The 60,948-nt window shown below is 40.5% G+C and overlaps 1 protein-coding gene across 1 annotated transcript; it reads left to right on the plus strand.

Annotated features, from left to right (window-relative positions):
• Positions 1–22,093: 22,093 nt before the first annotated feature.
• col1a1b (collagen, type I, alpha 1b) lies at positions 22,094–52,879 on the plus strand. Its single transcript, XM_077224709.1, has 51 exons — positions 22,094–22,398; positions 23,636–23,824; positions 24,352–24,395; positions 24,630–24,656; positions 25,158–25,253; positions 25,793–25,858; positions 26,138–26,182; positions 26,355–26,408; positions 26,503–26,556; positions 26,657–26,710; positions 26,876–26,929; positions 27,518–27,571; positions 27,722–27,766; positions 27,860–27,913; positions 28,282–28,326; positions 28,628–28,681; positions 29,444–29,542; positions 30,166–30,210; positions 30,326–30,424; positions 31,231–31,284; positions 31,365–31,472; positions 31,566–31,619; positions 32,557–32,655; positions 32,743–32,796; positions 32,990–33,088; positions 33,745–33,798; positions 33,962–34,015; positions 34,137–34,190; positions 34,324–34,377; positions 34,604–34,648; positions 40,984–41,082; positions 41,160–41,267; positions 41,994–42,101; positions 42,269–42,322; positions 42,902–42,955; positions 43,050–43,157; positions 43,244–43,297; positions 44,082–44,135; positions 44,450–44,611; positions 45,825–45,932; positions 46,622–46,729; positions 46,838–46,891; positions 47,543–47,650; positions 47,812–47,865; positions 47,959–48,066; positions 48,191–48,244; positions 49,113–49,220; positions 49,349–49,625; positions 49,713–49,903; positions 50,595–50,837; positions 51,545–52,879. The coding sequence occupies exons 1-51, from the start codon at positions 22,317–22,319 to the stop codon at positions 51,689–51,691; spliced, it is 4,350 nt and encodes a 1,449-aa protein (XP_077080824.1). The 5' UTR covers positions 22,094–22,316; the 3' UTR covers positions 51,692–52,879.
• Positions 52,880–60,948: the final 8,069 nt, after the last annotated feature.

The following is a 60,948-nucleotide window of genomic DNA, read 5'->3' on the forward strand; positions in this document are numbered from 1 at the left end:
TCCTCAGCCAAACGCGATCCTGTTCCTTGAACAGAACTTCTCGTCTGTTTTTATTGTAGTTCCGTAGCTGGCGTTTCTTCGCTCGTATGCAATTCTCTTTAGCTCTTTCCTTCAGCTGAGCTATGTGGGTTATGACATTGTACGATGGATCAGATGGTGAGAGGTTGTTTCCTGGAGGCTGAAGCAGTTTGTCCTTCGGACCTTGGAGCTTTCGGCCCATTTGTAATTCGGCAGGTGACATTCCAATGCTCTCTTGGACGGCAGAGTTGACAGCGAAACGAAACTCGGGTATGTATTGGTCCCATTTCTTGTGATTTTTAAGGTGCGGTTTACTCTCTCCGTCATGTTTGTCTGTGTATGGTATGCTGCCGTCAATTTCTGTGCAAGGTTCTACTTAGAACACAATTCCTTGAAAATTGATGAGACGAATTGGGTTCCTCGATCGGAGAAGATAAAGTCTGGCACACCCAAACGGGTAAGAATTTCTTTCCGGAGAATCAGAGCAATGGTTTTTGCATTTGCTTTACGCATTGGGAACATTTCCACCCACCGAGAGAAATAGTCTACACAGACTAGAAGATATTCGTGACGGTGTGGGCTGCTGCTGGGCAATGGTCCCATAATATCCACTCCCAACATTTCCATGGGTCGTGTGACAGTGATAGGTTGTACCTTGCCTGCAGGTTTTCTATTATCATATTTGTAGGTTTGACACTTCTTACAACATTTAACATAATTCTTGACATCTGTCCACATTTTAGGCCAGAAGACAACATCCTGTAGACGTTTGTAAGTTTTAGAAAATACCCCCATGTCGACTCAAAGTATCTGAATGGTAATGCTGGAGAATTTCAGGAATAAGGCATTTAGGTAAGTACATTCGGTACTGAACTTGTCCTTTGCCCAGTTGAGTCTTGAGATACAACTTGTCTTCCACAATCTCAAATTGTTCAGGTGTTTCATGTTTGTTCTCTGCTATTCTTTTGAAAATCTTTTGAATTTCAGGATCCTTATGTTGTTCTTCCCCTAGGTCCATTGCAGTAAGTGGAAAGTCCCTTTCCTTCTTCAGGCTGGTGAACACACTGCATGCAGGTAAGTTGGTGATTCTGGAAAGGGCATCAGGTGCTGCATTTAATTTTCCTTTTCTGTATTCTATGACAAAGTCAAACTTTTGTAACCTCAGGGCCCATCGGATGAGACGACCTGTGGTTTTCGTCGAGGATATTACCCACTGAAGTGCAGAGTGATCAGTCACTACTGTGAACATCCTGTACTCAAGGTAATGTTGCCACTTCTCTAACGCCCAGATGACTGCCAGACACTCTTTTTCTGTGACTGAGTAGTTCGCTTCTGCTGGGTTTAAACTCCTGCTTGCGTAAGCTATGACTTCTTCCATTCCTTGTTCCTTTCTTTGAGTTGACACAGCTCCTAACCCTGTGTCACTAGCGTCTGTGTATACTGTGAAAGGATGCTGCAGATTTGGATGACTAAGGATGGGGGGTGAGGTCAAACATATCTTGAGCTGTTCAAATGCCTGTTGACATTGATCTGACCAATGAAATTTCTTCCCTTTCTTTTTCAGGGCATTAATGGGTTCTGCAATTTGTGAGAAATTCGCCACAAATCGATGGTACCATCCAGCCAGTCCAAGAAACCGCTGTACCTCTTTGAGGTTTGTAGGTACTGGATAAGACCATATGGCCTCAACTTTGCTTGGGTCCGCCATTATACCTAGCGTACTCACAACATGCCCAAGGAACGAAATCTATTGGAGGCAGAATTTACTCTTTTTTAAGTTGACAGTCAATCCCGCTTCGTGTAGCCTGTGGAAGATAGTCTGTAGGTCTTGTAGATGCTGAGTTAGGTTTGATGAATACATGATTATATAATCTATGTAGACAAAACACAGTTCTCCTCGCAAATTTCCCAAAACTGTCTCCGTTAACCTTTGGAAGGTCGCTGGGGCGTTTCTAAGCCCAAAAGGCATAACATTAAATTGGAAGAGTCCTAAAGGAGTGATGAAAGCAGTTTTGTGTTTACTTGAGGGGTCCATGGCCACTTGCCAGTAACCACTGTTGAGGTCTACTGTGGAAAAAATGGCTGCCCCTGAAAGGGATTCAAGGATCTCTTCAATGTTTGGCAGATGGTAAGCATCTGTTTCGGTTATGGCATTTAACTTCCTGTAATCCACACAAAATCTCATGCTCCAATCCTTCTTGGGAACAAGATTGACCGGAGAGGCCCAACCTGAGTGTGAAGGTTCTACTATTCCTGTCTTGAGCATTTCTTCCAGTTGTTCCTTTACCAAAGCTTGCTTGACAGCAGACATGCGGTAAGGTTTCTGTTTAACGGGTACTTGTTGACTTGTGTAGATGAAATGTTGCAGAACATTAGTGCAACCAAGTTGAAGTGTGCATACTTGAGAGTTCATCTCCAGGAGTTCCTGTAACTGGCGTTTACCATCTGGAGGTAAGTGAGCTTTATTCACAGCATTTTCAAGCAGACTTAAATCAGTATTCTCAAAAAATGGCAACACAAGTGTGGGTTGAGGAGGTATGGCACTGAATAGGGACAAACTCCGCAGCCTTATGTTTTTTTGTTGTTGTGACCCACTTGAAGGAACATTGGCATTTCCAGGTTGAAATGAATATTGTTTTTTGGATTTGACTTGAAAAAGAACTGTCGGTCAATGACTTTGATTTGAATGCCACTGAAAAATATGAAGTCCAAACCCAAAACTACAGAATAGGCAAGGGCTTTGGAAGACAAGACAGCAATGGGTAAAGTAAATGAATAATCGTGTAGATAAATTTTCTTATGTATCCATCCTAAAGGTACTTCAGCTTCACCATTGGCCAGATACAGAGGTCCTAAAGTCCAAGATTGCAGTTTCTCATGTGAGGTAAGTTTTCTCCATACATTTTCATGCACCATAGTATAACTTGCTCCTGTGTCTACAATAGCTTTTCCTGCCCAAACACCAATGCAGACAGGTACTACTAACTGTGGCGGAATGATATGAGGAGGAAGTGAAGGTAAGTTTGTGGTTGTTTGCTTTTTAGGTAAGGTTGTAGCAGTTACAGCATTACTGGTTGGTTGACTGCCATGTTTGTGGGGTTGAAATGTCCTTCTATTACCCAGTAGGTGCGTTGGATTGTCAGAAGTGGATGAATAATGAGGACAGTTTCCCGGTGCGTGATATCCTTTACATCTCCAACATCGTACAGAAGATGATTTGTCAGCAGTTCTGTTGGTGGATTTTTGTGCCACATCTGGAAATGATGGGTTACTCACACAAGTTCCATATTGCTGTTGTTGCTCGTAGTCTTTCTCCAGTTAATGACCCAACTTTACGAGTTCTTCCACTGTGGTGACACGGCTACGTAACTGGCTGGCCAGGTGAGGTTTTATGTTTTTGAGAATCAATTTAACCACCTCAGTTTCTGTTAAGGTTGGTTTCCACCGTTTACACAGGCTCGATATGTGAAAGCAAAATCTTGAATTGTGTCTTTTTCTCCTTGTGTTAGAGTACGGACTCATTCCGCCAATTCATCCTCATAATCTTCTGATAGAAAAGCAGAAAGAAAAGCAGTTTCAAATTCATCCCAAGTGGTTATGGAAGATCTGGCGACCTCCCACCAGTCTCGTGCTGTGCCATGTAGGACTGTGTGAAAAGTGGCTTAAATGTCAATATCGGCAAGAGGGTGCAATGCTAGGAAGTCTTGACATCGTGCTAGATATAGTAATGGGTCTGTGTCATCAGATGATCTTCCAAAGGTAGGAAAAGTCAGTCTTAAATGGTCACTTTTTATGGCAGGAGTTAGTAGATGTGCAGGACTTATTGTTGGTAGAGCAGGTACGGTAAGTGGGGTGGTTATAGAGGAGGACTCACTTTGCCTTTCTCTATTTTCCTCAATTGTTTTTAAACTCTTCATTTCAAGTTGAAGTTCAGTGACCTTCTTGTCCAGTTCGTTTAACTTGATATGACCTCTGGTAACTTCTGCAGAAAGTTGCCCATGATCTTTTTGAAAAATTCGCTGGGTAGTCTTGATGTCCTGCTGTAACTCCAGTTGTAGTTGTTCCATCATAAAGCGGAATTCAGTACTCATGGTAGCTTCAGTTTTTTGTAGTTTCTCTGTTAGTAGTATTTGCATGGCTTTAATTAATTGATCCGTCTCAGTTTCTTCCTGTTGTTTTGTTGCAGTTAAGGTGGTGAAGAGTTGTTGATGGTTGGAATCTATTTTTGAAGTCAAAACATCCAGTTGCCCACCAGTGTGAGAAGTCAGTTGTTTTATTTCATGGGTAAGTTCACTCACAGTCTTTTCTTGATTTTTTTGACCTTCAAATAGACGATCCCAATTCCCTTGTAGTTGTGTGGTGAGATGCTGCATTTCTTTTCCAGGCGTGGGAAAGAAACCAGGTAGGGAACCAGGTAAGCCATGTTGTATTTCTGGAGAAGAGGTTTCAGATGGGGTGCACAGATGCATAGGATCTTGTTCCTGCTCCCAGGATTTGACTTGAACCCGAAGGTTATCAGTAGGTGGTGTAAAAGCAAAATGGACATTCCATTCCTGTGGAGCTTTGGGGGGAAGTGTGGGTGTGGAGTAGAACATGGAAGTGCTTGGCGGTTGACTGAAACGTTGCACATTTTGCTGTCGCCCTGTTAGTCCACTTGGAGTAGGGATGTCAAGAGGAGGATCGATATCCACCAAAGTGGATGGAGAGGGTTGTTTTGTGTCCATATGTATAGTATATATCAGTAAATGTATAAAATGTTGAATAAAGATAGGTATTTCAATGGGTGTGGTGTGTATGTAAGTCACACAAAATACACAATTATCATGTGCAAAAAAAACCTCACAATGTTCAATTATTCCCCACAGCGATTTAACATAGGCCTAGCCCTCACATTTTCTAGCATGAGGGAAAAAAGGAGAAACACAAATAACCAAATCCAAAATAAATCAGTTCCTTTGAACACCTCCCCCCCCCCCCTTTTTTCCACATAGCTTATCAAGTCATTAACACCTTTTTCACAGAATAATAGTCACATATTTTCACAAGAAATATTCGAGTTCACATTCAAAAGTCAAACAATATAACCACACAAGAATACAAATATCTGAGTCTGAGTTATCTTCAAAAATACAAAAGGAAAGTTCAAGTCCCTGTTCGGGCGCCACTTATGTAACGGTGGCACACCCTTGTAAAAAGATTCTTTAAATTTGAAATTAATTAGTTAGGGCGCCAGTTAGATTAAGGTCTACCACATTCAACGGTTTAGGCCGGATAGCTCAAAAAACCACCAGTTACACGCAAAACAAAAGGTATAAAAAAAAACCATACAAAAACATTCCACTAAAGTGGTTCGAAGTAAATCTTTAGATTCTTCATCTTTTACAAAACAAACAGAAAAAATAACATTTCACACATGAAGTTTGGTATATTAACAGTTCACAATGAATGATGGTTGTGTGGTGTAGGTTCGCAAATAGTCCAAGATTTTGAAAATAGTCCACAAATGAAATTAGCACCTCAAAGAGCACTCCCATTTACGTTCAGATGCAGATCGTCATTCTCAAAAAACATAATCATGTAACCAAACAACAACAAAACAAAAACGCATGCACTGAGCGTGGATTGAGTGAGCTCGTGTGTGTGTGTGTGTGTGTGTGTGTGTGTGTGTGTGCAGTCGTGTGGTGCATGTATAATGTTATGTTCATCGGTCACTGTCATAAAGGCACAACACCACAGTTGAGGATTTCAGGGCTTGAGTTTGGTGTGAGTACCTGAGACGATAAGGCTTTAGAGACGATCAGCGCGTTGCAGTTGGTATCTGAAAGGTTCCAAAGATACACGGCAGGAAACCCCTTTGGCTCCTTCTCTCTATGTTGACCAACTTGGAAACAGCGTGCGCTGCAGATGCTCCACACAGGTGATCCGAGTCAACCAGCTTTACCCGTAAAGTTCACTCCCACACAAAATTCTTAGTAGCAAAAGGAAGATTCAAGCGTGAACGAAGAGAACTTTGTAACATACCATCTTGAATTACAAAAGATAGAATGAAATCATTGTAAAGAGGTATATATCCGCTTCCTCCCCCCTCAGAACTGAGGACACCGCCCCCTAGTGTAGCGGCAAAGCACTAGTAACAGTGAACTCAACCTAGAACTGTTACACTCCCACCCCTTTAGTACCCCTTTTCCACCAAAAAAGAACGGGTTCGGAACTGGTGCTGGTTCAAAGTTGGTTCGGAGTTGGTTCAACTTGCGAACCTCCTCAGAACCTGTTTGTTTTTCCACTTCTAGAGCGCCCAGCGAACGACGTTGTTACGTCACTGTGTACGTCGCTTTACGTCTCAGCTAGAAACGCTTGCAAGTACATTATTACTTTGGGATTATCTCTAACTCGTGAACCAAGAAGGCTTTAAAAACAATTGAAATATGTAAGTCTTTTAATCTTTTCCTTTGATATGTAATCTTTTCTGATTAGTTATGTACACCTGTCTTGTCTTTTTTTTCTCTCCGTTTATTTGTTCTATTTTGTGACTGTTTTCTTCTTTGCTTACATAATGTTTTCAATAAAAATTTTTTAAAAAAAGCTAGAAACGCTTGCGCCAACTTGAAGCATAACAATTACAATGGCGGACTACATCGTGTTTCTGCAAATGTTTCTCCTGGCTTTGCGGTCAGAAAAGATGTTTAGGACACATCTAAACCCGCCCCCAGCCCCCGACGTAAGCATGACGTGGTAAAAGAACGGTTCTCTGGTTCTAGTCCAGCAAAGAGTTGGTGCCGCTTTGGAACCAGTTTTCCTGGCCGAGAACCGGTTCTTTGGCTGTCGAAACACAAAGAACTGGTTCGCGTGCAGGCACCGGCTCCGAACCGGCTCTCAAAACGCTTTGGTGGAAAAGGGGTATAGGAGAAGGCTGGACAGTCCCGTAAAAGGGTTTCAACTTTTCAACATGATATGTGTCAATACTACCAGGGTTGTCAACTATTTTTAACTTATAATTTACCCTGTTAACTTGTGCCACGATTTCAGTAGGACCTTGCCATTTGGCCGCTAACTTTGCCATGAAAGCATTCGCTGCACAAGACAATGGGTGAGTGAGTATCCAAACTAGTCTTCTGCTTGATTCTGTACTGATCTCCTACGTAGATCATAATACTGGGCTTGTCGTTCTTGCACTTTACTCACATTCTCCTTTACCCTTTCTAGCATCGCTTTTTGCCGCTCTAGCAAAGTATATGCCGGCTGGTCAGGATTTTGAGGCTTCCGCACCAAGCGTTCTAATGGCAATTTCAATTTCCGGCCTAAGGCAATCTCAGCTGGTCAGTACTCTCCAGCCAGGCGGAATTGACGACATCACGGATTGTGATTATCATGGACGTAAGAGGCAATCGTCGTTTTAAGGACTTTGTTGACACGCTCCGTAAGATTGGTCTGGGGATGGTAGGCGGTGGTAAGTTTCTGTACCACTCCCCACTGTTTACAGGTCTCATTTAATAGCTGGGAAGTGAACTGCGGTCCCCTATCTGACACCAGATACACGGATGTCCCCCACCTTGTGAAAATGTCTTTGATTAAGATGTTGACTATAAAAGGGATCTTTGCTGATCTCATCGGGAACATTTCTACCCACTTGCTGCACTAGTCAACTACCACCAATACGTACTCATTCAATCGAGTGCTTTTGGGGAACGGTCCCATCAAGTCGATCCCCAGCATGTATCCTGGTTCATCCACTGGTGTAGACTGCAGTCTACCTGCGAGCTTGGTAATGCGCGGTTTATACTGTTGGCATACTTGACATTCCTTACATATCCTCCAGACATCCTTACGAATCTCAGTCCAGTAAGTCACTTCCAATAGCCTCCTCAATGTCTTCATTCGTCCCAGAAGACCACTTAATTGGTTGGCGTGTGCGTATTGCAAAGACTGTTCACGAAACTTGGTTGGCATGACAACCTGTAAATTCTGGCCTCCGTTCTTGTCCATAGTACTTCTGAAAAGGTAGGTATTTAGGCTAACATAATGTACTCGGTTAGAAGATTTCGCATCACCCTCATTTACCGCACCCAACAGTGGCTGGAGAGTAGCATCTTCCTTTTGTTCACGGCCAATATCTTCCCAGCTTACCGGTAAGTCAAAGGTTACCCTGTTTGCATGAGATAGAGCTATAGTGCCTTGACTTCCTTCTTCCACTCCCCTTGACAACGTATCTGGAACCAGGTTACACTGGCCTTTTCGATACTTTACAATAAACTCAAAGCTCTGCAGTCTGATCACCCATCTTGTGAGACGAGAAGAAGGTTGGGGATGATTAAATACCCAGGTCAGGGAAGAATGGTCTGTCACTACCTCAAAACGACGCCCCTCTAGGTACTCACGCCATTTCTCCACTGCCCACACGACTGCCATGCACTCTTTCTCTGCTGCAGAATAATGCTTTTCAGCCCCTTGTAAAAGCCTTGAAGCGTATGCAACTACATGCTCCCCTTGCTCAGTCTCTTGAGTCCTACATTACTAGCATCAGTCTGCAGTCGAAAGTCTTAACTAAAGTCAGGACGTCGCAGTATTGGAGCAGTCTGAAGAGCTTCTTTAAGGGTTTCAAAGGCGTGCTGACATTCAGCCGTCCAGTCCCACCTAGCACCTTTTTTCTTCAGAGCGTGAAGAGGTGCAGCTTGTTCAGAAAAATGTGAAATAAAGCGATGATACCATCCTGTGAGTCCTAGAAAGCGCTGGACTTCTTTCACTGACTTAGGAATAGGGAAGTTTTTTATGGCTTCAACCTTCGCAGGTTCTGTCCTCACTCCTCCTTCCGATACAACATGCCCCAGGAAAGTCAAGGATTTTTGCAGAAGATTACACTTCTTCAAATTCAGTGTCAGACCTGCAGTCTCCAGCTCAGCAAGCAATCGACGAAGGTGCCCAAAATATTCCTGAACACTGGAGGAATAGATCACAATATCGTCGATATAGACAAAGCAAAACTTGCCAATGAAGTCTCGCAGAATATAATTCATCAGTCGTTGAAGAGTGGCTGCAGCATTTTTCAAACCGAAAGGTAAACGTAAAAATTCATGTTGGGCATTTTTGGTCACAAAAGCAGTTTTAGCAATGCTGGCCTCTTCCATTCCTACTTGCCAATAGCCACTTCTTAAATCCAACGTACTGAAAACGGTAGCCCCATACAGAGAAGTAAGTATATCATGTACTTGTGGCATAGGGAAGCCATCAAGGGGTGTCTTTGCGTTCAAAGCTCTTTAATCCACGCAGAAGCGTATGCTTCCATCCTTATTCGGTACAAGTACTATTGGAGCAGCCCATGGAGAAGTAGAATGTCTGATAATTCCTTTCTCCAGCATTTTAGCCACTTCATCATCAACAAACTTTTGCTTATGGACTGGTATTGGATATGCTCTCTTCCTCACAGGCACTTCATCTTTGATATTGATCTGATGAGTAACGATGGAAGTACATCCTAATGAATCTGTTCACACTGTAGGCCAATCGTACAACAGTTGTTCCAATTGTCTTTTTTGACTCCTTGAAGCTTCTGCTACACTCACCAACTCCTTTACCATGGCTTGACTAGTATCAGTCAGCGGTCAGGTTGGAAGTGCTACATGCAATCTTGTACTTGAAGGTGATGTAACAGCAAGCTTCAAGTCACCAGGGTTAGTAAAGTAATGTAGCTCCTCGTCTTCGGGGAACTTATATGATGTGGTGGAAAAATCCAACTTCACCCCAGAAAGAGTCCCACAACGAGAGGAAATGCCAAATCGCAATTTCGCATCACGAATGCTCTTAAAGAATAAACTTTACCATACACTATACACTGCAGAGAAACTTTACCAAGTGCATGTTGAATATGACCATTTGCTAGGGAAAATGTTTGACCCTTACTTGACTGTAAAACCTCCCCTACATGCTTGATTTGATTCCATAGAGACTCTTGGATCAAAGAATAAGTACTACCTGTATCAATAATTGCCTCCAAAAGTTGGTTTCAAATATTCAAAGGGAGCAATATAGTAGACATGGAGGACTTAGCATACATAGCAATGTTATGGTTGTTCGACCTCCCTCGATCGGATTTTCCTCCACGCAAAGTTGCTTGTTCAGCTTGCCTCTGCCTCCAGAAAACTCTCTTCTCGTTCAGGTCCCATTCCACCAGTGTGCCCACACAAACTAGTTCCTCTATTGTGGATACAGTCCCTCTCAAGATGCTGGCAATGCGTGGATTGCAGTTCCTCATTATAGCTTGAAGAATGTCACGTTCTGTCATAGTTGGCTTTAACCTCAAACACAAAGCTCTATACTGATAGAAAAAAGATCGAATGTTCTCACCCACTCCCTGTTTTCTTTCTCTGATCCTTCTCTCTGCCTCCACCTCATGATCGTCAGGTAAAAATGACTGAAGAAAAATTGTCTTAAATTGTGTCCAGGTCTTAATACGTGCTTTCTCGGCTATCCACCAGTCCTTAGCCGTATGGGTAAGCACAGATGACAACATAGACAAGGTCTCAGCACTACTCAAAGGTTGGATAGCGAGATACTCTTCACACTTCTCTAAATATGCAATAGGATCTTCTCCATCCAGACTACTGAATTTAGGAAACTCAAGAAGGTTTTAAACTGAATGGATCGAGAAAATGTTCCCAGCAGGGGAGTTGAATGCCTAACAAGTGTAGAAGTAGCATCTCTCCGCTTGAGGCACTCCATAACTGCACGTCCCAGATCCTGAATGCTCTCCTCTAAGACTTGCTTCACTTGCTGACATTCCTTCTTGGACTCTTGGAATTAATGTTTCCTCTCGGTGTCTCACGGATCTTTCACAGTCTTTGACTTGGACTTCTAAAGAACTGCTTCTGTTCTGATAGGTATCTAAACTATCCAGCAACTGGGTTTCCAACTTATCAAAACGGATGTTCAGTTTTTCCTCTACCTCACTCATCTTATTTTCCAAATATCGAACTCTGTTGGCCAAAACCATAGAGTTAAGACTTTCATCCTCCTCTTCAGGATGCGGGGGAAGTGGTAATTGAGCAATATCTTCAACCTCATTAGCCTCGTCATCCTGCTCCTGTTCTAAATAAAGACTACTAAAAGATTGAATCAAATCTCGTATGGGCTCTCGATGCACCGTAAACGCGTCTGCACTATAATTAGGTGCTCTTTGATCCTCACTCCTATCCTCATCAAGATCAGCCATTTGGAAATATTATGAGGAAGTAGAATTCTAAAGAGGGTAAAACACCAAATTTACACACAGCAACTTACACCAATTTTCTGTTCCATAAATTAAATACATACACACTACTTTCACACAACATAATCCAGAAGGTCCCTGTTTGGGCGCCATTTATGTAACATACCATCTTGAATTACAAAAGATAGAATGAAATCATTGTAAAGAGGTAGGGTACCATCCATTGAGTTTTGCAGTGATTATATTTAAGTGCCAAACAAGTAAATCAAACGTGTTCACCCTCCACGCAAACACATACCATATTTACATATCAGTTCAATCATTTGTATGATAGAAAAACCCCAGTTTGTCACAAGTCCAACATTCTCAAAGTCAATGACGGCACAATGATTTCAGTCAATAAACATCCACAGGAAGTTCCACAGGTTTAAGCAATTCAAAGACGACAGACTCAGTAAATAATCCATTGATAATTCCCACGCGCACTAAGCGGTCGAACTTAGCAAAAAAACAGTCCAATAGAGAAACTTGTCTCAAGATGTATTTAGCATGCGCTTAATTAGAACATTAGGCTTAAATGAGCAGCAAAGAAAATAACAATTTCTCCTCAAAAACCCAACCACAGATGAATACCTCAAGCTACAGCTCACATCCATGTTTTTGTCACCCCTCTCTAACTTCACTTCTTCTCTACTTATATCTGCATCCTCCCCCCTCAGAACTGAGGACACCCCTCCCCCTAGTGTAGCGGCAAAGCACTAGTAACAGTGAACTCAACCTAGAACTGTTACAACTTGAGCTGTAACTGATGTCTGTTCCACTTCTGCCTTCTCGTTTACCGAACTTCCTTCATTTCCTTTCCGCTTCCTTTTCATACCCGTTGCGTCATCCTCTGTCTGTCTCCTGATTGGTTAGTCTCATTCATTCATACAATAATTAAAGTGCGGGTTCGCCCCGAAATCGTCACACTGGCATTACAACTCTTTGGTCTAGCGTTGGAATTTCTGTTTAATGCATAGATGTAATCAGTCAATTTCCATGAAAAAAGTTAAGATACCAATGAAATTAACAGCACTTTGAAGAAACAAAACAGTCCTTATGTGGAAATAATATATATAAAAAATAATTGTAAAATGATTTCATAATTAAATCTGGTGCTGCTCAACAATGTGTTTACATTTAACTAACATTTGACACTCTTAAGCTTTTCCTTTTTTTGCATTGGATATAATTACATTAAATTCAAATTGTATTGTGTTAATTCTTTAAAATGACTTGTTCCATAATCTCATGAACCCTAATAACAATCATCATTATTATTTATGAGTCACCACATAAAAGCTTGATCTTGTTGAGGTCTTGGAGAAGCCCATGCTGACGTCCTAAAGCTTGAGTTGGTCTTCCCTATTTTGAGCAGGGAGGGATTTGAACAGGGACAATTCTCAGACGTCCTCAAAGGACATGACAGAACGATTGGTTTTATACCTCTAAATCACAGCAAATGCGTGACCCAGTGTATAAAAAGAAAGAGAGAGACATCAACCTATGCACCTTCAGACCTTCTATGACTTTATATTCATCCATTTGGTAGATGCTTTTATCCAAAGCAACTTTCATCAGAGTATTTCGAGTAAATTAAACCCATGATCTTGGTGTTGAAAGCAATCTGCACTATAAGTTGAGTTACAAAGAACAGAGAAAGAGAAAGAAAAAATATTGTGTAGCCTCCAGCTGTTTACTATTGACAGTAATGCAAACAGGACAACAAACACCCTACAAAACAAAACTCAGCCTGAGAGCGAGGAACATTGTATTAGAGAAGCAGATATGTCTCTGGACAGAGGTTTCTGATGTCTGCCAGAGCGGCTGGAACTCGTGTCTGGAAGAGACTGAAGAATGAGCCTGAAAAAACCCATCTGTCATGTGTTGAGCCTTATTTAGTGTATCATACAGCCTGAAGCTTTTCCAAACATTACGTGTTACATCTAAAAATCACCCAATATATAATATACTAATAATAAATCAACTTAGTTGTTGTAATTATAAACTTAATTTAATAATTACATTTCTTTTTTTAGCATTTTGAGTCTGTTGAAGTTTCAAATTTTTCATCTGTTTGAAGTGTTTTTAGTTCCTCGGTGTGTTTTCCCTTCAGTAAGTTGTGTCATGAGTTCCAGCTTCACATTATCTGTAGTCTGGGTAGAATTCAGTCATATTTTCCATTCTGTTTCTCTCTGGTTTTGTCTCTCTCTGACTGCGGATGAAGGAGGGGATGTGGGCGTGTCTATAGAAGTGGTCGTGTCTACCGAGCTCAGCGACTAATGAGAATAAGATGGAATATAAGAGAGAAACTTGTCTTATACTCTAACTTTTCAATGTTTGGGGTCTGTACGTTTTTTTGTTTGTTTTTTATTCAGCAAGGATGCATCAAAAGTGACATTAAAGACATTTATAATACTACAAATAAATGTTGTTCTTATGAACTTTCTATCAATCAAAGAATCCTTAATGTATCACTTTCCACAAAACAATTTGATGTACAACCGTTTTCAACATTGATAATAATCAGAAATGCTTTTTGAGTAGCAAATGATCATATTAGAATGTATTTTTGATCAAATAAATGCAGCTTTTTAAATAATGGACAGTCATATCTAATGTCAGAGATTCAACAAGGTTCTGGAAACATTCCTCAGAGATTTTGCTCCATATTGTTACTTGAGTTACTGCAGATTTGTCGGCTGTACATCCATGATTTGAATCTCCTGTTCCTCCACATCACAAAGATGCTCTATTGGATTGAGATCTGGTGACTGGAAGTCATTTGAGTTTAGTGAACTCATCGTCATGTTCAAGAAACCAGTTTGAGATAATCTGATATACTGTGTGTGTGTTTAAAATGAATATTATTTAATACCTTCACAATGTTGATGTTTGTGCAATCATGGTGCATTGCTGGATGTCTGAACAAAACAAGAAAACGTTTTTACAAGCTTTACTGAGGTGGTCCAAGACCGGGTGGGGTTAGAGGAGGGCCATGCAACAAGATCCATGTTCTCCTCCTCCTCCTCAGACTTTTTTTCACAATTCTTCTGGTGACGTGGTTTGAGAAAAGAGCACAGTTACCTGTAATGAGTTCAAAGATAATCTAGGTTGTCGTGGGCCGGTTCTGAATTTATTTCATACAACCTTTCATTAAACCTCAGCTTCCTGACAGTTTTGCAAAAATAGAGAAGATTCTCAAATGCAGAAAGAAAAACAATTTGACAGCGCTAGAGATGCTTTTGTCCGTAACTGCATCACTGTCACTAAACGTCCACCATTTACGCTGAGACAGTAAAATACTGGCCTGTGAGATGAAATGAAGGGGCTTCTTTCTCTTTAAAGACAGAGGGAGTGAAAGCCATATGATTACAAAATGACTACATATTACAATGATTCCAGCTTTCCAAAGTGCAAGACTGCCAAGCAAACGGAAGAAGGCTTCCACCCTGTAATCTAGTTTTTTTTTCATTTGATTCAATGCACAGCTTCTGCTGTATTGCAAGGAATGCGTTGAAGCAACTGTGCATTGAACTCAAGGTGGCAGCATGAAGACACTTGTTGAAAGAGATATTTGCACCAGGTAGAGTTTGCCCTCAGGTTTTTGTCTATGATTCATTTCTCTTTATCAGTCCACATGTCTATGGAGTGGGAGATTCAAAAAGATTGTAAAGATCTAGATTGGCCCTAGATTTCTGTCAAATCAGTCGACTATACTAAGACTGTTCAATGTTTAAACCATTGAATGCTTCATCTTAAAATGAAGACTTGCTGGAATCCGATCTGCGTAACCTTTAGCCTGTCTAGCTGGCCTGAGGACACCAATCACTTGTTGAGGAGTGAAGGGGTGGAGCGCAGGAGGAGAAAAGAGAGAGTGGTAAACCACCTCCTTGACATCAATGAATGCTTGGAAAGTAAATAGAATGCAAAAACAGAAATACTAATTTATACTTATTTTTCAGTGTAAAAATAAATGCTATCTTACAGGATTCATTTCAATTCTTGTTTTTCTAAAGTATTTCTCTCAACTGAGAACTTTTGCACTACAAATTTACCCTTGTGAAAAAGAAGGGATAGTTCACCCAAAAATGAAAATTCTGTCAGTATTTACTCACTCTTATGTTGTTCAAAACCCCGTAAGACCTTCGTTCATCTTCAGAACACGAATCAAGATATTTTTGATTAAATCTGAGAGCTGGATCACTCCTCCATAGGCTTCTAAGGGATTGAACTTGCCGGCCTCGAAAAGTTATTAAAGACATCGTTAACATAGTCCAAGTAACTACAGTGGCTCAATCTTAAGTTTATCAAGTGACGAGAATACTTTTTGTGCGCAAAAAACACAAAAATAACGACTTTATTTCAACTATTCATTTCCTTCTCTGTGGGCCTCAAGTGAGTTCACTAGTGTAACAGCGTAAGCTTCTGTGTTGTACGTCACACGCATCACACACATGACCAGCGTCGGCCAATAGTGAGCCTACGTGTGACGTAGCTCTACGCAATTACACTACGTTAACTGACTCGACTGTAGACACTTGGACTATTTTAACGATGTCTTTAATAACTTTTCGAGGCCGGCAAGTTTCAATCCCTCAAGAAGCCTATGGAGGAGTGATCCAGCTCTCAGATTTCATCAAAAATATCTTAATTCGTGTTCCGAAGATGAACGAAGGTTTTTCGGGGTTGAACAACATGAAGGTGAATAATTACTGATAGAATTTGCATTTTTGGGTGAACTATCCCTTTAAGTGTAAAGAGAGAGTAGGGGAGAGCGGGCACAACCTAACACATTTTGGTTTTGGCTCAATTATTAAAATTAAAATTAAAATTAAAATTAAAATTAAAATTAAAAATTTACTTGCATGGTGTCAAAACACTCTTTGTCCAGTATCTTCACGAAATCTTATCAAAATTTTCCACAAATTCGCGGGAGAGCGTCTTCTGGCAGCAGGAGAAAAAGAGCGGAAACACACCCCGCTTGATCCTGACTAATTATGTAAAAGGTCTGCGTTACATTTAACCCCGCGTTAGGTTGTGCCCCGCGCTCCCCTACACTTTCATGACTGTCTATTTTTTTTAAATGCACTGTGATGTCACATGAAAAGTTTGGTCCCACTTTATATTAAGTGGCTTTAAGTACTATGCACTTACATAGAAAAATAAGTACAATGTACTTATTGTGTTCATGTTGTATAAAACACTTTTGCTGCTGTTGAGGAGTGATACGGGTAAGGTTTGGGTCAGGTGTGTGTGGTATGGGTCGGTTTAAGGTTGGGTTAAGGTGTAAGGGAAGGGTCAACTGTGTAATTCAAATGTAATTACATAAATTAATTACAGCTGTAATTACATGCAGGTATTTTCAAAATATAAGTAAAAGGTAAAAACATGTATGTACACAATAAGTCCATTGTATCAAATTATTGATTTCAATGTAAGTACACAGTACTTAAAGCCACTTAATATAAAGTGGGACCAAAATGTTTACTTCAAAGTACATTTTAAATCATTGTTTTAATCATATTTTGATGTGTTGACTAAGAAACTAAATCACATGTAAAGTTGTTGATTATACAGTACTTTAACTGCAGTAGTGTGTTTTTCAATATTACTTTTAAAGTTACAACATTTCAATTCCATCATTACAAATGTTTAATTACAAATATATGTAGATTAATGACATACAGGTTTCAATGGAAATTACATTAAAGTATATTTTAGTTTACCATACATTTTTTGTCAGTATGTTACTTAAACCATATTTCAAAGATGTAATTATTAAATTACATATAAAAATGTTCTTATTCTAAGTGGTTCAAAAACACTCTCAAGTTCAACTGCATTTGAGATAAAAGTAAACTTTAATACATCTTCATTTGGTTATAAATAACATGCAATTAAGTATACAAAAAAATAGATTCAGAGTACATTCATACTTAAGTATTCTTTTAAAGTATATTATTTCCATAATAAGTAGCAGAGAGACTTTTTAAAAGTGTGATAAAGTGTACTCCTTTTTCACAAGGGATAACAGCTTTCAGAATGAGTTTTACTCGATCAAAACAGTTTACTCTGAATTCATCTTTGATAAAGGCTATACCAAGTTCAAACTTGACAACACTTTTTTGTAAGTGTGCTGCATGTAAGAATAACTCGCAGTGGTTCTGGAATGCTTCAGACTGGGGTTGAACATTTTGCAAACAAAAGCTGGACACGTATCAGGAAAGCATTAGTCAGACACAGATCTTGCTCTAGCTTCGCAGTGGAGACGTCTGGTTATGGAGTGCAAGTTTTTAACTTTCTATATTTTTGTGTGTTATAAGCAATGCAAAGTCAATCTCATATTGTGAATATTATTAAACTTAAGTGTTAATTAAATGCCTAAAATCAAAGCTATTTGGATCAGAACTCTGCATGACACACAAGGCATTCGTAATACAGCAGAAATGTTCTAAACAACTGTGTGACCGCTAAACTATTCTCGTGCACACACACACTTTTAGATCTATCTGAGGCGTTTATAGGGTGATTGACTGGACATCAGGAGTAGCAAGAGAGTGAGGAAAAGAGAAATGAAGCAAGGACAGATGGACAGAATGAAGAAAAGCATCAGGGTTTGGAGTGGATGGTCTCTCTCAGCACTTTAAGTGCAGCAAGTAGAAACATGTGCTTGTAAAAGCAAACGGCTGAGGAATCCCCAACATCTCCCATGGCATAAACAAAAATACCACTTCCCACCTATATATGTGCCGTCCAAATGGGATATCTAAACCTTTTACTCCATTTCCACAGTGATTTCATTTGATCAATGTTAAAATACCATTAAAATATGCCTCAAATTGATTATTGTGATCAGGCTGACACAGAAACCAATGGCGTGAGATTAGGGCGGGACTATCAATGTGTCTGACCAATGGCAGACAGGGGAAGTCTTCAGGAAACCTTGTTTGAAGTTTGACCTTGTCACAAATGGCACACTTCATGTACACGTTAAAGGTTGTGGTTTGCTGATGGTGGATCTAATGTGAGTGACAGGTTGCCCTGCGCTCGTCATCAGAGAAGAGAAGAGATGTCGCTGCAAGATAGATTAAAGATTATGAGGCACATGAATTATATAGGCTACATATAAAAAAAGATGTGTAGATATGCTTTCAAACTATAATGAGAAGCTAGCAGAATTTTCTGACATTTAACAAGCTAATTTGGTGACAGTTATCAGCATTTTGATGCACATGATGTGAACACATTTGATTTCAGATCGACACACATCTTCTTGTCTTATATGGACAGTTCTGCTCCAATGAACCGCAGTGCTTGTTATGTTAAGTACCAATGACTTTACAAAGATTGCCCAGTTCAATCTGCGACAAATAAATGTTTGTTTCTTTCAGTGTTTTGAATGTCACTGACTGTTTGGCTGGTGTAGTTGTATAGTGTTGCTGCTGTTTCCTTGTTTGTATCCCCATTTAAATTGGATCTGAAAGTGTGTTTTGAGCTTTATGTGATCAGCGTTTGAGTGGCTCGGTCTCTGGTAGATGTGTGGGAACACTGAAGTTTGTGATTGAAGAGGAAATGCAGCTTCATTAAGGCTGGGAACACTCAAGGAAGATGACTTGTGACATTTCAGTCATATTTTAGTGTACAGTAGCGTAGAAAAGACTATCTAACTGTGCAGGCCTTGTATAAATGTCTATCCCAACCACCGACCGATCTCTGCCAGACACTCGCCACAGAGGCACATATTACTGCAACTCCTGTAAAACAAAAGCACAGAAAATTACCACTTCTATTTAAACCTCGCCCTGCCCCAATCTGCACTGTCTGTCTTTCCCATCTCTCAATAAGAAAAAGTTCTCACTATCGAGAAAGTAAATACATGTTGAAGGCGAACAAGTGATTGTATGTTATTGAATGGACCAATTTTACCTTGAATAAAGTGAATAATAATAATAAAAAATTAATAAACAACATTCTCTCAAATCACACCTGTAAAACTGTTGTAATGCTATTGAAAAATACAATCAGCTTAAAAGCATGACTATTTTTACAATGACAACCTTATTAGAACTCATTAGAATGCAAGTTAAATACAAATAAAAATGACAGGAAAATTGCACATCATTTCAAAGAATTAGTTTTCTGCCAGTATGCATTTGACATTGTCAGTGGATTTTCATTCAAGACATTAAGTGGAACCGCAATATACTGTATTAAATTGTTAACACTTTAGTTTATGGTCCAATTCTCACTGTTAAGTTTGAGCATGCATAACTAGGATATTGGCTGTTTATTAGTACTTATAAAGCACATATTAATGCCTTATTCTGCATGATCATATTCCACATCCCTTAAACACCCAATTCCTTAACTCAACAACTACCTTACTAACTATTAATAAACAGGAGTATAATATGGCAAAAGTCATTGTTAATAGTGAGAATCGGACCTTAATCTAAAGTGTGGCCATTATATTATATATGTTTTTAAAATAATTTGTACTGAACATCATTAATTGTATTCAGTAGAGGGGCATTACATTTATTAAAAATGAACTTAAAGTATAATGTTATACTATTTCTATTTCAAATAAATGCTGTTCTTTGAACTTTCTATTTATCAAAGATTCCTGAAAATCATGTATCACGGTTTGCACAAAAATATGAAGCAGTACAACATTTTCAGTACAACTGATAATAATAAGAAATGTTTCTTGAGCATCAAATCATCATATTAGACTGATTTCTGAAGGATCATGTGACACTGAAGACTGGAGTAATGATGCTGAAAATGCAGCTTTGATCACAGCAATAAATTATAAAATGTAAAATCCATTCATTTTATATGGTCATAGTGGCATGTGTTTCATAATTCTTTTACATGTAAATAGTTTCCCTCATATTCTTGGCTACGTTATATTACACCATTTAGAAGGTAAGATATCAACTGTGATGAAAAATTGAGATGTTCGTCATTTGCAGAAACTTTAATAATAATGATATAACCTCCTGAAATTAACAAGAGAAGTAGCTTTAAGATATCAATTTCATACTGAAAAAAAGGACCAATATCTTGCAGGGTACACTACACTCTCAGAAAAAATGGTACAAAAGCTGTCACTGGGACAGTACGCTTTAAAATGTTGTAATATGTAGCATTTCGGTACTAATATGGCACTTTTGGGACCAAATATGTACCTTTGAGTTACTAATATGCACTCTTTTAGAAAGGGTACTGCCCCAGTGACAGCTTTTGTACTCTTTTTTTCTGAGTATGTACCTACAATTTAACAAGTGAATACATAGAAATACTTGGAAACATGATACGATTTTGGAAGCTGCAAAAAGAAAAGTTTTATTGTTGCAATCAATAACATGCCTATTTCTATTTTTGACCGGTGGTCACACACAAAAAAAGGGTTTTTTGAAAAGCAGTTTTTAATTTCAGCTTTGATAAGGGCTTCAGATTTCTGCCCAACCGTATAAAACCAGCAGCAACATGGTTTTCCTGTGACCGGATTCATCTACTCTGCTATATCCAGCCACACAATAAAAGATGACAGAAGTCTTTACTAACGTGTGAGCCAGTCTAACATCCTAGAGATTTGAAGACAATTCTCAGGCTTTTACATGTAATCCTCTTAATTCGATAGAATGCAGAGAAATAAAAATGGCTGTTTTGTTTTGCCCAAGCATTCAAGAAATCTATTAATCTTGTTTCAACTCAATCCACATTATAGTCCTCCTTTCATTAGCAACATCTTTACATTTATATGCAGTAGTAAAATAATATGAACTATCACAAGGGCACCACCTCTCAGCATTCCTATTGCATTTCATCGTGAACAGATGCATTTTAAAATGTAAAGATGTGAGAAGAGGAGGTCAGACAGGGCCATGGCTCTTGAAGTTGCAACGTGTCCACAGAGCAATGAGTGGTTTGATATAATGCCAGATGTTCTTCTCTCTCTCTCTCTTTCTCTGTTTGTCTGTCTTCTCTCTGCTTAACATGTTGCACATGTAAAAGCAAACGACTCACAGCTTCGCTCATATGTTCAGACATGCAATGGACATTTGCACAAATATTTACGTTATGTTGTTCAGTCTTATTTCACATCTCAACTGTGGCACTAGCTGCGGTGTTTGTGGTATCATCGCAAAGAGGATAACATTTTATTTCAATATCAGTGATGCATTTGAATGCAGCTGAATTCTATTCTTCTTCCTTTTGTTTTAATATGTTTTTATTCAATTTTAGCTCATGAACTTAAAAACAGAAATATGAATTTGGTCCAATATGGCCATGTTAAAGAGAGAGTTCATTGTGGTTCAAAACAAGTTGTCTTGTATTGTGTGACATTTTTCAAAGCATCATCTTCTTTTGTGTTCTAGAAGAACATGACATGTTTGGAATGACATGAGGGCGAATAAACGATGACAGAATTCACATTTCTTAACATTTAGAGGATGAAGTAAACCCTACTTTCTAATCCTTCATTCAGTCCCAATCCTCCACAACATCATAAATGTTCCTCAAACCCTCGTCTCGTTCAAATTCAGCATTAAATCTCAGCATGAAAGCAGTAATTCAATTCACCATCATATAAAGAAACTACTATCATTTGGTAACTAAACATGAAATGATCACATCCAATAAGAGGGTCCAACTTGTCCAAGACATCCCGAGATTCAGAGGAAGACGATTTGATCCCTTTATCTTTTTTCAGTATGATATATCCAGAATCCCTGACACACTTCTCCATGTTTCAAAATGTCCACGTTGTAATGAGGACTCGGAATAGTTTGACATGTTTTAAGGCGGCCCTTAGTCTTGGCTGAAGGAGGGACTCGCTTTGACTTGAACATGTAGCAGATATCTTGCGCACTCAGCACCTCCCCAAAACTTTGGCATATAAAAGCCAGGGTCAAACATTTGTTTGCAGTAGGGAGTTTCTGCTAGGGTCTGGATTGGAGTTACACAGACCGGACCCTACGTGTATGATTGAGGACAAAACAGGATTCCCCTTGCCTCAAAGAGTCTACATGTCTAATATTTAGACATGTTCAGCTTTGTGGATATCCGGTTAGGGCTGCTGCTCGCCGCAGCGGTCCTTGTGGTGAGAGGACAAGAAGAGGAAGATAGTGAGTATATGATTTTTACTCCTGCTTTTGCAAAGATGCTTGACAGAAGAGATTGGAGAACTCAAGAGAGGGAATTTTCAGCTTGTTGCAAGTGACCTGCAATCTAAAACTTCTTGGGAATGTCTCGAGGATGGGGGATAAAACTACCTTTTTATTCTCATCAACATTTTTATCTTCTAGAAATTGTAATTTTTTCCCATCTTGGCAATGCACGCGGAATTGTGTTTGTTCCTCGAGCGCTTGTTCGCTGCGCGCGTGCACTTACATGTCCCATCACTATGTGATGTCCTCGAGCGAAGGATGCGCTGAAGGAAAAACGCGACACGGATGAGAGAACGAGTCGAGAGAGAGCATTTAATATCATATATCCTCTCATTCTTACGGCTGTTTGTATTTTGTCATGCCTTTTTATCGTTTTATAACAGGATATTACCGATTATCTCTGGATTACACTGTCTCTTGATAAACTTTTTTAGCCTTTTTAGCCTACACGGCAGCTAAAGTGTAAAGATTGAAATACAATTCAGCGTTTTAGAATGACAAAAAGCGTTTTATTTGATAGAGGAAAAACTCTGGTGTTCACTTCATCGTTTGGGAATGAGCGGGGCGTGACGGTGGTTTATTAAGCTTTGGCGCCACCAAGCGGTGGACTTTAATACGGCACAGGTCTGAAACACGATGAGGGGGATGCAGGCCTATCCATCATTGTGCACCACGTCCCTTTAGGCCATTTAAGCTTAATTTCCTTTCTTTCTTTTAAAATAATAATAATGAAAATAATAAATATGGCGTCATACTAGCTCTGTATACGTATGAATATCATCACTGTTTAGTTTGGAGACTCTGCATATGCAAGAGTGAGACTCTGTCTTGTGCCTTCAGATTATACATGTCATATTTGTTCTCTTGAAAGTAACACAAAAGTGTACATTTTCTTTTATTTAAACCAGAAAACATTTAAATTGAAATTTCTGTTAAATTGTTTTTTTGTAATGGGTCACTTTGATTTAGAGGGAAGCCAAAATTTAGTTAAGCTACATATATGGCAGCTAGGTGCTCTTGATTTTGGTGCTCTTGATTTTGGTGCTCTTGATCTTTTACAAAAAATAAAATGTCGAAATGGTTATGGCCCCCCTGGACCTGTCGACCCTTCAAATAATTCCCAGCGTAGTTTGCTGAATTGTGAATGTGATTGACAGTTCCTACTGTGCTAATTCACAGCTGTTGTCCTTTACAGTCTCGTTCGGTAGCTGTACATTGGAAGGTCAGAATTACAACGACAAGGATGTATGGAAACCTGAGCCCTGCCAAATCTGCGTCTGCGACAGCGGGACCATCATGTGCGACGAGGTGATCTGCGAGGATACATCAGACTGTGCCAATCCAGAGATTCCCGATGGAGAATGCTGCCCCATCTGCCCCGACGGTACACTCACCACCACCTTTGCCCCAGTCACACGCACCTTGCGGTCATACTAGCTCTGTCGCCCTCAAGTGTGCAAACACTCAACCACATGCTCTGGGGAATATCTTTCACCGGCCTGTCATCATGTCGGAGACCCGTGGAGCACAAACACAACACTGGATTCTCTCTCACCACTGATGCTTTTACATGGGACTGAGGGATTAAGGATGTTTTTGCTTGTAGTTTTTATTGGCTTTTGGCTAATTATATATATTTTTTGTACTTTTGTGAAGAGTACATAATGCATAGTAGATCAGTTGTGCATTCAAATATGCAAAGTTTAATGACTTTTGTAACTATTTAAATCTAAATTAACTACTGATTTCTTATGCATTAAAGGAAGTAATAATGTTTGTTAATCTAATTAATGAAAGTGTTTCCAGATTTTTGAGATTTTGGATCAGTCCTCTGAGCTTATGTATATCTTTACTTGAGGTGATTTATGAAGGCACAGTTCTGAAATATTTTTTTTATATTTTATTCCATAGAAGAAGAACCTTTAGGTACTAGGCCTCCAATTGTTAATCCCCAGGTTAGTGGGAATTTATTTGTATTTTTCATCATGCACCTCATTTATAAAACAAATAAATAATAATAATAAAAAAAATATATATATATATATATATATATTAATAATTCATTTTAATTTTACATTTGCCATACCATGTATAAATGTAAATTAAGCACATAAAAGACCCCTTTATGTTATATTTACAGCATACACCAATATAAAGTCATAACACTTCTAATTGTTTCATTTTTTTAGGGTCCTGTCGGTCCAAACGGAGACCCAGTGAGTAGAGTATTTGTTTTTTAACACTGAATCATTATCATTATAATAATGCATTTATTTTTATATTGTTTGAATGATCTGGGTTATACTAGTACAACAACAACAACAACAACAAAAAGACCAATTGCACATTTGTTTGCAAGAGTACAAAGTCTCTATGAGACAAAAAGTTTGTTATTGATGTGAAAATATGTTGCAAAGAATTGGGGCATTTGAGGCTTTTAACCTGCTGACCTCTACTTGTCTCGCTGACCTTTAACCTCCATAACATGAAACATGCAGATTAGGCATTTGTTTAATAAACATGGTGTTAATCATTCCAATTATGATATTTTACATGCATAATGTACTGTTTTTCTTAAGAAACATATAGGCAGACGAAAAGGATTAAATGGATGATCACTTGTAACGCATCACAGCAACACTGAACTGAGAGTTTGTGCTGCTTTGCTGATGCGTCATTGTTCTGCCGCTCATGGATCTCCGCTGTCTGTTTCTCAGGGTCCTCCAGGGCCTCCTGGCAGAGATGGGACTCCCGGAGAGAACGGACTCCCTGGTCCTCCCGGTCCTCCTGGAACCCCTGGCCTCGGCGGCGGAGTAAGCAACTCGATTTTTTACATCGTAAAACTGTGACTCTGTGACTCCGTCATCATCGTTATGATTAAGTTTGAGAGAATCTTGTCGTATTGGCCCGTATTCAAAATCATAAATCTTGTAGTGATCTTTATGTTGCGTTCTGCTGCCCGATAGATTATTTTCTTTGGCATATATAAAAATAAATAATGCGTTTTTAAAAGTGCGTGAGGCTTCTGTGATTCTGTAGTTCAGTACCAACTATGTGAACAGCTCCCGTCATTCTCACCATTATGGATCAGGAATAAAAGCTCTCTATAAAAGCAAAAGATGGTTTGACATAGCTGAGGTATTTGTGACATGTCAGATAGGTGATTTTATAGCATTTATAAAATATTGCATTTTCTAATATTCTGAGATTAAAAGAAACACTATCCTTTAGTAGTACAGTAGTAAATGATGAAATTATACTCACTGGAGCACAAACCTTAAACCTGCATATTGAAAGCAACAAAGCTCTGCTCAGCGAACCCTCACTCATTCATTTTCTTTGTTCTCTACAGTCTTTCCTTTCCCAGATGGCTTATGGCAGTGAGAAATCCAGCGGCCCTGCTGTTCCCGGACCACCAGTACGTCAGCTTCTCTTTTCCCATGATCTCTCACAGAAATTCATCACTTATCACTTTTACATTGTGATTCACAGTCTTATGGATATTCAGCACTTTAGTGTGCATCTCTTTATCATAATTAACTCTGTAATTATATCTGTAATCGGCCACCACGCTTTCTAGATTTCGGCTTTCAAAGGCCTTCTAAACTACAAAAACTTACATGATATAGAATATGAGTAGTGTTTAATCTACTTTATTTTTCTATCTCTATTTAAAATGTTGTTTTCTCTCTTATAGGGCCCCATGGGTGCTCGTGGCCCCCCTGGATCTGCAGGTTCACCTGTAAGTCTATTTCTAGTGTTATACTACAAAATCTTGTTGTTTTCTTAGAACAAATAAATCAGATTTTAATTATTTAGTTCTAACATTGAAGTCCTGAGTATTGTCAGTAAACCGAACTATAAACCTCATGTGGCATATTATACATAACTGTATTTGTGTGTATTTTTCACAGGGCCCTCAGGGATTCACTGGCCCCCCTGGTGAGCCTGGAGAGCCTGGATCTCCTGTGAGTATCTTTCACTTGCTTCTGAATTTTAGTGTCAGTTTTACTGTGAAGTGAAGACTTGTGAACATTATTCTTCTGCTGTTGTTGCCTGCAGGGTCCAATGGGTTCTCGCGGTTCTCCCGGTCCTCCTGGAAAGAACGGAGAGGACGTGAGTTTTCTTTTTTCTCACTGTATCCACTCCAATCAAACTCAGATAATACAGCACAGACCTTTAAGTCTCTTCTCATGTCTCTTCTGCTGTTCCTCAGGGTGAAGCTGGAAAAGCAGGTCGCCCCGGTGAGCGAGGAGCCTCAGGGCCTCAGGTGCTCACGCATGCTTTCCTCATTCATACACACAAATTACTGCCATAATGCAGACATAATCAACTTATAAAGTATTATACTAGAGTGTAAGAATGCTCACTGCAATGGAAACATTTCAAACGTGGTGAAAAGTGATTCAAACTTTCGTCATGATTATTTTCTCAGGGTGCTCGTGGATTCCCAGGAACCCCTGGACTCCCTGGCATCAAGGGACACAGAGTGAGTATGACCCTACCTTTCTACTGTAGTTTTAAATGATTTATTCATGTTTAAGGTAACACTTTAGTTTAGGGTCCAATTCTCACAATTAACTAGTTGTTTATTAGCATGCATAATACTAGGATATTGGCTGATTATTAGCACATATTAATGCCTTATCCTGCATGATTATATTCTACATCCCTTAATCACCCAATAATTTGACCCTAAACTAAAGTGTGACCATATATATTTATAGATATATAGATATAAAGAGATATATAGAAATAGATAGATTAATACACACATTTTATTACATTTGATTAATTATTATATAATTTGTTTATTTTCTATTTTATTACATATTGCATACGACATATTTGTAGCTGTTGATCCATTAATATTGGCCACCATATGAGTTTTTCACTTTTGTGTTTTGCAATACTGCCTGCGATATATATATGTATATATACATTATTAATGTACATTTACTTTTAACCATTTACAAACGCTTTTATCCAAAGCGACTTGCGAATGAGGAGAGCAATAGAAGAAGTTAAACTAACAATAGTCAAGTAACAATGCAATGTTTTCTGTTGCCTCTTACAGGGTTTCCCTGGTCTAGATGGAGCTAAGGGAGACGCTGGCATTGCTGGACCCAAGGTTAGATTTTCTTTCAATTGTATGCTCTCTTGTATATTCTCATACATGCAGATATCAGATTCGGTCTGTAAACATGCATGCTAATTTGATTTACAGATGTGCTGATATAGTGTTGATTCTCTGTTGATTGTATCTCGTCTCTGATTACAGGGAGAGGCTGGTTCTTCTGGTGAGAATGGTACTCCTGGAGCCATGGTGAGTGATTATAGATGGGATTTGAAGTCCATGAAAAATTCTTCGAAATGATGCCCTTCTTCTCACATTTCCTCTTGCATCTGCTTCTCCCAGGGTGCTCGTGGTTTGCCCGGTGAGAGAGGTCGCCCTGGTCCCCCCGGCCCTTCTGTAAGTGTCACATCCATGCATTATTGACTCATGAGACTCATTTTATACTATCTAATATACTGTTTAGCTTATACAATGCAACTCAACTCAATGCAAATTAACTCTGATTCACCATGAGCAACCATTTATAAATGTCAAAATGAGAATGCACCACAAGTCTAAGATAATCCAAACTAATTGAAATATATCTGCCACTCGTTCTTGAGGCATGAAGTTTAAATGCTCTCTTTTGAACAGAGTTGTTGATCTTTTTGGCTTTTTCAAAGGCAAAATCTTCAGGCAGGGTTCAAGGCCATTATTCAGTGTCATTATTGGCTCATGAAGATGACTGATTGTAATCTTTTTGTTGGTTTCTTTGTTTTCTTCAGGGTGCTCGCGGTAATGATGGCAACACTGGCGGTGCCGGACCTCCCGTAAGTCTCTTAAGAGCAATATTCTGGTAATACAGCAGTTATTTACTAGAAGAATCTGTTGATAATTCAGGTATCACAATACTCTATATTTATTGATACTAAATACAATTTAATGTTCAAAGGACTCATTTTAAGATGTGAAAATGAAGCAGTAATCATGATGTTAATAATAGTTTAGTTATTAGTATTACAACATATTGTTACACTTACTACAGTGGTCAAATCAGGATGAGTCGAATTAATCATTTTGATTTATTATAGTGTGTTTAATTCACTTATTATTATTTTTCTGCTACATTAGGGACCCACCGGCCCTGCTGGCGCTCCTGGTTTCCCTGGTGGTGCTGGTGCTAAGGTATGGTACACACTACAAATGATGGACCCACTTCATTATTGAAGTGTCCACTCTGTACTAACATTTACATTAATCATTTAATACAGTGCATTCATGTTTTTACATTGTACTTATATTTAAAAATACTTGCATGTAATTACATCTGTAATTCACTTCTGTAGTTACATCTATAATTACACTGTTGACTTTCCATTACACCTGAACCCACCCTTAAACCTACACATACCACTAAACCTGTCACCTATATTCCACTTCAAAAGCAGCTAAATTGTTTTGGGTAACACTTTATTTTTTTATAGTGTCCTTGTTACATATGTTACATGTACTCACTGTAGAAATAACACTAAGTTATGCATAATTGCATGCAGCTAACCCTAAACCAAACCCAATTCCTAACCCTAACCCTATAGTATGTGCATGCACCTTATACTAAGTACAAGTACATTTGCAATACAACATGAACTGAATACGTACATTGTACATAATTCATTTAAGTACTGTTTTTATGGTCATGGATTGGTACAGCTGCCAACAGTTGTCATGTTCATTAAAGCAAAGCAACAATTATTAAACAAGCTATACGTACTTCCTTATTCTAATTGATTGTTTTTTGACCCTGTTGATGCATGTAGAATATACCAATAAAACATTCTTTGGATAGAAGTGTCTACTAAATGAATAAATGGAAATACCCATGGGAGTCACCCTCCTATAAATAAACTGACAATTCCCTGTTTATTTCTTCTTTTTTCTCTTCTGTAGGGAGAAACTGGCCCTGCTGGAGGCCGTGGTTCAGAGGGACCCCAGGGAGCCCGTGGTGAGCCTGGTAACCCTGGACCCGCTGGTGCCGCTGGTCCTGCTGTGAGTATTTGCATCACAAAACACCACTGTGTCTTTGCTAGAAAGATTTTAAATGAATCACATTTCAAAAGGAAATTTGCTTGCATAGTAGCAACAGAATAATGGTACGTTTAAATTACAGTTGTAAAGTTGTAGATCCAAATGTAAACTATATTATCTGCTAAATAAGACATGAAGATACAACATTTATTACTAAAATAATTTCCTGTAAAAATGCTTTGAAACAATGTGTCTTTTAAATACAAATACATTTGCCTTGAGAGATTGTATGGAGCCCGTAAAGTGACATGGTAATGGAAAAAATATGAAATGGGAGGAAATTTATATATGTCAATGCCTTTGCAAAGTTTCTCAGGGGATCGCAAAACTTTTGAAAGCATTTTTTAATCCCATCTCATATTTTTTTCATCACCATGTCCCTTTAGGGCCTCCTTCAGTTTAAGATATCAATGTATAAATATGATCTTGTATAAAATGTACAAAAAATGCCAAAATGGATAGCCCACCTGCTGAAATTATCTACAAAACGAAGTGTGATTGGAGTATAATTTAAATGAATTTAAATAAGTTAATTTAATGGTGTGGAGAATAAGATGAACATGACTTCACTTTTTTCTGCACAGGGAGCTCCTGGTAGTGATGGTAGTCCTGGTGGCAAAGGATCTCCTGTAAGTATTTATATGTAATATATAATATCCCACACCAATCTGTCTTTATCTTTTATTTATGCTGTTGCCCTCTTTATGGCAGAATGTAACGATGATTTGCAATGATGTTTTGCAGGGTGCTGCTGGTATTGCTGGCGCTCCTGGTTTCCCAGGTTCCCGTGGACCCGGTGGACCCCCTGGCCCTTCTGGTGCTCCTGGCCCCAAGGGAAACAATGTATGTAAACTGCATTTTATTAAGAATGCATGAAAAGTATAGTAATGTTTCAGTGCTTTCAGGATGGCAGATATGCTATCTTTAGTTTTGAAACTGATATTACAGGAGGTGTGACTTACGGCTGGATGCAGCACAGCACTTTTGCACAGATTTTCTCTCCGATTTGCAGTCTGATCAGTAGATGCTATTATCCGAAAATCAAAGCCAGTCTGCAGATTATTGGCAGTCAGAATTTACACAGCAGTGTATGATGGGTACAGGCTCTGGTTTTTTGATTTCATCCAGTCACTGCAGATTTTTAAGTTGATTTTAAGACATGCATTATAGGGCTAGGTTGAAAATATAGAATTCAGGATTTTAATCTATTCTCATTTTGATGAACCAATATCGGTTCTTAAATCCGAAGAATCGATCTTTTAGTCTATGCTGTATTGAACAAAACATTATTTATAGTGTCTCCCATCCAGTAAGCTTTGTGCTTTGTTACCTTTGTTACGAAACAACGTCTCAGCTTTCTAATTCTGCCCGTTTTATTATGAAATTCAAACAATAAGTACCTTTTTCCCACTCTTTAATGTGCTTTGACAGATCGCTTTAGTCAAGCAGCACATGACCTGATCATCTTTTCCTCTTTACTACTAGTTATAGCATAAATAAATGAGTTGTGTGGTGTATTCTAGCCTTTAGGTGTTATAGATCTGATTAAAAAATAACCCTCTCTGTGCCCTTGAGCTAGGCACTTAACCTCTTTCCTGTCTTATAAATGTAAATGATGAGATATCTTACGTCGTATGCTCTAATTCCAGGGTGATCCAGGTCTCCAAGGCCCTAAGGGAGATGGCGGTCCTAAGGGAGAGCCTGTAAGTAGCTTTGAAGCATAGATCATTTCCTAATATTTGCAGAAACCTGTAATAGTAATAGTTGCTGTTCTCTGTCCTAGGGCCCAGTTGGACCCCAAGGTCTCTCCGGACCTTCTGGTGAGGAAGGAAAGAGAGGAGCTCGTGGTGAGCCTGGTGGTGTGGGACCTGTCGGGCCCCCTGGAGCCCGTGTAGGTTAACCTTTCCAAAACTGTGACGGTTCGATTCCAGCATGCGTTTTTGCTTGTTTGTTTCTCACCTTTTGCCTTTTTTTTTTTCAAAAGGGTGCCCCTGGAAACCGTGGTCTGCCTGGTAGTGATGGAGCACCTGGACCCGGGGTAAGATTATTGAGCTCACAAATCAAGGCCGTAAATCCTGCTCAACTGTATCTCTGAACAACCTTACAATCTGGTAACCTTAAAATGGGCTTTACCTTACCAGTCAAAAGTTTGGAATCATTAAGGCTGCATTTGTTTAATTTTTGAAAAAAAAAGTTAAATGTTTAAAAGGACTGTTTTCTATTTGAATATATGTTAAAATGTAATTTATTCCTGTGATCAAAGCTGAATGTTCAGCATCATTACTCCAGTCTTCAGTGTCACATGATCCTTCAGAAATCATTCTAATATGATGATTTGATGCTCAAGAAACATTTATGATTATTATCAGTGTTGAAAACAGTTTTTTTGTGGAAACCGTGGGGTAAGATTAAAAAACAGATATTAATAATTTTATTCAGCACTGACACATTAAATAGATCAAAAGTGACAGTAAAGACATTTATACTGTTACAAACGATTTCAATTACAAATAAATGCTGCTCTTCAAAATTTCACAATATTATTGTTTTTACTGTATTTTTGATCAAATCAATGCAACCTAGGTCAACAGAAGAGAGTTCTTTCAAAAACAATAATAAATCTTAATGATTCCAAACTTTTGACACTAGTGCACGTGGCAACAAACTGATTTTAAGTTAGAAATATTATTTAATAGGACTGAAATTACATTAGAGTATACGTCAAGTTTACATAGGTCTGTTCAGTGTAGTTTAACCTATATATCAACATTCAAATCTAAAATTGTCATCTGCTATTAAACTACAGACTAATCTGGGTGATTTTGAAGGGTTTAATGTATTAATTAACAGCACAGCACTCAATGTAGTCCTGACTGCTCACTGTAATGCTGTTTAATGCATTGAGACGGAGCTGTCCATGGTCCTGTAGAAGATTGCTGTTGCTGAAATACTAAAAGTGTCCATTTAAATCATAGGGTTCCCCTGGTGAGCGTGGAGCTAATGGACCTATGGGAGCTCAAGGAGCCACTGGAGAGTCTGGTCGCCCAGGAGAGCCAGGATTACCTGGATCCAAGGTGAGAAATAGGCTCTTTAATGCTATGTAAAACCATATTAGTTGTATAAATATTCTGTATTCTCACCTAACCCGATGCTTGTTGTAGGGTATGACTGGTGCCCCTGGAAGCCCTGGGCCTGATGGCAAAGCTGGACCTTCTGTAAGCTAATATATATATATATATATATATATATATATATATATATATATATATATATATATATATATATATATATATATATATATACATTATAATTCCCTGCTTGTTTTTGTTTGTATGCAATATAAGACTCATACGAGCCACTAAATCTTGTATTTAAAGTAATGTTTGCGTGAATCTCTTTTACCTGTAGGGTGCTCCTGGACAAGATGGCCGACCCGGACCTCCAGGACCTTCTGGATCTCGTGGTGCTCCTGGTGTGATGGGATTCCCTGGTCCCAAAGGAACTGATGTAAGTTACTGCAAAAAAAAGCTATGAATTATATATTTAAATAGCTTTAGGTTTAGATTTTACTTATACATACATGATTTTTAGAAAAATCAAGTTCAAATGGGAGTATCAAATATGATCCATCAGGCTTTTGATGCATCATTCTTGTATTGTATTGAATTATATGTTTTAAAACTACAGAGCTTTGATCATAAAACTACGCATTTAAATATCATATTATTGGAAGATATAGAGTTATGACTGATATTTATATGCATTTTATATTAGTAATTGATTTACAAGCTATCAGAATTTCATCTTACTTTTTGGCCATATAAATATCAGCATCTGAACCAAACTTCATAATTTTGCTCAGTTTTGGCCTGAGGTGTATTTTCCTCAAGTATGAGCTTCATATTCTCAATATCATACTATAAGATCCATAAAAGCCTGATGTATAAATATAATTCTCAACAAAAACACTTATGCAAACTTTGTTTATATAGTATATATTGTCTAAAGCTTCAATAGACTGTTCCTTTTCGGAATATTATTTGATGTGTCAGGTTTACAGGGTTCATTTCTTACTCTCTTGTAAAATAAAAAGATTCCTTTATGAATATCAGATTTCAGAACTGCTTAATGACATTTTTAATGCATTGATTTATTTCTTTTAGGGTGAGGCTGGTAAATCTGGTGAGAGAGGTGTTGCTGGACCTCCTGGTGCTTTGGTACGTACTGAATCACACAGATTTGTAGTATTTTCTGAGCTTTATGCAGCCTTAAGCATTGCTTTAAACACTTAGCCAAGTCTGGTAAAATCTCCAGACAGTTGCTTGAATCATGTCTGAGCAGGTGCATTATGATGCAGTGTTTGTTTCTGTGTGTTTATAGGGCGCTCCTGGCAAAGATGGTGATATTGGTCCTCCTGGTTCTCCTGGACCTGCTGTATGTTTGCTTAAACCTCTTAAATTTGATATGATAAAAAATAAAATAAAAAAAAATGCCATGGCAATGTGAACTGTTTCTGTTTCTTCTCTAACTTTCTCACTGGTCTGTGACCTCACAGGGCCCATCCGGAGAGAAGGGAGAACAGGGATCTGCTGGTCCTCCCGGGTTCCAGGTACGCTTGAACACACTTTTTATATTTACTTTGAGTGTAGTTTAGATGAAAATACGTTTACTGGTCAGACTGTTAAGATTAGTAGCTAATTGTTATTGGTTTAGTCGTTCAATCAATGTTTATTCTCTTACAGGGTCTTCCAGGTGCACAAGGTGCCACTGGTGAGACTGGCAAACCTGGCGATCAGGTACACGTGGTCACTTGGACATAATTGTGTTAGCTCAAGGAGTTATGTGTTTTATGTTATGCTTTTTTAAAATTAAATTTAGGTTACAGTAATCAAACAAATTGTAAACACAAGATGACATGTTGCCCTTACTTCTTAATCTATCCTATGCAATCACAAATATGTTGGTTGCAAATGAGTTGAGTATTTTTGTTCTGTGTTATTTATTATGTTCACTGTTCAACAGGGCGCTCCAGGTGAAAGTGGTCCTTCTGGTCCTTCTGGTCCAAGAGTGAGTATCTCTTTCTAAATAGAAAAAGCCAGCAGATATTCTTCCTCTCGATCAATTCTTGATACTCAACCAAGCTCAATTGCACCTATTAAACTATAAGAACAATCTGACTTCTATTTCTACCTTATTGTCACTATTTCTACTATTATGCTTACACTGCAAAAATAATCATTCTCTTAGTATCAGCATTGCTTTTCAATAAAAATATCTTAACATCCTTAAAAAAAAAATCAATTCACTTGACGAGCAATTTTTTATAGTATGACAAAGCTATAAATTATTCTAGAAATATATCTTGAATTTTGTTTAAATAAGAGGTAAATATATAGGTATATTATTCTTAATTAACTGTGATTAATATGTTGTGAGTCACCAGTCTGAGATAGATCCATTTGCAGCGAAGGTTTATTAGAAAACAATCAGAAATAAACAGAGGTAAACCAGAGCAAACACAGTGAACAGGCAGGGCTAAATCGTAGTCAGATACCAGGCAGTGGATCGGGGCAGGCAGATAACAGGCAAGGTCGGAACTCCAGGCAGAGGGTCGAGGCTGGCAGAAAATAGGCAGAAGACAGGGGCAAAAATAGGTCAGTAATCAGTCAGGCTATCCGGGGTTTATAATGCTCAGAAATGTTCACAAACGAAAAACAAAACTTCGCACTGAGAGCCGTTCGAGGTGCGGTTAAATAGTCTGGGTGATAGACTGCAGCTGGGCGAGGTGATGAGAGTCATTAGGAGTTGCAGCTGAGTGTGATTAGAGGGCTTCTGGGGAATGTAGTGCAACGGAGAAAATTAGAACTCGGGTGAAAGCGGTCTTGGTTGGCTAACAAGGGAGGTTGCAGAATCTGGGATCGTAACAGAGCCCCCTCCCTGCGAGCGACTCCCGGCGCGAGGAGCCCGATGGCGTCGAGGTCTTCCACGAGGTCGAGGGGCCGGTTTGGTGGGATGGGCCAGGTGGAAGTCCGTGATCAGATTGGGATCCAGGATGTCCGAAGCCTCAACCCATGAGCGTTCCTCAGGACCATAACCCTCCCAATGCACGAGGTACTGCAAGGACCTGCCCCGACGTCTGGAGTCCACGAGTTCTTGAACCTGATAGACCTCCTCGCCTTCCACTAGAATGGGCTGAGGAGTCTGGTCATGGGAACTTCCCTCCTCGCCCTCGTTAGGACCATCGGCAGGCTTGAGAAGTGAGACATGGAAGGTTGAGGCGATACGGTACTGTCTAGGCAGATCTAGACGGTAGGAGACAGGAGTGATCTGCTGAGTGATTCTGAATGGGCCTACGAATCTAGGGCTGAGCTTCTTGCTGGGGAGCCGAAGACGTAAGTCTCGGGTTGACAGCCAGACCCACTGGCCCGGTTGATACTCTGGCCCTGGCCGACGACGGCGGTTAGCCTGAACTCTCTGACGGTGGACCGCTCGTTGAAGGTGGGTGTGGGCCTGGTTCCAGGTCTCCTCGCTGCGCTGAAGCCAGTCGTTCACAGCGGGGACATCAGTGGGTTCGCCTGACCATGGGAAGAGAGGTGGCTGGAAGCCTAGGACGCACTGAAAGGGAGTCAGACCGGTGGAGCGCTTTCGAATGGAGTTCTGGGCGTACTCGGCCCAGAACAGGTAACGACTCCAATCTTCCTGGCGCTGGTGGCAGTAGGAGCGCAGAAAACGGATCACTTCCTGATTCAGGCGTTCAGCCTGACCGTTGGATTGCGGGTGATATCCTGAAGTGAGGCTGACATTAACCTGAAGGGTCCTGAAGAAGGCAGACCAAACCTGTGAGGTGAACTGGGGTCCTCGGTCGGAAACAATATCTTCAGGTAAGCCATAAAACCGGAATACCTGGTTGCAGAGGTGTTCGGCGGTCTGCAGAGCTGTGGGAAGCTTAGCGAGTGGAATTAGACGACAGGCCTTGGAGAAACGGTCAATGACGGTGAGGATGGTGGTGTGCCCCTCAGAAACTGGAAGATCAGTAATGAAGTCGATGGCTATGTGTGACCATGGACGTTGCGGAACAGGAAGTGGGTGGAGGAGGCCGGCAGGTAGTTGGCGCGAAGACTTCTGGGTGTTGCAGACCCGGCAGTGTTGGACGTGGGCTGTGGCCTCAGCGGCTAGGGAGGGCCACCAGTATCGGTTTTGGAGAAGCTGGATGGTGGCCGTGATTCCTGGATGTCCTGAACTTGGATGGGCGTGAACAAGTTCCAAGACTTGGTTCCGAAGAGTCTCGGGGACAAAGACACGATCAGGTGGACAGCCTGGTGGGACATCTGTGTGGGAGTTGACCTGTTCAATCTCTGTGTTGATGTCCCACTGAATGGGGGAGACAACGAGGTGGGGCGCCAACACAGTCGTGGGGTCTTGAGGCGTGAGTTCATGATCGTCCTGACGTGACAGGGCGTCGGCCTTTGCATTTTTGGAGCCTGGGCGGTAAGTGACGGTGAACTGAAACCGGGTAAAGAAGAGTGCCCAACGGGCCTGCCTGGGGTTTAGCCTCTTCGCAGTACGCAGATACTCCAGGTTCTTATGGTCGGTGAGTACTACGAAGGGATGGAGGGCGCCCTCGAGCCAGTGCCTCCACTCCTCGAAAGCGGCCTTCATAGCAAGGAGCTCCCGGTCACCCACATCATAATTCTTCTCAGCGGTATTCAGTTTACGGGAGTAGAAAGCGCAGGGGTACAGCTTGGGGGGCGAACCTTGACGTTGGGAGAGGATGGCCCCCAGGGCGGTGTTAGAGGCGTCCACCTCCACTACGAATGGTAGCCCGGGGTCAGGATGGTGCAGGATAGGCGCAGTGGTGAAACGTTGCTTGAGTAAGTTGAAGGCCTGGGTGGCCGAGTCGTTCCACGGGAGACGATGGGTTCCCTTCTTGACAAGGGAGGTGAGAGGGTTAGCCACAGCACTGAAATTCCTTATGAACCGTCGATAAAAGTTAGCAAACCCAAGGAAGCGCTGCAGCTCCTTCAGGGTCGTGGGGCGGGGCCAGTCACGGACCGCTTTGACCTTACTCTCATCCATAGCAACCCCATCTGGGCTGATGATATACCCCAAGAACGAAATGGAGGTTTGGTGGAACTCACACTTCTCCAGCTTGGCGTATAGGTGGTGTTGGAGGAGTCTTTGGAGCACGGCCCGAACGTGCTGAACATGGTCCGAGAGGGTGTCGGAGTAAATCAGGATGTCGTCGATGTACACTATGACAGTACGGTGGAGCATGTCTCTGAAGATGTTATTGATGAAAGATTGGAAAACGGAAGGACTGTTCGCCAGGCCAAACGGCATAACCAGATATTCGTAGTGCCCCGTGTTGGTGGAGAAGGCCGTCTTCCACTCGTCCCCCTCCCTGATGCGGATAAGGTTGTAGGCGCAGCGCAGGTCAAGCTTGGTGAAGTACTTTGCGGTACGAAGGAGTTCCAGGGCGGCAGGTACCAGAGGGAGCGGATAGCGGAACTTCACAGTGATATCATTCAGGGCCCGGTAATCGATACAGGGTCGGAGGCCTCCGTCCTTCTTCTGAACAAAGAAGAAGCCAGCAGATGCCGGAGAGGTGGAAGGGCGAATGAAACCTTTAGCAAGCTCCTCCTCAATATACTTCTTCATTGCTTCGGACTCTGGTTGGGAGAGAGGGAAGATACGGCCCTTGGGTGGTACCGAACCGGGTAAAAGATCGATGGCACAATCGCCGTCGCGGTGAGGAGGGAGCAGAGAGGCGCCAGCTTTGCTAAAGGCCTCCGCCAGATCATGGTATTCAAAGGGAAGACCGCTCAGTTTTGCCCCCTCCGCGGGCACGGCGATGACCTGGATGGTGGACGGAGTAACAGGAGTAAGGCACTTGGAGTGACAGGACGCATCCCAGCGGGTGATCTGGTTTGTTCTCCAGTGAATCTGGGGATTATGCTTGCGGAGCCAGGGCAGGCCGAGGATTACTGGAGTGCGTGGACCGTGGAAAATGTAGAATTGAATAGCTTCGGTGTGAAGGGCGCCTGTCTGGAGCTGGAGTTCCTGGGTGTGGTGTGTGATACGTCCGGTGCCTAATGGCCTTCCGTCGATGGCTTCGACTGCAAGGGGAGAAGAGCACTGGGTTAGAGGAATGTGGTGCAAACGGGCAAAGTCAGTTGAAAGAAAGTTGCCAGCGGCGCCAGAGTCCACCAGAGCTCTGGCAGGTATCCGCTTGCCGTCTGTCGTTATGACCACAGGCACGAACACAGACATGGTGAGGTTTGAGGTCTCTAGGCCTGAACTCACCGGGCGTGAGGCGGTCGGACGGGGTCTAGATGGGCAGGAGTTGCGCAGATGGCCAGCCTCGCCGCAGTACAGGCACAGATGGAGCCGGAACCGACGCTCTCTTTCCTCTGTAGACAAATGGTAGGCATTAACCTGCATGGGTTCCGGTTCGTCGGGGCGAGCGGGAGTCGAGGCCCGGGTGGTCTGAACGGTTCGAGCAGCGGGGACGGCGCGATGACCAGCACGGCGAGCTCTCATGAGATTGTCAATCTGGATGGTTAGGTTGATAAACTGGTCGAGGTCCCTGCCCTCGTCACGGCAGGCTAACTCAGATTGAAGATCGTGGTTCAGACCTCGGCGGAAAATAGTCTTGAGTGTGTCATCACTCCAGGCGGTCTGTGCGGCCAGGGTACGTAGCGCGAGAGCATACTCAGCAGCAGTAGATTTTCCCTGCGTGAGCTCCAGCAAGCGCTCACCAGCACTCTTTCCCTCCCTGGAATGCTCAAAGACCTCCCTGAAGCGTTGAAGAAACACAGAGAAAGAAGGAAAAGCTGAACCATCGGGTCTCCAAACTGCAGTTATCCACTCCAAGGCCTTTCCCGTCAGCAAAGAACACACGAATGCAATCTTCCCCGTGTCTGTCGAGTACAGGGCCGGTTGTTGTTCGATAAACAATGAGCACTGAAGAATAAAGCCCCTGCACTTATCGGGATCCCCGTCGAACTTCTCCGGGAGTGCGAGACGTGCAGTAGCAGTGGGCGGGGCTGGTGCAGGGCTGACAACGGCAGCAACGGCTTGCGGGGACGGTTGTTCAGCTGATGAGGCTTGGAGTCCGCGCACAGCCTTGACTAATTCATCCATCAGTGAGGTGAGATGACTCAGCTGGTGATGGTGAGCTGCAATCTGATCCGCTTGGGCTGAGTAGGCAGCTGACAAGGTTGACATCGCTGCTGGATCTGGTTGTGGCGAAGTTTTCTGTTGTGAGTCACCAGTCTGAGATAGATCCATTTGCAGCGAAGGTTTATTAGAAAACAATCAGAAATAAACAGAGGTAAACCAGAGCAAACACAGTGAACAGGCAGGGCTAAATCGTAGTCAGATACCAGGCAGTGGATCGGGGCAGGCAGATAACAGGCAAGGTCGGAACTCCAGGCAGAGGGTCGAGGCTGGCAGAAAATAGGCAGAAGACAGGGGCAAAAATAGGTCAGTAATCAGTCAGGCTATCCGGGGTTTATAATGCTCAGAAATGTTCACAAACGAAAAACAAAACTTCGCACTGAGAGCCGTTCGAGGTGCGGTTAAATAGTCTGGGTGATAGACTGCAGCTGGGCGAGGTGATGAGAGTCATTAGGAGTTGCAGCTGAGTGTGATTAGAGGGCTTCTGGGGAATGTAGTGCAACGGAGAAAATTAGAACTCGGGTGAAAGCGGTCTTGGTTGGCTAACAAGGGAGGTTGCAGAATCTGGGATCGTAACATAATATATCTATCTCTCTCTCTCTCTCTCTCTCTCTCTCTCTCTATATATATATATATATATATATATATATATATATATATACATACATACATATAGTATATAAATGTTTATGAGTACATTTTTGTAGGGAAGCTAATATCATATTGAGTGATTGTGAGTTGTGTGATTTGATTTTGAAAAAATGGTCTTACATAATTTTTTTTTCTTATATCATCTTGTCAGCTTATTTCAACCACACCCAAGTTATAAATTTTTGATCCTTGGGAGAACTTATACTTATAAATGTAAGGTTTAGAACTGGAGTTCATATTTCATATTGGAAAGTTGTAATGCTTAGAATTTAATATGATTTATATTTGAGTTAATTTACTAGAAGTATATTTACAATGTTTAGTCAGTTAATTATTTACATATTTATGTGTTTACATATTTAATACAGTAGGGATGTTCTGCTGAATTTGCCTCTCTGATTCACTCACGTTTATCTCAGTCTAAGCTCTTGCTTCTGATTGGTTATTATGAAATATGAACTCCACTTCTAAACCTTACATAAATATATATACAAAACTGCTCTAGCACACAATTTCTGTTAGTCAGCTGGGATGAAATACAGCAGAATGATATTTGTAAATGTCTCACGCAGGGTGACCGAGGTTTCCCTGGTGAGCGTGGCGGCCCTGGACCTGCCGGCTCCACCGGGGCCCGTGGAGCCCCTGGATCTCCCGGTAACGATGGTGCTAAGGTAAGACTCCCAGATCGATGGAATTATGACTCAGAATATTGATCTTTGAGAAATAATTTAATTTTGTGTGTGTTTAGGGAGAGCCTGGTGCTGCTGGAGCCCCTGGTGGCGTTGGTCCCGCAGGAATGCAGGGAATGCCAGGAGAGCGCGGGGCTGGAGGCATGCCTGGAGTCAGAGGAGACAGAGTAAGAGACATTACAGTCCAGATTTCTACTCACATTTAAGTGATATACTTTTACAGTCTGCCATCAAATATTTTTTGCATAACAACCTTGTTTTTCAAGCAAACAAACCCTTGTGAAAAAGAAGTACAATTTAGAATTCTTTTAAAAAGTCTACTTATTACAGAAGAATATATGGTTACACTTTATTTTACAGTGTCTTTGTTACACGTTACATTGTCGTTACTATAGTAGTTACTATAAATTGTGCTTAATTACCCTTAATATTAACCCTATAGTAGGTATATGTAGTTCATTAGTATTACTCAGTGCTTAAATGTATAATTACACTGTATTACGGACACCTTAAAATAAAGTGTCAACAAATATACTTAAGTGTGAACTGAATGTGATGTGATGAAGTACTTTATGTGTGCTAGTCGACAATCAAAATAAGTGTTTAAATATTATCAAATCCTAATGATTTAAAATGTACTTTAAAGTAAAGTTTTACAGTGCACTTTTTAAAAGTATACTTAAGTGTGTTAAGAAGCATAGTCATGAAAGTGTACTTTTTAAATCATACTTTTAAGATTTAAAGTTCACATCAAGTGCATATTAAATACAATTAAGCATGCTTCTTTTAGTGACTTGTTACCAAATCGAAATTAACTGGCAGCAACTGTACAGTGTAGTGGTGATGATGTCATGTCCTGCTGTGTGTTCACAACAGTTGTCCTTCCTCTTTAGGGTGATGGTGGTCCCAAGGGCCCTGACGGGGCTCCTGGCAAGGATGGCCTGCGCGGTATGACCGGCCCTATTGGACCCTCTGGACCCAGTGGTGCTCCTGGTGAGAAGGTAAAGAGATGTGAATCATTTATTAGATAATTAGCATTGAAATATTTACATTCCTATCGTAAAGCTCCAAATCATTTTTCTAATTGCGTGTTTTGAAATAAAAAAAGTGTTTTTGCCTTAGTTCTGATCAATTTGCAGCATTGTATATGATTCTCCTCTCGTTTTAGGGAGAGGTTGGTGCTATTGGACCTCCAGGACTGACTGGCCCTCGTGGAGCCCCTGTAAGTTATTACGATGCTCCCGAAAACCTCATGAAACATGGAAATGCTCAATTGCACACAATTGCACACACAATTTATGATCAGAATTGCTCTGTAACTGCACTTATTTATACCCTCAAAAACCCTACACATTTTTAAGGCGTCTAAATCATCAACATGTTCAAAACTTTGCTGAAAATTATTGATTTTAAAATTATTGAAAAGAATATTATTGAATTTGTATATATATTTTATATATATTTAAATATATGTGTGTGTCGGTGTGTGTGTCTGTGTATATGTACATATACACACATATGTGTGTGAGCATATATATACAGTATAAACACATAGACATATATATAATATATATCAATTTAATAAAATATATATATACACACACATTATGTAAAAAACTTTTTTTAAATGGTTAGATGCGATTAATCGCAATTAATTGATTTTTACAGCGCTAGTTCAAATGGATTGTTCAGATTATTAATTGATATGTTAGGCTTTAGATGATTGCATTGCATTTAAATTTACAGAATATGACTGATTTATCACAAGTCATTGAAACATTTTTGTCTCGTATCTTCACAGGGTGAGCGCGGTGAGAGTGGTGCCCCTGGACCTGCTGGTTTTGCTGGACCTCCTGTGAGTATATCAGTCTTATCCCACATTTGTCAATCAGTTCTTACCATGTGGTATTTAAAATCACTGAGCTTAAGTGTCTCTGTTGTGAATGCAGGGTGCCAACGGACAACCTGGCGCTAAGGGATCGAGTGGTGACACCGGACCCAAGGGAGATGCTGGAGCTCCTGGACCTGGTGGACCCGTCGGAGCCGCCGGCCCACAGGTGTTTAACCTTATTACTTTTCTGTTGTGCTTAAATAGATGCACATCATATATAATATCCTTATCATCGGTTGTTGTGTTTAACAGGGACCTGCTGGTGCTACTGGATCTAAAGGTGCTCGCGGTGGTGCTGGACCTCCTGTAAGATTCAATGCTATCAGTCATTTATTACCAAATCACATTTTTTATGATCAGTGTTATTTTAGTATTATTGAGATTCTATTATTGTTCCTATATACATAGTATTTATTTATATTTTATGTATTTTCAGTTTTGGTAATTTTGTTGTGTTTTGTCGTTTTTATTTATTTATTGTTTTTTATGTCTAGTTTTTCCCTCCTTTTTTTAGATTTAGTTATTTAATTACATCAGGTTAAACTGTTGCTTTGACGACTAGCTCAATTTATTTAAATTTGTATTCCATTTTATTGTCATTGCATAACTTGCGTTAAAATTAGGTAGCAAACCTTACGGTGCATCCACACACGACAGCACAACAACAGTTAACATATATTTTATTTCAAATGACATTTTTTATGGTTTTAGTTTTAGTCTAATATTCTGGGCTTTTAGAGGATATTTATTCACCTCAAGACATTTTAGCAATTAAGCATATTTGGACAACAAATGCATAACTTCCATTGCATAAAATATTAAACTTATCTGATTTAAAGTCAGTTCTATTCAAGTTCACACAGGTGTTCTAACCACATGTGTATTTCATTATTTAACTCTTAACATGTTTTTCTGTAAAATTAATATTTTAAAATTGGTTTGATATTTTGTTTAAATACACAAACAGTTCATACAAAATGTAGCAATACTTTTTAAGTGGCAGATGTATATACTTTCCTCTGATATGATATTGCATTGCATGTTTCTGTTGCCAGTGAGCACAGTTTCCGAGTGTCTTTGTTTTTAATAGGGTGCTACTGGTTTCCCTGGTGCTGCTGGCAGAGTCGGACCTCCAGGTCCTTCTGTAAGTATTGTTTATTCTTAGCAATGTCTAAACCAGGGTTTCCCGACCGGGGGTTTCGTGGGAAAAAATATTAAAATCATTTATTTGTGTGTCAAGTAAGAGACATCAGAAAACCGTTTACATGTGAATGTGTTGTTAAATTATTAAAATATTAACTTCAAAGTATACTCCAAGTATTTTAGGCCAAAATGGGTTCGGCTGACAAAATTGTTTGGGAATCCCTGGTCTAAACAAATACTTAACATATATTGACTTCATATATTCAGTGTTTACATGAGTCCGACCTCAAATCATTTCATGTCATATTTTCTCAGGGTGCTGCTGGACCCCCTGGCCCAAATGGTGCTGCGGGTAAAGAAGGACAAAGAGGTGCCCGAGGAGAGAAAGGACCCGCTGGTCGCCCTGGAGAGGCCGGTGCAAGTGGACCCCCAGGACCCGCTGGAGAGAGGGGTAGCGTTGGTCCCGATGGTCCTGCTGTAAGTAAACATAGTTTTCAACCATTAGCCACTTTTCCACTATCGGCGGGACAAACCCGCAAACTCACTGTTTAAAGGAAAATTCTGGCCAAAAATGAACCTAGGGCTAAATAACACTTGGTTACCGAGTCGACCGTTCTATGGGATGCGTTTTCATGATAATCGAATGTACCCAGTTTTAATGTTATTTTTAGTTTAACCACAGATTAGCTTATAACGCTAGTGTATGGGGCACCGAATAAGTACGAATAAAAATATTATTATAATCAGGGTCTCTACCTGCAAACCGAAGCATTGAGAACTTATTGTAAGTGCATTGTAAGTGTACAGACAGTTTAATAAGAAGATACTTTATAAAGACAGTACACTTTGTGTATGTTACCCATGTACCCACAGGGGTATTTTAGCCCTAGGTTCATTTTTTGCCGGAATTGTCCTTTAACCGTTCCATTCCATGCCGATCCGGCCCAGCCGGTACGGATATGGTTTCATTTTTTATGGTTAGTTAACCGTGCTGAGAACAGGCTGATAATTGTTTGTAATCATGCCGTACCGAACCAATCTCAAGTGGAAATATAACTGGAACCGTTCCTTACTGTTCTTTGAACTGTTCGGCCTCTGAAACGTTGGAAAAGCGGCTGTAGTTTATCACTAAAATCACTTTAAGTCTGTAAGTGCTAAGTTGAAAGTAACCTCCAGTTTGCTCTGCTGTCAAGTCACATGTATAGCGCTTTATACAATACAGTCTGTTTGCTTCACAGTAAAAAAAAAAGCAGGAAAGTTAATCAAAGTTAGGAAATGAATACAATTTCAGCTCTGAACAGAGAATAGTATCACTGAACCACTCAATTTGGTTCAATGTTGATTCAATTCAGTTCAATAACAGTGTCTTAGTTTTTGCAAAGCTAATCAGTTTTGAAACCAATTCAATTTCAGCTGTAAAGCAGCTCTAATTATGATCATCAAAAGATCATCAGTAAGCAAGCTCAATTCAGCTATACACAGCGCTACAGAAGAATCTAATACTGTTGTTATCAAGCTCAAGTTTGTTCAATGTTAGGTGTTGATGTTGCAGAGTCCATCAATTATGAAACAAATTCAAATCAACTATAAAGCAGCTGCACAGTAGACAATATCAATTCTTATCCTGTTGGTGCAGTCAAATCGATGATATTACTGAATATTAATAGTCTTTTAAACCCATTGTCTTTAGGGTCCTTCTGGTGCTCCTGGACCACCTGGTGTTATTGGAGGCCGTGGTATTGTTGGTCTTCCTGGACAAAGAGGAGAGAGAGGTTTCTCCGGTCTCGCTGGACCATCTGTAAGTGCTTAAATAACAGATTTTATTTAAAGGTCCCATATTGTACAACTTTATGAAGTTTTATTTTAGGTTTTGATGTCCTTAAGAATATATATTTGCGGTATATAAGTACCAAAAACCATGTAAATATATTTTTACAGCTCCTTTCTCAGGAGCTCCGCCAAGAACAGGTCGATTTTGGCCTGTCTGCTTAATATTCAAGAGCCTCTCTTCTGATTGGCCTGTTGTTTTCTGAGTGACCCACCATTGGTGACTGAGTAGTTCTGACATCACAAATATACGGAAGGCACAACAGCTCATGAAAAGGCACAGATACTTTATGCAGGCTGTGTGCATTTGTCTGTGGATTGACTGTTTTTAAACTTGTATGGTAGTTTCAACGCCCCTAGACCTCTGTTATCATGAAAAAAGACAGGAAATTTCAGTTTTGACAATATGGGAATATGTAAAATCTAAATGGACCCTGTTTGCTTTAATGTGCTTTCCTCGTCATATTGCTCTTGAGTCATCGGTGCGTTTAATAAAAATAACATGTTTGTCTGCATAATCTTTCAGCAAATTGTTCATCCAAGGCTTAACTTTTCTCCTCATTTTCATGCGAAAAATATTCTGTTACTAACTATTCTGCAGTAAATGTTTGCTTTAGTTGCCATCCTTCATAATATCCATTCAACTCCCCATCACCTCAGGGAGAGCCAGGAAAGCAGGGACCCTCTGGGCCTCAGGGTGAGCGTGGACCTCCTGGACCGATGGGCCCTCCTGGACTGGGTGGAGCTACTGGTGAGGCTGGACGTGAGGTGAGCAAACGTTATAGATTTTCAGACTTATGTTAAATTAAACAACAAAATGGCCACATTCTGTACAGCGTGATGGAGTTATTTTCATTATGTCACACATCTCTGCAGGGTAATCCTGGACATGATGGCGCTCCTGGCCGTGATGGTCCACCTGGACAAAAGGTAAGTGCAATCACACACTCAATCAAGACATTCAATAAAATATTTGACATGAAATGTGTATAGAAATGTAATTATTTTTATAATTATTATGCATGCTGATTTATCACCTTATTTTAATTTAGAGGCTATTAATTGGAAAATGTGTATTTTGTACATTAAAAAAATTATTTGTCTCACCGCAAGACTTTTTATGTTATCTATTAAAGAGCAACCCATTTCATATTACGTTTCTTTAACTACTATGTACTAACATTTAAATTAATAATTCGATACAATGCACTTACTGTGTACATACATGTTGATATGATGTACTTATATTTCAAAATATCTGAATGTAATTAATTACATATGTGAATAATATCTGTAGTTATAATTACATCTGAACCTACCTTTAGTTTAAACCTAGCCATACCCATATCTCAACCTCAATAGCAGCAAACGGTACAACATGAACACAATAAGAACACTGTTCTTATGTCAAACATTTCTTTAATTACAAAGTATTAGACACCTAATAAAATATACAGTATACAGTATCTGGGTTTGTTTAGTATCCCTTACGAAATAAATGAATGCATATAAGCTGTTCATAAATTACATAATATTTAATTGGTGCTTCGAGTTTAAAAAACACTTTTCTGTTTGCCGTAGGGAGACCGCGGTGAGAATGGCAACTCTGGTCCTCCTGGCGCCCCCGGTGCTCCTGGAGCTCCCGGTCCCATGGGTCCATCCGGAAAGAATGGAGATCGTGGAGAGGCTGTACGTTTTTATATCCCAGAATTGTTCCTGAAAAATTTACCAGCATTATTTTATTTTTTAAAAATGAATAAATACACGTAATGCATCCTGAATTATCTCATGCTATGATTGTGGATGTTCAACACTGTTCATTTTTTTTTCTTTCTCTCACTTCCTTCCAGGGTCCTGCTGGTTCTGCCGGTCCTGCCGGTCCTGCTGGTGCTCGTGGTTCCCTGGTATGAATTTCTCATTTGTATCATTTCTTCATCTTGTAGTTTTTGTTTTGTACTTCGTCTCCAGTCTGATCCTTCTCATCTCTCTTCATGCAGGGTCCAGCTGGTCCACGTGGAGACAAGGGTGAGGCTGGTGAGGCTGGAGAGAGAGGCATGAAGGGACACCGTGGCTTCTCTGGAATGGCTGGAACTCCTGGACCTCCTGTAAGTGAGCATAATGTCACAGTTACACGCTGAATCGGCACCGCTAAATCCACTCGAAGTGGATTTCTCAAGTTAGAGTGAAAACTCATGACTCATGTATTTGATGCTTTCTGATCATTTTTAGGGACCTCCTGGTGACCAAGGACCCGCCGGACCCTCTGGCCCTGCTGGACCTCGTGTAAGTAGCACATCACATATGATGGATTTTATATGACCTCACTTAAATAAAAGTCAAGCAAGTCACATTTATTTTTATAACGCTTTATACAATACAGATGGTTTCAATGTAGAAAATTCATCAGTTGTAAAATGACTTCAATTTCCAAGCTCTACAGAAGACATTATTATCCACAGTTATTATCCAGTTCAATCTAGTTCCAGTTTTGTTCTCATCTCATAGTGCATTAAATATTTCTAGATGTTATAGACAAAAGTGACATTGATGGTAGATGGTAGAGAGAAAAAAACCTTGGGAGAAACTCGGTTTCAATTTCTTTGATTTATACTACATGACATAAAGGAATAGTTTGCAGAAAAATAAACATTTTGACATTGTTTATTCACTCTCGTGTAGTTAAAATCTCATATGATTTTCCTTCTTATGTGGAAGACTAAATTAGATGTTTGGCGGAATTAGGGTTGACAGGTCTGTTTAACAAAACCAGCCCAAAGGTCAATCAAAAATATTCCAAACCTAGCCAAATAACCCTTTCCAAATACTAAAACTCAACATATGCCATTCCCACTGCTAAAATACACATTACAGTCACTGTTATGCGTTATACCCAATTTCAAATTGAAAATATTTTTCTCTTATTAACCCCATTCAACAGTTTTGAAGTAGCCCAATTCTGTGGGAAAACCCCGAACTTGGCAACCCTGGGCAGAATGTCCAAGCTGCTCTTTTCCATACAACAATAGCAGTTGACAGGCTGAATCTGTATGATAGTTTGGTGTGTTTTGCTCTGAAAACATTGCTCTGAAATGAGAAATCACAGGACAAGCTTCTGCATGCAAACGGTTAAACGGTTTCCATCCGCTCATAGGGATCTTCTGGTTCCAATGGAGCTGCTGGTAAGGATGGCATGAATGGTATTCCTGGACCCGTTGGACCCCCTGGACCCCGTGGTCGCACTGGAGAAATGGGACCCTCTGTGAGTCTGAAATCAACACAATTTTACTGCTAAATTGTCTCTTTGAAGATTTTCAGTAGTCTCCGTTTTAACAGATCTAAATAACATCCAATTGGATGTACTCATGTGATATTTTCTCTCTTAATTAGGGTGCTCCTGGTACTCCTGGACCTCCTGGTCCTCCTGGACCTGCTGGTATCGGTGAGCCCTTCCTTCCCATGCCACAGGGCGAGAAGGGTCCAGATCCACTGCGTGGAGGCTACAGAGCTGATGATGCCGGTGTTCGTGACCGCGATGCTGAGGTGGACACCACCCTGAAATCTCTGAGCCAGAAGATTGAGAACATCCGTAGCCCCGAAGGAACCCAGGCCAACCCTGCCCGCATGTGCCGTGACCTGAGGATGAGCCATCCTGAATGGAAGAGCGGTAAGCAATGGACTCAAATTAAGATGCATTGAAATTATCGTGCATTTCGAAGCTCTGAAATTGACTTAAATCTGTTTTTCCTGCAAGAATCTTACTGGGTGGACCCCAACCAGGGCTCTCCTCTGGACGCCATCAAGGTCTTCTGCAACATGGAGACTGGCGAGACCTGCGTCAGCCCATCTCAGACCACCATCCCCATGAAGAACTGGTACACTAGCAAGAACATCAGAGAGAAGAAGCATGTTTGGTTCGGAGAGTCCATGCCAAATGGCTTCCAGGTACGTCAAGACCTTATACTAGGATATACAGAGTTACATAGACTGTGAAAAATGATTTAGCTGATAATCTATAAAATGCATTACGCAGTTTAAAATATATTTTATATTTTAAATACGAAACAGTGAATGAAAAAAAAAAAAGAATTTCAAAAAATTATTTGTGAATTTTTAGAAATCTTTGATTACTTACAAATGTAATTAATGGTCTTGAAATACTGCAGAATTAAAAGTATTTCTTTCATTTTATAAAATATATTAAATTTTGCATTAAAAATATATTTTAAAAGATGTTTATGTGCGCATGTATACATAACAGATTATTTTTTCTTTCGGATCAAAGGACTGAAACCTGTTCCAGCAAACCATAAATAACAAACAAATAAATAGTTTTAGGATGAATTTTATTAAAATTTTGATAAAGTTACAAATTTGATTATTTGCTCAAATAGTGCAGAATTTGAAATATTTTATTCTTTTACTTCACATTTCAGATTCTGTACTATTTCTAAGAAATGAATCAAATAATCCCATTTTTGACATTGAAATTTTTTAAAAAGGTTAGATTTTCTAGCTTCCACTCAAGCTCAAGATGCTTTCTAGAACCAAACAGAAGCATATTCATTAGTGGTGTCCAAATATATCATGATCTTCGCTGACGAATACCGGAAGTAATGTGGTGTCCTCCATGTAGTTCCAGTATGGCAGCGATGGCTCTGATCCAGAGGATGTTAACATCCAGCTGACCTTCATGCGCCTGATGTCCAACGAGGCTTCTCAGAACATCTCCTACCACTGCAAGAACAGCATCGCCTACATGGACGAGGCCACAGGCAACCTGAAGAAGGCTCTGCTCCTGCAGGGCTCCAACGACATCGAGATCCGAGCCGAGGGCAACAGCCGCTTTACATACAGAGTCAGCGAGGATGGCTGCACGGTGAGCACACCGCCATCTCTGCCATTGTGTTTCTTTCCTTCCTCATGATGTTACTTAAATGTTACTTAGATGTTACTTAGATGTTACCTCATGATGTTACATTGAAACAGAGTTACACTGCAGAGATGACGTGTTTTTGTGGTCCAACCTATAAGTTCGCATCACCCTGGTTCCCTCGACGAAAAGCCAATAGGATTATTGCAGAAAATAAGCTCTGTGACCAACACAAGTTTATGCTTCTAACACGTTTTGCTCATCTTGATAAACTTAATTTTATGAATTTTCATGCCTAAACACAACCATATGTAAAAAGCTAAATGTAGGCTATAAATGAACTGTTAAAGATTTCGACAACTCTCAGTCTTTTAAAAAAATTAATAAAAAAAAACCATTTTCTCTGAAAGTTTGAGTTGGATTGGTTTGCAAGCGTGTGATTATAAACACAATGAGGCTGTGAAAGTGAGTAGATGAGTTTACGTGTTCGGCTGATCATGTTTAATGTCTACTTGTTAGACAAGTAAAAGAATAGTGCTTGTGAAAAGACCGATCTTATTTCAGGCATTTAACCAAAAACCCATTCAAAAAAACCCATTCACTTCAGGACGATGGAACTGAAAGTGCTAAACTACACAAATACGTCATCCTTGCAGCATTCTGTCAATCTTATCATAATTAATTTGTCCTCTTTTGTCCTCTGTTTTCCACAGTCACACACTGGCACATGGGGCAAGACAGTCATTGACTATAAGACAACGAAAACATCTCGTCTGCCAATCATTGATATCGCTCCTATGGACATTGGTGCTCCAGATCAGGAATTCGGCGTAGAAGTTGGCCCAGTCTGCTTCTTGTAAAAACAAAAATCTGGACATGACTTTGCTGTTTTATTTCTAGCAGTCATCTTCAAATCTTTTCCTGTTCATAAAAAAAAAAAAAAAGCCTGAACTCTAATTCGGCTGCAATCGGTCCATGTGCTTAAACCTGAATCCTTGAAGACGGTGCTTGTTGTGATTCCCATCTTGAGAAACATTCTTAAAACAAAATCGAGGACCACTACATTAGCCAGTATCACCATCATGGACACTTCATGAGAATCCTTTGCGTCAGCTGACAACAAGAAAATAATATATACTTGTAAAACGCCCCGCCCCCTGGAGTCCACAGAAAAACTACCACCTGGTGACTTTTTTGACCACTGCGAAAGGACAATGAAAAACAAGCAAATGCTAATGTACCATTCTCTGGTGTTGAATAAATATGACAAACGACAGCCAAGTGTCTTGTTCCTTCTAACTGAAAGTAAAACATCACACAGGGAACAGATTTAGGTCAATGGTATGATGTCATCTTGATATAAAGGCTACCTCAGGACAAAAAAGTGCATGGAGATTTTGGGGGAAACGAGGGCAGTTTTTTTATTCAAGCGAAGTAAACGATTAGTAACAGGTATGAAAAGGTGCTACTTCCTCTCCAGGTCCTGTCTGTGGTATGTTTGTATTTGAGAGAAAACTAACTTTTTATGATTTTTATAGTCACTTACACTTGCAGGGCCTTTTTGGTGCTAAATGTCAACCGAATGTCTTGATGTCAATGTGATGCAATGGCTCTTATCAAAGTGTCCGCGGATGAGGAGAATAAATCAGCTGGATAGGTCGGTTACTGTAGATTTGCACTTAATATGATATGGGTTAAGTGGATGGACTGATTGCCAGTTCGTGTCATTTCCATTTCCCCTTCCTGAAGTTTCTAGAGAAGTCTTATTTTTGTCTGTACATGCCGCTCCCCCCGTTTCCGGTTTGTTTTTATTTCTGCTTTCAAAATGCAATGCACATCTTTTTTCTATTTTATTTTTGTTTTAGTTTGTTTGATTTGTTTTCAGCGAAAGGTTTCTTATAAAGAGGCGGCAAAAAGAAAAGAGCACGGAAGAAATAAACCCTCCAATGGTTCCAACAAAGGATCTGTACTTATTTTGTACATGTATAGTATTTCAAGATGTTTTTAATTATTTTGGATGTTGAAATAAAGCATGTTTATGTGGTCAACTGGATGCTGGATATTTTATCTTCTTGCCATGCTTATCTTCAGTGCCTTTCTCTAAGCATGAATTAAACAAACTACGATGCTTTCACTCAACTACCTTAATTTCTACTTTATTTCCAGGGGTTGTGCTTGGGTTGCATGTTGATAATGGGTAGGGAACTGTCATATTTCTGAAAGAAAAAAAAAATGTTTTCCTGTTCCTATTAAAACAAAAAAAATGACCAAATTAATTGGCAATCAAAATATGATTGCATTTGTACAGCTCTCTTTTTAAACAAAAGTACAGTAGTTCTTCAATGTACATTTTAATATTCAAGAGTGAGGCCCCTTTCTACTCTTTTCCATTACAGTCTGGCAAAAAAAAAACTATTTGGGTACTATCAGCCCTTGTCAAACCAAAAATTCACTTTTCCACTTCTACTCACCTACATCATAACTGTCATAACTCAACACAAGGTGTATCAAATATTTAAAACAGTGACACAACATGTTGTAGTGTGATTCTCATATCAATGTATAACTTTAAAGAGCTAATTCAAAAAGTTGTACATATTAAGAAATAAATTGTGTTTTGTGAAGAGTAGTCTGAATGGCATACGCTCACATGAGATGCATACTAGAATTGAGATGCATACTAGCATACTAGCGGTTGTACTGTTGTTCCTGATGCGTCCAGTAGGGGGAGGCTGTACTGCGACACGAATGTGAATATATGAAATAATCTGAAAGGTGTTGTTGTTTAGTAATGCTGCAACATTTATTATTTATAAACGATTAGCGAGGGGTAGATATTAATTCATTTCTATATATCAATGGATGGGTCTATAATTTATTTCGAGAGACTAAAAGTTCTTGCCAGTCAGGTTGATGTTCTGTCTGGCTCAAACTTAGCTAACCACTGTAGGTTTAGCGGCCCCAGTCTTCCCTAATCACTTTCTAAAATATTTTTCTTTTGCCTGTCTTTAGCTTGCGTGAGACGGCCTCTTCTGGTAAGAACCTGTTTACTCCTTGCATTAAAACAAAGTCCACATGGTTTCTGGGGCAACATTACAGATATGTGAACTTGTTTTTTAACAGTCAATGGTGTGAACATACAAAAGACACATTTATAATAGGCGTATGTATGTAAATCTCTCTCTCTCTAAGAGTTGAACTGCAGTTTGATTATTTCCGACGTCAAAACCCACATTAAAAACTTTCCCTATGGTTTGAATGTAGATTCTGGTTTGAGTTGTTTCTTATTATGAAATGATCTAATTATCTCATTTATATCTTAATATACATTTTTCTTAAACTAGCTTACTGATCTGGACTAAAACGTATGTGCACTTAATGTGGGTTCTCTTTCATCATCTCGTGTTCTAGACCCACCTATGGGATGGGCATCTGTTTCTGACCTCTGCAGAAGCATCCGATTGCTCAAAGTCTGGCTACGCGCAGCCAATGCCAGGTAAGGCCCCGCCCCCTTACCTAAGGCCATATAACACCTGCAAGTGCTGCTGTTCTTCAGTTGACATTCGCTTCTCGCGATCTCGGCACTTACAGAGTTCGGTTGGATTTACGCTGCTCACTATACGTGTCTGCAGTAGGACAAATCGCCAGATCAGCCTGCGCTAGGCCTTACAGTGTGTTTCTACCAGTTAGCTGTGTTTGCTTTCTGTCTGTGTGCGGAGGCGAGCTTAGCACCCATGAGACTGTCAGGTCTGAGGATTTGACATACATAGACGATTGGCTCATTATAGCCGAATCGAGGGAGAAAGTGTTGCAGGACACCTGCCACGTGCTCGCGCACATCACATCTCTGGGGTTCAGGGTGAATGATCAAGAGCAATTTTACACCCAGTCAGACTGTGATTTTCCTGGGCTTGGAGTTGAACTCAGTCTGCATGCGAGCGCGTATCCCTCAAGAGTTCATTTTATCTCTAATGAACTGTCTGTCGCAGTCAGAGAGGGTAGTCTGATTTCTAACATTATTCTCTCAACAGACATTTACATCGATAGTCTGACGTTATAATTTATTTGCTTTTGGTGTACTGTGGAGTGGGTAAAACTATTTTTAATGGCAGGCTAGCAGATACCGTTGACTCGCGCTAGCCTAGCATCGGCGAACTATGCAACTTGACGGACTGGATGAAATTTTTTTGTCTCCACTGATAAATAACACCCAGGCTAACTTGGAAATGAGGTCCGATGTCCAAAATCCTGAACCACCCCTTTAAGTTGAAGAATTTTTTTAAAGTGCGATTCCGTATTAAACGGAAAGGTTGGCAAACCTACCTCAACCACCTTTCTGAGCAAATATAATTTAAATTTAGCCTATTATTTAATCAAGTTCGATTACCTACAGTTAAACTGGTAATCCACGAAGGCTCATAAAATGTAGAAAATAGAAATCATATATGTTGTTTTGTTACAATGTTGTCCTTTGGCTTAATGTGCAGCTTCTTTTAACATTTAATCAGCTCAGAGACAGGAGATGAAAATAGTTTATATTGGCTTAAAGTGCACATTTATATAACATTAGTGTTAATTCATGTGTGTTGGCCTGAACATATAAACAAAAACACAGTTTATATTTTATGTTTTACTATGCATTCAAATCAAAATGTACCAAAACAATATAACATATATATTAAACATTTAAAACGTTACAAAAATGTATGAATATGCTGCATAAATAGCACATTTTCTTAAAGCTGCCTGGTTCCAACTGCTGGTCCTTGACTTTGATTGCCAAGCGGTGCATTTTTTGTGGAGGGGACTGGTCCACACCTGCATTGTCCTGTTGAAGGAACAGACATATCATGTCACACTGACCAGATTTAATGAGATATTCTTAGAGAAAATCTTAATACATGTTTCCTTCTACAATTTCAATATGAGGGTTCTATAAACTAAAAAAGAATATGATACTAGTCATATATTAAATTATTAAAGTGTTTACATTTTTAAATCTGAAAAAAGGAGGGAACTTACCAATGCTCTCTTCCGGTTCAGCCGGGACCTGGGCTGAAGGCTGCTCTGGTCCAGGTGTGAAGTCTTTATCGGATTCGGGCTCCTCAGTTTAGGATTCAGCTGCAACTTCTTGGCAATTTCCACACATATTTTATTTTGGGGAGGTGGCTGACACACAACTACATTGCCCTGTTGAAGAAACAAATATAATCATGTTGGGCAGGTTTAATGAGTGCTTGTTAGACTAAATCTAAACATATCTTTCTAAAGTTTTTAAATACTATATAAAAGGAGGACCTAGAAAACATAGAACCATATTTGAAGTCAATGTTTTTTTAAAAAATAAATCTGAAAGTAAAAACAAGAGATGGAAGGGACTTACAGATGCTTCTGTGCTCCTCCGATAAAGCCTCTGATTGGACATGGGTGGTCCAGGATGGGACTGTGCAAAGGGACTTGGTTTCTGCTGCCATAGATGGCTAGGGATCATGTATTTCCCTTGATTTATGGTTCTGCTGGGCACTGCTGCTCCCTTTGGGGTCCCCTGTAGGAATGGGGACAAGTTCATGGGCACAGGTGCATCTTGTGGAACCCTGGAGGCCATGAGTGCTTCCTGCCGAAACCCGGATGCTGCCTGTGGGGAACAAGGTGGAACAAGTGCACTCTGTGATGTCTTAGGAGACACAGAAGCTCCCTTTGGGATATTCTGCTCCCTCTGCTTCTGCCTCTGCTGCTTAGGGATCCTGAGGCTTTCTCCCAGTTTTGGGGAATCTGCAGGCACAAGTGATCCCTGTGAGGTCCCTGAATGCACAAGCGCACCTTTTGGGATCCTTGGGGGCTTATCTTCTCCCTTCGGAGCCCCAGAGGGTACTACCGCTTCCTGTGGATTACTGGCAGGCACTGCTGCTCCCTGTGGGGTCCTGGCATGCTCAGACGCTCCCACTGGGGTCCTGTCAGGTAATGGTCTATTGGCTTGGGGCTTCTGCTGCAGCAGCTCCTTGCTCAGTAGCTCAGATATAAGATTTCTCTTCTCTGGAACCTTCTCAGGGACAGATGGTCCCTGTGTACAACAGACAGGCTTCTGCTGCAGCATCTTTTGCTTCAGTGGCTCCAGGATCTTTAGTTTTTCCCTGTTTGCGGTCTTGTCAGGAATGGGTGCTCCTTGAGGAGAAGAAGCTTGAGGCCTCCTCTGCAGCAGCTCCCCTCTCAGAGGCTCAGGAATCTTTAGCTTTTGCCTCTTTGAGATATTGTCAGGCAGTGTTCCCCGAAGAGAAGCTTGATGCTTCAGCTGCAGTGGCTCTGGTCTCAGTGGCTCAGGGACGTCTAGTTTTTCCCTCTTTGAGGTCTTGTCAGGAATGGGTGCTCCTTGAGGAGAAGAAGCTTGAGGCCTCCTCTGCAGCAGCTCCCCTCTCAGAGGCTCAGGGATCTTTAGCTTTTGCCTCTTTGATATGTTGTCAGGCAGTGTTCCCTGAAAAGAAGCTTGAGGCTTCAGCTGCAGTAGCTCTAGTCTCAGTGGCTCAGGCACCTCTAGTTTTTCCCTCTTTGAGGTCTTGTCAGGAATGGGTGCTCCTTGAGGAGAAGAAGCTTGAGGCCTCCTCTGCAGCAGCTCCCCTCTCAGAGGCTCAGGGATCTTTAGCTTTTGCCTCTTTGATATGTTGTCAGGCAGTGTTCCCTGAAAAGAAGCTTGCGGCTTCAGCTGCAGTAGCTCTTGTCTCAGTGGCTCAGGCACCTCTAGTTTTTCCCTCTTTGAGGTCTTGCCAGGAATGGGTGCTCCTTGAGGAGAAGAAGCTTGAGGCCTCCTCTGCAGCAGCTCCCCTCTCAGAGGCTCAGGGATCTTTAGCTTTTGCCTCTTTGATATATTATCAGGCAGTGTTCCCTGAAGACAAGCTTGAGGCTTCAGCTGCAGTAAGTCTTGTCTCAGTGGCTCAGGCACCTCTAGTTTTTCCCTCTTTGAGGTCTTGTCGGGAATGGGTGCTTCTTGAGGAGAAATTTGAGGCCTCTGCTGCAGCAACTCCCCTTTCATAGGCTTTGGGGCAGGCACAGATGGTATCTGTAGAGACTTGGGCACAGTTGCTCCCTGTGGAGACGCAGTAGGCACAGGTGCTTTCTGTGGGGACTCAACAGCCACTGGTGCTTCCTGTGGCTTTTTCTGCCTCCACTTTCTCTGCTGTTCCGTGGTTTTTAATGTTGCATCTGAGTTCAGGTCCTTCTCAGATGCATCAGTGACGAACAAGGCTGAGGTGAGGCTCCCCTTCTTAGAACTGGCATGCACAGGTGCTTGGGAAAACATGGTCTTGGTGGGCACAGGAGCTCCCTGTGTAGACCTGGCAGGCATGGGTGCTCCCTGAGGAGAAGAAGCTTGAGGCCTCTGCTGCAGCAGCTCTCCTCTCAGAGGCTCAGGGATCTTTAGCCTCTTTGATATGTTGTCAGGCAGTGTTCCCTGAAAAGAAGCTTGCGGCTTCAGCTGCAGTAGCTCTAGTCTGAGTGGCTCAGGCACCTCTAGTTTTTCCCTCTTTGAGGTCTTGCCAGGAATGGGTGCTCCTTGAGGAGAAGAAGCTTGAGGCCTCCTCTGCAGCAGCTCCCCTCTCAGAGGCTCAGGGATCTTTAGCTTTTGCCTCTTTGATATATTATCAGCCAGTGTTGCCTGAAGACAAGCTTGAGGCTTCAGCTGCAGTAAGTCTTGTCTCAGTGGCTCAGGCACCTCTAGTTTTTCCCTCTTTGAGGTCTTGTCGGGAATGGGTGCTTCTTGAGGAGAAATTTGAGGCCTCTGCTGCAGCAGCTCCCCTTTCAGAGGCTTTGGGGCAGGCACAGATGGTATCTGTAGAGACATGGGCACAGTTGCTCCCTGTGGAGACGCAGTAGGCACAGGTGCTTTCTGTGGGGACTCAACAGCCAATGGGGCTTCCTGTGGCTTTTTCTGCCTCCACTTTCTCTGCTGTTCCGTGGTTTTTAATGTTGCCTCTGAGTTCAGGTCCTTCTCAGATGCTTCAGTGACGAACAAGGCTGAGGTGAGGCTCCCCTTCTTAGAACTGGCATGCACAGGTGCTTGGGACAACAGGGACTTGGTGGGCACAGGAGCTCCCTGTGTAGACCTGGCAGGCATGGGTGCTCCCTGAGGAGAAGAAGCTTGAGGCCTCTGCTGCAGCAGCTCTCCTCTCAGAGGCTCAGGGATCTTTAGCCTCTTTGATATGTTGTCAGGCAGTCTTCCCTGAAGAGAAGGAACTTGAGGCTTCTGCTGCTGCAGCCGCTCCTGCCTAAGAGGCTCAGGGATATTTAGCTTTCGTCTATCTTGGACCTTTTCTGGCATGGGTGCTCGATGTGAGAAACATGCAGCCACTGGTGCTTCCTGTGGATTTTTCTGCCTCCACTTTCTCTGCTGTTCTATGGATCTCAGTGTTTTATCTGAGTTCAGGGCCTTCTCAGATGCATCCTTGAAGGATGAGGTGAGGTTCAACTTCTTAGAATTGGCATGCACATGTGATTCTGGTTGGGACCTGGTGGGCACAGGTGCTCCCTGTGTCTTGTTTTGCCTCCACTGCTTTGTGGACTTCAGGGATGTGGGGCATGGAGTTTCTCCTGTCTCCAGTGTTCCCCACCAGGTGAGGTCCCCATACTCAGGCTCCTCAGAGATGGGACTTGAAACCTCCATAATAGCCCACCACTCCCCTGCAGCAAGGGCCATGGTGAGCTCACCTGAGAGTTCAGGACATAAGGACTGCTCTGCACTCTCAGTAAAACCGATGGGAAAGTTTGACATACTTGTATTGATTTTTGATATGATGATATCTAAAGAACTGAACAATTCTGCCTTTGTGCAATCGCTATCAATCTCTATCTGTAAAACACTGGGAAAGACAGAGAAATGGAAGAGATGAGTTGAGCAAACACATACGAACCTGGAAGCTGATTGTCTTAGTTATCAAAATACTTGAAAAAATACATTTTCTACAGTGTATGCCCATGGCTGTCAATCAGAAGAGGCAAGGGAGTCCAGTCAAAGAGCCTCCTTAAAATCTATTCAAAATGAACAATTAAGCTGAAAAAGTTAAGTTATAGTTTGTATCAATTTAACTACTAAATTTAACTACTACTGTGGACACCTACGATGGGTATCTTAGGTGTCCACAGTAGTAGTTAAATTTAGTAGTTAAATTAATGTAAAAAAAATGTATATATATAAAAATAGTTACATTTTCCATAATTATTGTATGTCATTATGTCAGTATCAGTATTTGCTTTCTACCATGCACAATAAAAAATGTCACTGAACGTTTACTGTTTAATTGTAACAATGAGCACTCAAACACACCAAACCAACAATTACTAAAAACACACACAGAAACTGATTTTGCATGGGCACTTTCCACTAGTATATAAAATTTCTATCATGCCTGGTAGTCATGGCACATTTTATTTACTGCACGAATAGAAGAGGATGACAGCAATAAAGGCTCCATTTAACAAAAACCAATGAGAATAAATATTCAAATGGACATTTGTCTGTCCAAAATGGCCATTAAAGGCATAAGGAGGCTAAATGAAAATTACCTCCTTTTGCATATGTAATCAGTTACAGTCAGAGATACAGAGATAACCATTAGGGCCAATCAGCTTTCATTATATAATGTGTCATGAGATCTGCTGGTTGGTCAAAGAATATAAAGGATCACAAAGCAAGAGAGATTGAAAAGCAGTGGTGGAGCTCCTCGCAAAGATAAGATAACATCTATGGAGCTCTCCATGTAGCAGAAATTGTTTAAATGGTCATTTGTTGATTTCATGTGTTGATTGAAAGAATAATGGGTCATTAATTATCAAGAATATAGGAGGTTATCATCTGTGTATGGGAGCATATCAACAAATAGCTAACGTTATATTAAAAACATCAAACCCAATTTAGCCCAAAATTGTGCACACAAATTACCACTGTATATCATGCCTATTCATTTATCTGCATCGAGTCAATACAATTCTATTGTTTAAGTAGATTCTAATCTGAGTAATGCAATTATATAATAAAATTCAAATCACCAAACCCCGAATAAAAAGCATAGCCTACTCACGATCACTCGCCGACTCGCTACAAATTGCAAAATAACTCTGCACTCAACTGTCT

Source organism: Siphateles boraxobius, unplaced genomic scaffold (assembly GCF_051911475.1).
Source record: "Siphateles boraxobius isolate OS27281-9 unplaced genomic scaffold, OSU_SipBor_1 90, whole genome shotgun sequence".
Taxonomy (NCBI): domain Eukaryota; kingdom Metazoa; phylum Chordata; class Actinopteri; order Cypriniformes; family Leuciscidae; genus Siphateles; species Siphateles boraxobius.

Coding starts and splice junctions, on each gene's coding strand:
- col1a1b (XM_077224709.1), top strand. CDS start 22,317: ATGTTCAGCTTTGTGGATATCCGGTTAGGGCTGCTGCTCGCCGCAGCG. Junction 26,711..26,875: donor GAGGAGCCTCAGGGCCTCAG/GTGCTCACGCAT, acceptor TTATTTTCTCAG/GGTGCTCGTGGATTCCCAGG. Junction 27,572..27,721: donor CTGGCATTGCTGGACCCAAG/GTTAGATTTTCT, acceptor CTCTGATTACAG/GGAGAGGCTGGTTCTTCTGG.